Source organism: Eulemur rufifrons, chromosome 8, assembly GCF_041146395.1.
Source record: "Eulemur rufifrons isolate Redbay chromosome 8, OSU_ERuf_1, whole genome shotgun sequence".
In the NCBI taxonomy this organism is placed as follows: Eukaryota; Metazoa; Chordata; class Mammalia; order Primates; family Lemuridae; genus Eulemur; species Eulemur rufifrons.
Window position 1 is genome coordinate 40,330,958 of NC_090990.1, and position 66,454 is coordinate 40,397,411.

General features: G+C 54.5%; 2 protein-coding genes across 2 annotated transcripts; one reads left to right on the top strand and one right to left on the bottom strand.

Moving 5' to 3' along the window:
• The first annotated feature begins 1,873 nt into the window (after positions 1 to 1,873).
• On the top strand, positions 1,874 to 45,633 carry ACOT11 (acyl-CoA thioesterase 11). The gene is made up of 16 exons (XM_069480008.1): positions 1,874 to 1,960; positions 24,774 to 24,981; positions 25,917 to 25,986; positions 31,383 to 31,443; positions 32,433 to 32,531; positions 33,022 to 33,157; positions 35,571 to 35,727; positions 36,907 to 37,026; positions 38,445 to 38,589; positions 39,779 to 39,834; positions 40,649 to 40,715; positions 41,052 to 41,135; positions 41,785 to 41,918; positions 44,074 to 44,205; positions 44,516 to 44,642; positions 45,471 to 45,633. Exons 1-16 carry the CDS (start codon positions 1,928 to 1,930, stop codon positions 45,624 to 45,626), a joined length of 1,785 nt encoding a protein of 594 aa, XP_069336109.1. The 5' UTR covers positions 1,874 to 1,927; the 3' UTR covers positions 45,627 to 45,633.
• Positions 45,634 to 45,782: 149 nt separating this feature from the next.
• FAM151A (family with sequence similarity 151 member A) lies at positions 45,783 to 60,046 on the bottom strand. Its single transcript, XM_069480009.1, has 8 exons — positions 59,929 to 60,046; positions 57,983 to 58,126; positions 51,482 to 51,634; positions 50,692 to 50,851; positions 48,642 to 48,866; positions 47,723 to 47,862; positions 46,882 to 47,025; positions 45,783 to 46,456 (listed from the first exon to the last, which is right to left on the bottom strand). The coding sequence occupies exons 1-8, from the start codon at positions 60,044 to 60,046 to the stop codon at positions 45,783 to 45,785; spliced, it is 1,758 nt and encodes a 585-aa protein (XP_069336110.1).
• Positions 60,047 to 66,454: the final 6,408 nt, after the last annotated feature.

Genomic DNA, 66,454 nt, shown 5'->3' on the forward strand with positions numbered 1-66,454 from the left:
AGTCTGAGACATTACTGTCCTCTGGAGGGAGGGAAGGCTTGGGAGCCAGGGGCTCTCTGGGTTTTCACCCCTTTGTCTGCACGGTGAGGAGCCTGAGGTTGCCTGGCTGCCGAGCAGGGTATCCTGGGGAGTGAGTAAGGTGAGCCGTCTCTTCTTTGGTCTGGTTTCCTTACCAGTCCAGGGACATGCCATGACGCCTGTTCACGTCATGTGGCTTTTGTCATGTCGAGTGTGTTCATTGTCCTCAGAGGCTCCTTGACGCCTGAACTCTGTTGCCTGGCATTCGAGGCCCCCCCCGTGGCAGGTTCCCAGCTTTCCTGCAAAGTGAGGTTCCTCACAGCCTGTGACTGCACCCTCTTCTGTTCCTGTTAGGCCTTCCTCCTTACCTTCTTCTCAGCCTATCCGAGCCCATTCAGTCTTCAGGCCAGTGCTAGGACTCCCTCCTCCAGGAAGCCTCCCAGATTGCCCCAACCATCAGTGCCATCTGTGGACCATTTTGTAGTCTTTAAGGTATGACTTTAATTTCTTATTTTTAGACATAGAGCTGTTGACAGATGACAGGCTCTTTGAGGGCAAGACCTGAGCTCACAGGGATGGACATTACAGTCCTTGACTCCTAGAGCAGAGAGTCCCAGAGCGAGGAGGGAACTTGCCCAGAGTCACACGGCACATTAGTGAAAGAACCCTGCCCAGAACCTGGGCCTTGCAGGCAGGACATCGCGGAGGAGACATTATTAGAATTGTGGTGAGTGAGCTAGGGGCAGTGGGGAAAGGGCAGAGGCTCAGAATCAGCTGATGTGTTCCAGCACCGCTCTGTACTCACCAGCTGTGCCACCTGGGCACATCACGTACCCTCCCCTAGGACCTTCCCAGTGGGGCTGCGATGAGGGCCAGCATGGGGCCCGGCACACAGCAGGAGCTTGGTGTTCGTGGGGTGGTGGTATTACTCCCCACCCACTGTCCATCCCAGCTCCCTGCCTGCATCCCTTCCCCCACCCTTCTTCCCTTGACCACCAGGCGCTTCACTGTCCTAAGTCCAGCAGGAGTGTCAGGACCTCCTTGTCAAGCCTCTTGCAGGAGCGCGTGGGAGAAGGGAAGATCCTGGTGGTCTCTCAATCAGTGGTGGTTACGGAGGGGTTGGGGTGGCTGCCCCAAGCGGCTGAAGCCTGGATGGCCATCAGGGTGGAATTTAGAAAAGTCACACTGCCTGTTTAAAGGAAGTGGGGGTGTGCCCTGTCCACAGCCAGCAACTGCTAGACGCTGGCAGCCTGGAGCAGTAGAGCAGGCAGCCTGCACTCCCAGGGGTGATGAGTCCCAGCAGGTGGGTCTGGTGTCGTTCTGAGCGGCCGCTGGCAGTTCCCTGGCCTCCTGCCACCTCCCAGTCTGACCTCTTGTGGACGGATGCCAGCCTGTGCCCAGTTAGCCAGTCTGCTGGCTGGCGCTGGGGCTGGGGAGCTGGACCCACCCGCCCTGGCGCCTGGAAGTGATCCTAGAGCCAAGAGATCGTGTGGAGGGGATGACGGGGGCTGGGAGGGGGGCGGCTGGAGTTTGGCTGCGCCTGGAGGCAAAGTGAGTGTCCCGCGGGCCGGGTGCCCAGTGGGCGGGCACTGGGCCCCCTGACGTGGCTGTGGCCCAGCTGGCAGCCTGTGTCCTTCCTTTCCACACTGCGGGCACAGAAGTCTTTGGTGCGGGGCTCCTAGGGGAAGGGGGGCAGAGGGCAGTGTGAGGACAGGTGGACATGGGGTCAAAACAGCTGCCCTGCACCCCCCCGGGGGCGGGAGCTCAGGGAGGAGGCGGAGCAGGAGGACAGGCCGGCAGTTCATCTGGAGCCAGGCCTGGCTGTTGCTCAGGTGACCAGCGTCGTCTCTGGGAGGACGCCGCTTCCCACAGCCGTCCTGACACCGCTAGCCGACCCACGGTGGCCACGATGATCCAGAATGTCGGAAATCACCTCCGGAGGGTATGGAGGTGGGCCTGGCGGGTCTGAGGCCCGGGGGAGGGCCCCAGAGGCTGGGGACGCAGAAAAGAGATTGATGTTTCCATTTTAAGTCAGAAGCCTGCATCTCCTCTCTCCCTCTCCACGGGCCGTTTTCTAGCTCTTTTGGAAGGAGCAGTCGCAGCCCCTGGGATGGTTTGTTGTAAGCAGCCGGCCCCCAGGGGCTTAGGTTCCCCCAGCGGCTTAGATTCCCGCAGGGGCGGGCTGTGCCGAGTGGAAGCACCTTCAGCAAGTTCGTGGCTTCTGGAATTCTGTTCTGGGGCGTGTGTTTCTCCCCACAGGCTTCCGCACTCATTTCTGCTGGGCGTCTGAGCTGGCGGCTCTGTGGTATTCGACCCCCAGCTCAGGCTGAAGGCCATGGAGCTGGCAGGAGTTGCAGGGTGAGGCGTGCGTGCCAGTGAGTGTAACAGGGCGAGGTGGGGGTCTTGGGGCCTGGTGCCTCTTTGGGAGGGCAAGTGCAAGACCACGTGAGGGCTGTGGAAAGGTGTCATGCACAGCGACCTTGAAGAGAACTTTTCCCCGGAACCCCCTAACCGGGACTTTGGAGCTGAGACAGACCCCAGTGCTGAGCGGTGCCTGGCAGGGGCCTTTGATCTGGTGAATGGGGATGAGCTCAGGACGGACTGGCAGGGGTTATGCTGGGTGCAGAGTGGCTGCCCTCTGAGGACGTTTTCAGGAAAAACCTTTTTAAAGGGGGCTGGGCAAATAAGGAAGTGTCTTATCCATCCCCCCTCAGTCTGCACAGCCTCCACTCGACTCAGCACCCTCCCCTGGCCCGGTGCACCTTGTCCTCCCTGGCTCCCCCGCCCCTGCCCACCCGCTTCAGTCTGCTTCTAAAATGTAAATGTGGTTTCTGCACCTGCTCAGACGGCTACCTTCAGTATGACCTTCACAATCCTCATGTGATACAAAGGGACCTTGGCGATCCGGCCCCTGCCCACGCCTCCCTCCTCATCCCAGCATCCCCAGCCCTCTGCGATCTCTGCAGCAGCCAGGCCAGACTGCTTTCTGTTGCCTCAGTGCACCGCCTTTGCTCTCCGCTCCGTGCTGTTGTTCCTGCACCTTCTGCCAGAGCTACCCCTGCCTCCCGTGCCTCCCCTAACCTGTCTCCCTGGCAAGTTCCCTCTGAGCCCTCCGATCTCAGCTCAGATGCCGCCTACTCTGGAAAGCCTTCCCAGATGTCCCATGGTGCCATGAGCCCCCGTGTCAGTCCCTTCTCATGCTTCTCGCCGGATTGTGTGCTCGACTTGCACGTCCCTCTCTCCCACCAGCCAGTGAGCCCCACGAGGCTGGGTTTGGTGTACTCAGCACAGGGATGGCACGGCCAGGGCCCAGGGCATGCCTAATGAATGAGTGGAAACAGGCTGGGTGTGGGACCTAGGTAGCAGGGCCACTTGCTCTTGTCACCTGAGCACAGGGCAGAGAGTGTCTTCCAGGTGGGTGGAGCTGCCCGTGTCTTGTCTTGTGCCCCACAGTGTTTAACCCTTCCCGATTCTTACCCCGTTAATCTTCATCGGTAACTGGGGGCAAGGCGGCAGGGGAGGGACTATCCTCATCACGACTTAACAGAGAACAGTAGTAACAAATCCTCATGTAGCTCTCACCGTGCTAGACACCATGCCAGACTCTTTGCATGTGTTAACTCATTCCGTTCTATATGAGGTAGGTGAGTCGTCATCCCCATGTTCCAGATAAGGAGTCTAAGACTCAGGGAGGGTGAGTGACTTGCCCAAGAGGACACTAGTAGGAAGTGGCAGAGCTGGGATTCGAACTCAGCTGTCCAGCTGCAGAGTTTGAGCTCTTAAGGAACCTGAGACTCAACCAGATGAAGGCCCAGAAGTGGGAGTCCAGCCCATGTGTCCTGACCCCAAGCCCAGCTGGCGTTCAGCTTCTCTGCACTGCCTCCATGGAGTCTGGGGTGGAGGTGGGTGTCAGGGTGAAGGTGGGACTCATGGGGACACAAGGTACCTCATTAGCTGAGAACACTCTGGCCTTGACTGCCACCTTTGGACCATTGCCTAGATGGCAGATGTCCTTGGATTTCCCTTGCTTTCTCTTGGATTCCCTTAGTCCCTCTGGAATATGGGAGGGTTTGAGAACATTTTCCGGTTTGATACCAAAGCTGTTGTTTTTTTTTGAGGCAGGGTCTTGCTCCATCACCTGGGCTAGAGTGTGGTGGCATCATCATAGCTCACTGCAACCTCAAAATCCTGGACTGAAATGATCCTCTTGCCTTAGCCTCCTGGGACTGCAGGCATGTGCCACCACGCCTGGCTAATTTTTCTATTTTTTATAGAGATGTGGTCTTGCTATGTTGCCCAGGCTGGTCTTGAACTCCTGGGCTCAAGCAATCCTCCAGCCTTGGCCTCTCAAAGTGCTGGGATTACAGGTATGAGCACCTAGCCCCAAAGCTGTTTTTGATGAAAAGCAAGCAAACCAACAATCCCCGCCAAACTGTCTTCATTGAGGACTGAAGAAAGCCAGGGAACAGAAGGTGCGGGGAGCGGGGGTCTCAGGTAATCCACAAGCTCTGCTTGGGATTAGGGTTAGGGTTAGGGTTAGGGCCTTTTTCAGTGTCCTGTGACACTGCAGACAGAGTGAGCATTGGAGTCTGACGGTAGTGCCGCCGGCAGGGTGGTGGAAGATCAGAAACAGCTGGGTGTCTGTGCATGTGCTCACACGCCCACAGACCCACACGCTGCTCCAGACTGAACCTGAGGACAGCTGGAGGGGCTCCTCCCCACCCCCAACCTCCCCAGCCTCACTGGGGTCCAGCCCAGAGTGTGGGGAGATTTGGGGCACAACAATGGGACTAGAATCTTATGTTCACCCCATTAGTCATGGTGTGACCTTGGACCAGGTGTTCCTCACTCTGGGCCTCAATGTGCTGGGTGATCGCTGGGGTCCCAGCCGGCCTGGACATCCTGGGGTCTGGATGTTTGTGGAGGTTTGTACACCACCTTGAGGTTGGTGCTGCTGGTGAAAGGCAGGGGCCCATCTCCCTGGAAGGCCCCACTGTGTATCTGGGGGGAGACATAGATAGAAAACGATGTGCCTATCTATACTAGGAGCAAAAAAACTGCTGAATGAATGAGTCATGATGGGTGCTCAGAAGGGGACTGAGGTGGTCCTGGAAGGCTTCCTGGAGGAAGAGGTGAGCTGCTTGAACACTTAGCGGCAGCCTGTTCAGGAGCCATATGTGAACCCATCTCAGCCATGGGCAGACATTCTTAGTCTGGAGGGTGTCTGGAGTACTCTTCTTTTTTTTAATTAAAAATATTTTTTATTTTTTAAATTGATAGATAACATTATGTTCATATCATGTACAACATGATGTTTTGAAGTATATATACATTGTGGAATGGTTAATTCTAGCTAATTAACAAATGCATTACCTTACATAGTTTTCACTTTCGTGGTGGTAGCACATAACAGCCACTTTCTTTACACTTTTCAAGAATACAATATGTCATCATTAACTGTAGTCACCTTGCTGTACCAACGATCTCTTGAAATGTATTCCTCCTCCCAGCCATAACTATGCGCCCTCCACCAAGATCTCCCCCCTCCCCCAGCAGCCCCAGCCTCTGGTATCCACCATTATACTCTCCACTTCTAGGAGATCAACTTGTTAACATTCCGTGTATGAGTGAAGTCATGTGGTATTTATCTGTGCCTGGCTTATGTCACCTAAAAATGTCTTCCAGGTTCATCCATGTTGGTGCGAATGGCAGGATTTCATTCTTTTTTATAGCTGGATATTCCTTGTGTGTATGTACCACGTTTTCTTTATCCGTTCATCTGTCGAGGGACACTTGGGTTGATTCCATGTCGTGGCTATTGTGAATAATGCTGGTGTAAACATGGGAGTGCAGATATTTCTTTGACGTACTGATTTCATTTCCTTTGGATATATACACCCAGTAGTGGGGGTGTTGGATCATGTGTTAGTTTTGTTTTTAATTTATTTTCTATGTTGTTTTCCATAATGGTTGTACTAATTTACATTCCCACCAACAGTGTAAAAGCGTTCCCTTTCTCCACATCCTCACCAACACGTGCTATCTTTTGGTTTTTGATCATAGGCATCCTAACTGGAGTGAGGTGTTATCTTATTATGGTTTTGGCATTTCCCTGATGACTAGTGATGCAGAGCACTTTTTTCATATACCTGTTGGCCATCTGTATGTCTTCTTTTGAGAAATGCCTATTTAGGTCTTTTGTCTATCTTTTAATAGCTTTTTTTTTTTTTTTTCAATCGAGTTGTTGAGTTCCTTCTATATTTTGGATGTTAACTCCTTGTCAGATGTATAGTTTGCAAATATTTTCTCCCATTCTGCAGGTTGACTTTTCACTCTGTTGATTGTTTCCCTTGCTGTGCAGAAGCTTATTAGTTTGACATAATCCCATTTGTCTATTTTTGCCTTTGTTGCCTGCTTTTGGGGTCATATTCCAAAAGTCATTGTCCAGACCTATGTCATGTGAAGCATTTTCCTTATATTTTCTTCTAGTAGTTTCATAGTTTTGGGTCTTACATTTAAGTCTCTAATCCACTTTGAGTTGATTTTTATATCTAGTGAGAGATAAAAGTCAAATTTCTTTCTTCTGCATGTGGATATCTGGTTTTTCCAACACCATTTATTGAAGAGACTATTCTTTCCCCAATATGTGTTTTGGCACCTTTGTTGAAAATCAGTTGGCTGTAAATGTGTGGATTTATTTCTGGGCTCTCTATTCTGTTCCAGTGGTCTGCATGTCTACTTTTATGCCAGTACCATGCTATTTTGGTTACTACGGCTTTGTAGAATATTTTGAAATCAGGTAGTGTGATGCCTCCAGCTTTATTGTTTTTGCTTAAGATTGGTTTGGCTCTTTGGGGTCTGTTGTTTCATACAAATTTAGGATTGTTTTTTCCATTTCTTTGAAGAATGTCATTGGAATTTTGATAGGGATTACATTAAATCTCTAAATTGCTTTGGGTAATATGGACATTTTAACAATACTGGCCAGGTGTAGTGGCTCATGCCTGTAATCCCAGCACTTTGGGAGGCCAAGGAGGGAGGATTGCTTGAGGTCAGGAGTTCAAGACCAGCCTGGACAACATGACAAGACCCTAGCTCTACAAAACATAAAAAAATTAGTTGGGCGTGGTGACGTGCACCTGTGGTCCCAGCTACTTGGCATGCTGAGGTACGAGGATCACTTGAGCCCAAGAGTTTGGGGCTGCAGTGAGCTATGATCGCACCACTGCACTCCAGCCTGGGTGACAGAGTGAGACCCTGTCTCTAAAAAAATAAAAAAACAATTTTAAAAAATGAAACGGAGACAGAGAGCTTAAGTAACTTGCCTGAGGCTGCACAGCTAGTAAGTGGCATTGCTGAGACTAAACTCAGGCTGTCTGGAGAACAGGGAACTGTGAGAGGATGGTGAGGGAGGTCGAGGGAGACCTCTGAGCAGGAGACAGCTAAGCTCTAGCCACTGAGAAGAAGGCAGCCATGGGAGGATCTGGGGGAAGAGCATTTTAGGTGGAGGGAACAGCATTTGTTTGCAGGCTCCTGGATAGGAGGGCTTGGTGCATCTGAGCTGCTGCACAGGGGCCCATGTGACTCAGAACGGAGTGAGCAAGGAGCAGAACAGCTGTAAGAGGCTGAGACGAGGCTGCGAGGTGCAGCAGGCAGGGGGTGGCCAGGCCTCGCAAGCTGAGTTTGGGGTTTGGAGTGCTGTGGGTTGTGTGGTCCTGCCCACTAGGCTATGCGCTCTGTGAGGGCTCTCTGGCCCCACGCTTAGTGCCAAGATCTGCAGTCCCTGCACACCGAGCTCAGCAACCCAGGGAAACACATCATCGTGGCTCTTCCTCTCTGAATGGCCAGCACCTTGACGGTCCCAGCTGCCTTCCCAGTCAGCCCCTGACTCACAGAGGGTACCGATGGCGCAGAGGAGGCACTGAGAAGTGAGGTGAAGGCCTGGCTCATACAGCTGGCAAGAGACTCAGAGCCCCCACTTGCTGGGCTGGGACCGCTTTTCCATCCCTTGTCTTGGCCAGGGAGGCATCCGGAACCTCCGTGCACCCAGACAGGTGCACTGCTGCATGAGGACCCACCCCATCCCAGCCTTCCGTGCCTACCCTCACACAGACAGTGCAGGTGCCAGATGGCCCTATGACACACACATCCAGGGTCCAGGGCAGGCTGCACCACTGCCCTCACCTGTGCCTAGCGTGGCGGCAGGGCCAAGCTGGCATCCCTGGAGCCTTTTTTTTTTTTTTTTTTTTTTTTTGTTGAGACAGAGTCTCACTTTGTTGCCCAGGCTAGAGTGAGTGCCGTGGCGTCAGCTTAGCTCACAGCAACCTCAAACTCCTGGGCTTAAGCGATCCTACTGCCTCAGCCTCCCGAGTAGCTGGGACTACAGGCATGTGCCACTATGCCCGGCTAATTTTTTCTATATAGATTTTTTTAGGTGTCCATATAATGTCTTTCTAATTTTTAGTAGAGACGGGGTCTCGCTCAGGCTGGTCTCGAACTCCTGACCTTGAGCAATCCACCCGCCTCGGCCTCCCAGAGTGCTAGGATTACAGGCGTGAGCCACCACGCCCGGCCCATCCCTGGAGCCTTTAGAGGGCTGCTCACCGCTCTGCCGGACAGTGGGAAGATCCAGAGACTGACCTTAGAGAAGCTAACTCACTTTGCCTCTGCAGGCTCGTTTCCTCATGTGAACCAGGTCTGTTCCTGCTGAATCACTGGCAGGATTACAGACACTGAAGAAATGTAGAACTTGGCACATAATTGGCCGTGGTAAATATTCCTTTCTTTGTTTTTATCTCATGTGGGCTTCAGTTTTCTCAGTGGCTCAGTGGCAGGATCAGTTGGTCAGATGAGTTGGTAAAAGCAAACTTTTCTGTTGAGTACCTACCCTGACCTACTAAGTGTCAGGCGTATTTAAACTTCCCAACAGCTTTGCAAAGCTGCTGGAATTCATCTGGCTTTACAGATGAGAAAACCAAGGCTCTGGCATGAAGTCACTTTGATCTAGTTAGAGAATTCAAAGGCTTGTCTGACCCCAAGCTCCAGCTGGGCAAGGGCCCTGGACGCTGTGGCTTCTCTCCTTGTCCTGGGCCGACCTGGTTAAGAAGAGGAACTGACACCTCTGTCTTGTGCCTGCTCTGTCCTGGGGCTCCAGGGACAGATGGAGCTACTGGCTGGGTCCTCTGCCAGCTCCCTGGATGAAGGCCTGTGTGCTCCTGCCATCCCCGGGAGCAACCTCCTTGCAGGTAGGAGGTGGCGTCCAGCCAGTGATGTAAAGGACCAGCATCTGCCGCTTTGTGGACACAAGAGATGAGCCAGATTAGCACTGACCTCAGGTGCTCCCAGGCTGATGGAGAGACAGAGAGAGTTACAAACTAGCCATGGCAGCACAGCGTGACCAGGCTGTGACAGAGGGAAACCTTGAGGTAGCTGCTAACCAGCCTGTAGGTCAGGGCAGACTCCCTGGAGGAGGTGATGAGTTAGCTTGGCCTTTTTTTTTTTTTTTTTTTGAGACAGAGTCTCACTTTGTTGCCCAGGCTAGAGTGAGTGCCGTGGCGTCAGCCTAGCTCACAGCAACCTCAAACTCCTGAGCTCAAGCGATCCTCCTGTCTCAGCCTCCCGAGTAGTTGGGACTACAGGCATGCACCACCATGCCCGGCTAATTTTTTCTATATATATTTTTAGCTGTCCATATAATTTCTTTCTATTTTTAGTAGAGATGGGGTCTCGCTCTTGCTCAGGCTGGTCTCGAACTCCTGAGCTCAAACGATCTGCCCACCTCGGCCTCCCAGAGTGCTAGGATTACAGGCGTGAGCCACCGCGCCCGGCCTAGCTTGGCCTTGAAAGCTTTTCTGGGTTAGGAAGCATGGCCGAGGCAGACGCACCTGTATGTGAGAGGTGGGAAAGAACCAGCTCCACAAGGAAATGATGAGGGAATTTGGCAGTGACCTCTGAGGACACTCTCCCTGGCCCCTTCGTCAATGTAGTATGTGCATCCTGCCTGGCGCTGCTTCAGAAATCATACATCAGCTAATTAATGTCAATAGACATGAGTTATTACGCTTAGTTTTGGAGAGGCAGCGCAGTGAGTGGAAGTAGCTTTGGTGGTGAGAAAAGCAGAAGCTCAGCTCCGTCATTCCCTGGCGGAGTGCCCCCGGGCACGTCCTTTAGATAGCCCCAGCCTCGGTTCCCTTTTCTGTGCAAGAGGGACCATTGTCCCTCACTGGGTTTTGTGAAGATTAAATGATACTATGCACAAGCCATCATATAATGCATACTTAAAAGGCCTGAAACATAGTAGGCACTCACAAACCTATGGTGAGGCACTGGGACTCCAGAGAGAATGTGACCTGGCCCCTGTCCTCAAGGAGTTGCTTATCTCCTCCTGTGTGCACGCACTTGACCTTGTGTGGTTGTCCAGAAGCCCAGCGAGTCACAGGCCGGCGAGCAGCACCTGCGCTGTGGCCCGGGGGCGACCGTCGTTCAGGATGCTCGCAGGGGGGCCGCCGTGCTGCATCTCAGGTCTCTCCACTCCTTGGCGCTGCCCTATCTGTGACCTCTAGAACGGGCTGGGATCTGCTCTGGGGGTGTGGCCCTGCCCGGGTGTGGTCCTGGGCTCGGTCAGAGGTTGGGAAGGGGAGTGGCCCCGCAGCCTCCCTAAAGCAGCCTCCGGTTTCCAGCGGGACTCCCGGGCTGAGCCGGACCAGGTGGGTCTAAGTTTTCTTTTGCTCCCTCAGGGAGGGTGTGGAGAGACCCAGCTCCTCTTCTCTTTCTTCTCAGGGATGCAGCCCCCGAGCAGTGAGGGTACAAGTGGGAGGTCGGGACGTGTGGAGCCAGAAGACTGGCTGGTTCTTGACGAGCCCTCTTCCCTGGTCCTGTCACTCAAGCCTGCTTTGTGCCAGGCAGTTACCACCACACTGGCATTTACACAGAGAAGGCAAGTTTTAACAAAGCAAGCGGTGTGCCTACAGGCTTTGAGGGCAGGGGCGCAGGGAAGGGACGGGCAGAAGAGGAAGAGGCCCAAGGATTAAATGGCTTTTCCCCCTCCCCATAGGGGGCCAGAGGGCGAAGAGCACAACACGGCTCCCAGCACCCCTCTACCCCACCCCAAAGGCCCCCTGGGGCTCTGAGTCTTCCTGGTCCCCACCTTGCCCTTGCTTTTGAAGATAAAAGTAGAGCTTCCGGGTGGCGGGTGGCGCAGCCAAGAGAAGGCGTGTCTGTCTCACCTGCAAACCCGTTCTCAGCTAGGCCCTCCTCTGGCTGGGGAGTGGGGGCTGTGATGAGCCAGCGGAGGGCCTTCACCTGGGAGACCTCACAGCCCAGGTGGATCCACAGGTCAGAGACCAGCTCCCAAGCGAGCTCTTTTCCGTATTGCCTAAGACAGGATTGCAGGGAGGCAACTGATATAGGTGCCCGAGTTGGCAGGCTCTTTCTCAGAGGCCCCGTGAGCTAGGGGATCTGATCTCCCTCCAGCCGGTGGCCCCCCTGTGGCACCCCCGCCAGGCTCTGGAGCCAGAAGGACCCAGGTCCAGTCTCCACTTTGCCTTTTGCTAGCCAGGGGTCCTTGGGTGGACCCTTCCTTGTTCCTGGTCTGAGTTTCCTTTTCCTCATCTGCAAAATGAGGTGTGAGGCTTCTTGCTTATGAGTGGAGCTGAGAATTAAGGGACCCCCAAGGACTAGGCCTGGCACACAGTAGGTGTGTGATAAATGGTAACCATAGATTTCTTTTTCTTTTTTTCTTTTGGAGTCAGAGTCTCTGTTGCCCAGGCTAGAGTTCAGTGGCATCATCATAGCTCACTGCAACTTCAAATTCCTGAGCTCAAGTGATCCTCCTGCCTCAGCCTCCCAAGTAGCTGGGACTACAGGCTCATGCCACCACACCTGGCTAATTTTTCTATTTTTTTTTTTTTTTTTTTTGTATAGACGGGGGTCTTGCTCTTGCTCAGCCTGGTCTTGAACTCCTGACCTTGAGCAATCCTCCCGCCTTGGCCTCTCAGAGTGCTAGGATTACAGGCGTGAGCCACCTCGCCCAGCCTCATCTGCTTTGTTTTATGTTCATATGTTACAACTGTTCAGATGGCCGCCTAGGACCAGGTGTGTTTTCACGCAGCCATTTGAGCAAATATTGAACAGAGCAGGCCAATGTGTATGTACTCCTGGAGGACAACTGCCGAGTTCACGTCAACACATTTTACTGTGCACCCACAATGTTCTGGGTGTATGCAATGCAAGATATGCAAAATGTGTCTGCCCCTGTCCCAGGGCTCTCCTCCCGTGTGCCGGTGTGCCTTGTTCTTAGTGAACCGGAGCTGGTTTCTAGTGATCACTGCCTTCACTTCCAAGAATCCATTTCCTTCCTTCCCCTCAGGGGCCTGGGAAGGTGAAGGTTTCCCAGCAGTCGTTGAGTCCAGTCGGACTGTGCGTGGACTTCTGCCGGAGTGCCGCAGACTCCATCCTGTTCGACACGTTGATTCTTGGCTGAAATGAAGCCCTGGTAGGAGATAGAGTGAATGTTCGACTGGCAGTGCTGGGCGGGAAGGTGAATGTCATTGGCACAGCCTCGGGCTGATAGGCCCTGTCTGACACCCACTGCTCTGCAGAGGCCACCTGGCTTGTCACAGAGGACGTGTCTTACCCTTGGGACCTGGGCAGGCCCTTCCTCGCTGCTTCCCGGGCCTTTCTGTAATACAAGGCCTTGGCTTTTTAACAACACAAGCTGCCGGTTGGGGGCATTTCCTATGGGTCAGATCCTGCTCTAAGCACTTTGCATGTATAATCTCACTGAATCCTCACTACGATTTTTTTTAGAGATAGGATCTCGCTCTGCCTCCCAGGCTGGAGTGCAGTGATGTGATCATAGCTCACTGTAGCCTCAAACTCCTGGGCTCCAGTGATCCTCCCACCTCAGCCTCCCGAGTGGCTGGAACTACCGGCCTAAACCACCGCACCTGGCTTTTACTATATTCCCATTTTATAGATGTGGAAAGTGAGGTTCAGAGAGGCTTAAGCAAATGGCTTAGGGTTTTCCAGCCAGACAGAGGCAAGGCAAGGATCCAGCGCAGTCTGAGTCTGCCAGGCCTCGCAGCCACCCTCTTGCCAGGCCCCTGTGCCTTCCGGTTTTTCTTTCTTTTCTCTCTGTCTCCACCCTTCTCATTATTTCTTCAACAAACCTTTCTTGGGCTCAGATTCCTCTGAGACAGTGTGGGAAAATGTGGGGGTGGGTGGGCCTGGCACAGCTGCCCTGTAGACCTGCTGAGCTCGGCGGCCTCCTCCAGAGACCAGGCCGGGCCCAGCTCTGCATCTCCCAGCTCAGACGTGGCAGCCCAGGGCCCGAGAAGCAGCCGCAGGTTGGTGTCCTGCACAGCCTTGTTCTGAGGCCTGCTCCATTCCTCGTGCGGTGTCAGGGAATGCGTGCGGGGGACACAGTCACAGCTCCTGCTCCCACCACTCTGCTCTGCCTGGGGGTGGTTTCTTGAACACTTTGGGGGAAAAGGAAGAGCTGTTGTGTTGTGCGGGGGAAGCTGGGTTAGGTGGGAAGGACGAGGAGGAGCGGAGGGCAGGCCCGGGCAGGCAGGAGGGCTCTGGGCACGTCTGGGGCCCTGGGGAGTGAGGGGGCTGCTGAGTGACGGTGTTGCCTGCGGGGTGGGAGGAGGGACCCCCCTTTCTGGGCGTGGCAAGGACACCACCCCTTAGCAGGAGGGGCCTGCAGGGCCCTGGAGAAGCAGCTGGGGCCCTGAAGGGGGCCACAGGGCTGCCGGCTTCCTGGGGCAGGAAGTCCCGCTGAGGCCAGAATCCCGCCAGGCTGTGCCCCTCAGCCCCGGGAATGTGCGTGTGGGAGGGGCCCCTTTCCTCCTCCCTCTCTGCTCTGCGTGTGTGTCCCCTCTCTCCTCCTTGCTCTCTTCCCTACCGGCTTCTGTCTTCTCTCTCTGACCTCATTATTTTTCTGTTCTTTCTCTTCTCTTTGCCTCTTCCTTCTCTCTCTGACTATTTCTCCCCTCACCCCCCTTAACTGCTCTCTCTTCTCCTCCTTCTCCCTGTCCTCGGTCCTCCCTCCCTTGCCCCCCTCTAGGGGAACTGTGACGCCTTAGCTGCTGTGCCCAACTCCAGGATGATGGGGCCTGGGCCCATTGCCTGGCCGCCTGTTGCCATGGCGACCTGGAGGCAGTGGCAGACAGTGGTCTCAGCTTTCTGGCAGGGAGGGCAGGAGGGCTCTGTTGAGGGGAGAGGCCGAGTCTGTCCTTCACAGCCCCAGGAGGGCCCACCCCACTGCCAGGGGCTCCGGCATGGAGTGATTGCCCGGGAACGTGGGCTCTGGGCTGGGTGCTGTCAGAGCAGCTCCACGGAGGGGCCACATAGTAGGGGTCAGTCACACTTGGGGTCAGACTGCCAGTGTTCTAATGGCTCTTCTGGCCACTTTCTGGGGTCTGCCGGAGGTAGGGGGGTGGGAGGTGGCAAACAGCCCTGAAGGAAGAAGCCACGGCCAGGCAGCTGGGTAGGTGGGCGGGATGGAAGAACTGAGGCAGACCTGCTCTTCATTGGAGGGGTCTACGTCCGAAAGGAGTGAGCCCTCTGTCTCTGGGAGCAAGCAAGCTCACTGGAGGGAGAGTGGTAGCTGAGATTCCTGTGCCTGAGAGGAGCCTATCTAGCTGAATGTGGGGTTTCCTCCCACTCCCGAGAGCTGAGGATTTACAAAATACTGTTTTTACGAGGATTTACAAAGTACAGAGGGCTTGCAGGTTCCTCACTGCTGGTGGCCCAGTGGGACAGTGTTCTGGAAGGTGCCTTGCCCCTCACTGTGCTGGGAAGGGGTACAGATGCCACGACTGTCTCCTGCAGAGGACGTCAGGGCAGATGGGCAGGGAGCGTCTTGTGTGTCCTGGCTCTGGGTGTGGGTCCTGGCCTGGCATGCCTGGGTAAGGAAGGGCTGGTGGCTGTCACAGGTATCTGGGATGTGGCAGCAACTATGCTGGCTGTCAGAGGGGAGAGGCAGTTACAGCAAAGTGGCCAAGCAGCCTCAGCCTTTGAGTTAAACAGACTTGCATTCAGGTCCCAACTCTGCCCTTTACTGGCTGTGTGATTTTGTGTGTGTATATGTCCAAGTGGCTCACCCTTCCTGAGCCTCTGTTTTCCCATCTGTAAAAGGGGAATAAAATAGCAGCATTCAGCTATTAGGGCTGTGCGAAGATGAAAAGAGATAATGCATATAAAATGCGTAGCACAGTGCCTGGCACATATTAAATACTTAAACAAGGGAGAGCAGTTGTTCGCAATCTCACCTACACACCTACCCCTGTCAATTTTGTAAACCGAGGGAGCTGAGCCCAGAGAGGTTAAGACACTGGCTCATGTCCCATGGGTTATTAGTTCTGGCCACACTGCAGGGACCGCACCCAAACAATACAGAGACGTGGGAGTGAGGATGTTGGCTGAGGTTAACCCGAACCCCCGGGCCCACCCTGGCCCCTGTCCTGCGGGTTCCGGCTCCCAGCCCCGCACAGGGTCAGGTTCTGCACACTCCACAGCCCCTGCCGCCCCGTGGCTTAACAGCATCTCCTAGGGAGCCTCTTGTTCCGTGGCCGTCTCCGCATCTAGCCCTTGGCTCTGTGAGGCCTGGGCCCAGTCAGGCGCTCAGGAAGTGCTGGAATAAAAGAAGGGCAGGACCACCGACCACCACTACTTAGAAAGCCCTGTCCACATGTTCCCTCTGCACCTGGGGACAACCCTGCAAAGTGCTTGGGATTCTCCTTTCACAGGTGAGGGAGCTGGTCCCTGGGGGACACTCGCGAGTGGAATGGACGAACAGCTGAATGGAGAGAGGGGAAGCCAGGCCACTCCTCTGCTGAGGGCTGGGCTGGGATTCAAATGCGGTCCACCCGACTCCGGAACCCGCTGTCCCTGCAGCCTCCCTCCGCCACATTTCCGGCTCCCCAAGTGAGAAACCAAGGCTGCTGGGGTCTGTGGTGGTTTAGGAAAGTCACGTCCCCGTCCAGGCCAACTGCTCCATCCTTCCAGCCTCCTCGCCACGATGCTGCCTCCCCTGTGCACAGCACTTCACAGTTAGCCAGACGCCTTTAATTTTAGGGATCTTCTTTCATCGTCATGCTCGTCTTGGATGGAGATGGGGTCAGGGTGCTTGTCCTTAAGGAGGAAACAATTTCTCAATAACTTGTCCGATGTCTGCCTGACTCTAAGCCCTTTCATTTAAGACCTGGGGCAGAGCGCCCCTGGGCCTCGGTTTGTGCATCCACACAACCGAGCAGGGGTAATCAATCTTCAAAGCCCTTCTCCTCTAACGGTGCCCAGGGAAGGACTGCAGGGTAGACAAAGGTAGACAGGGACAGGAGGCCTGCACCCAAGGCCTGGCTCTGTGGCCCAGGGCTGGGGACCTCAGGCAGGACTGGGGGCTTCTCCAGGCTCGGATCTCCTATGTACCTCACCAGTGACAGCACTTCAAATACTTACCCATGGGACAGATGAGATACTAGTGGGAAGGCATTCAGGAAGTGCCCTCGGCACTTGCCTAGGCCCCAGTGGGCCCCTTGGGGACAGGGCATTTCTCAAGATGACCCTGTGGAGGGCGGGTGTCAGATTTCAGACAAGGTTATTTTTACCCTTGTGGGTGGAGAGAGGCAGGTGATGTTCGGGCTCTCTGTTCTAGAATGGGGTGACGGGGCAGGGGTGGGAGTAGAGCCTCCAGTGGTGACCCTTGCCTGACCTCGTGGTCCGCATTGTCCCTGCCTATGTGGGGTGACACTAGTGGGAATTGGGGACCTGCTGAATAAACTCATGCGTTTGGTCTGCAGTGAGCCCCTTGGGCTCTGGGCCCTGTGCATACCAGGAGGAGAGAGAGAGTGTTTCCGCTTTGTGGATCTTCTGGTCTGGTGTCAATCAAATTTTCCCACTATTAAACGAATGTGTGACAATGGAGAGCACTGCAGAGGTGGGGCACTTGGTGCCAGGAGCGCTGAGGGTGGGGGAAGAGCTAACGGAGCTGAGAGATGAGCAGGGATGACGGGTGGAGGAGCAGGAGGAGAGCTGCAGGCAGAGGCAATGGCAGGGACAAAGGCCGGAAGGTGGGAGGTGGCATGATGCACACGAGGAACCCAAAGAAAGCCAGTGTGGGCCATGTGCATGGCTCATGCCTGTAAGTCTAGCACTTTGGGCATCTGAGGCTAGAGGATCACTTGAGGCCAGGAGATCAAGACCAGTTGAGTAACATAGCAAGACCTCATCTCTACAAAAAACAAGAGAATTTAGCCGGGCGTAGTGGTGTGTGCTTGTAGTCCCAGCTACCGGGGAGACGGAGGTGGGAGAATCGCTTGAGCCTGAGAGTTCAAGGTTACAGTGAGCTATGATGACACCACTGCATTCCAGAGCCTGGCCAACAGACAGAGGCTCATAAAAACTAAAAATAGAAGAAAGCCAGGTTGGCTGGGGGCACGTGGAATGAGCAAACCTGGAAGTGAGGGCAGGGCGGCCCGGGGGCGGGGTGGGGACAGCTTGGAGACCTTGCTGAGAAGTTCTTCCCACCTGCCGAACCTGTCATGGCTGGAAACAGTCTTGGAGACTATCCAGCGAAATGCCTGTTTAACAGATAAGGAAACATAATAAAACCCACCTTTTTAACAGCACTTTCCATGTGCCAGGTACCGGGCTAAACACCGTTTTCTGCTTTCACTATCTTTTTTTTCCCTTAAAATATAGTTGGCATTTACAATTTTATTTAACTTAAATTATCAAATTGACTTGCTATTTATCTAAAATATTTTCTCTCAAGAATTAAAAAAATTAATTTATTGAGGTGAAATTCACATATCGTAAAATTAACCATTTTAAAGTGACCAATTCAGTGGCAATAGCACATTCACGATGCTGTGCAAACACCACCTCTGTCCGTTAATAGTTCCCAAACCTCCGTCACTCCAAAGCACTATAATCCTCACTAATTAAGCGGTTTTCCCCATTCCCCTCCCCACTCAGCCCCTGGCAACAGCCAATCTGCTTTTTGTCTCTATGGATCTATCTGTTCCGGGTATTTCATATCAATGGAGTTATATGACATGTGACCTTTTGTGTCTGGCTTCTTTCACTTAGTATGACTTTTTTCAGTTTATCTGTTTCAGCATGTATCAGCACTTCACTTCTTTTCATGTCTGAATACTGTTCATTATATGGATAATGAACAAACCGTGCTTTGGTCATTCATTCGTCGACAGATCCTTGGACTGTTCTCACCTTTTGGCTACGGTGACTGGTGCGGCTGAGAACAAGTATTTGTTTGAGTTCCAGTTTTCCGTTATTCTGGGAATATACCTAGGAGTGGAGTTGCTGGGTCGTATGGCAGTTCTGTGTTGAACCGTTTGAGGAACTGCCAGGCTGGTTTTCACAAGCGGCTCAGCCATTTGACAGCCCCACCCGCAAGGGACGAGGGTTCTGTTTTCTCCACGTCCTTGCCAACGCGTGTTATTTTCTGTGATTTTGATTATAGTCCTTTTAGTGAGTTTGCTGTCTTTTATAATCCTCACTATAACCCTAGTTTCTTTTATTATCCCTGTTTGACAGATGAGGAAACTGAGGCATAGAGAAGTGAAATAACCTGCCCGAGGTCTCCTTCAGCTTTGTGGGACGCAGCTAAACTGACAGCCACTGGTGAAACTCCACTCGGGAAGGAGAGGTTGGGCTCCGCGAGGAAGTCTCGTCCTTAGCTTAGAGTTGCCTCTACCACTCCCGTCCTCACCAGACTTGGGGCCCGGGGCAGGATTCGTAGGCCGAGGCCCTCCCTGTGCCGGTAGAGCACAGAGCTGGCTTTGTGGCAGCCCTGGATCAGCCTGCACCAGGCTGTGGCCACTGGCCTGGGACTCGGGCCCTGGGCTCTGTTCCCTCCTTGGTTACTGACTGGCTGTGTGACATGGGGTGGTTTGCTTTTCTTCTCTGAGTCTCGGGGGAAGAATTTCCGTACCTCCAGGGCCTAAGGAAGTGCTGTAGAGTGAAGGAAACATGGGCTTAGCTGATAGGTCTGCAATTGACTTAAACTCTACTCCTTTCCAGCTTGCTCAGAAGCAGTGTTCCCTCTCTCAGCCTTGATTTGTTCATGAGTAAAATGGGTAGAATAACAAATGCCTGGCAGAGTAGGTACAAGAATTGCTAGGATAATACGTACGAAAGCTGCTAGCATAGGACCTGATGCTCACTAGGTATTCAGTGAATGTTCACCAAAGGAATGGCATTTAGGAGGTGCTTGATAAAAAATATTGGTTCAATTCTCTACCCTTCCAATCCCAAATCTTGAAAAGGGTCAAGTGTGAGCGCTCTCTGTAGCTAGAAGTAAAATTAGCGTGTTTGCGAGGGCACCGGGGGTCATCACTTATCTTCTGGAAAGAAGACATGATTTGATGTTATATGACCCTCAGAAGCCCACCCGTGTCCTCCCTCCCAGCCCTCAGGCTGGCTTCATGGATGAATGATTCCCCTTTTACCTGTGAGTTTGGTACCCACTGCTACCCTTTGTTGCCGTGTCTGCTGGGAACCTCAAGGCCAAACGCAGTTCTCTATGGCAGCATCTGGATTCCCACCGTGATCCTTCCCTCGCTTATTTGGTTCTGTAACTCTGTTTGCGTTTCGGCACACGTGCATCCTGCCTGTGTCCCGTGCGCATGTGCACTGCCTCAGAGCCTTTTTTTTGGGAAGAAGGTAGGGAATAGGCCCAAATGGGAGCTTTGGAATGTTGACAGAGGTTCCTGCCTGGCTGGTGGGGAAGCCACCAGGAGGCTGCCCTCGATTGCACTGGCTTCTCTGAGAGGCTGGGGCAGAGGCCTGGGGCCACCTTTGTGGGGACAGGGCGTCCAGAATGGGCAGCTCCCTCGCTCTGCCAGAGTGGCCTGGCTCAGACAATGAGGCCTTTCACGGGACCAGGCCGGCAGCTCCGAGGTGGAGCCAAAGGCCTCTTCTCCCTGCCCCCCCCAGGGCCTGCCTTCCAGGACCCCACCCCTCCTGGGAGAGGCAGGGCAGGGAGGGTGGGAGCAGCAGGGACTTTGCAGTCTCGCACTCTGGATTTTAAGTCCTGCTCCACATTGCTGGCTTGTTGAATTCTCATAGAACCTCTCCAACGAGCAAATAATCTTGCCCCTCAGAGGGTTGCTTTGAGGTTCTGTGAGCTCATGAGTAGAAGGTACTATGTAAACAGTCCAGTTTGAATGATGTTTGGGTCTCTCCCAGCTATATTTCTGCAGGAAGCCAAGCTCAGCAGTATAATGCTAACAGTAAGCACTCAATAAACGTTAGCCATAGGGTAGGCGTGTATTGGGACCTTTATATACTTGATCTCATTTAATGTCCTGTCCACAGTGGTCCTTGGAAGGAGGTATTACAATCCCATTTTTACAGATGAGGAAACCGAGGCCCATAGAGGTCCAGCAGCTTGCCCAAGGTTACCTGTTGGGAACTGGACTTGAACCCAAGCCAGGCTGACCTCCAACACCTGTGCACAGCCTGTGTCATGTGAGTTGCTCCAGAGGTCACGGAAGCCTGCTCCTCCCCCCAGGGGTGTGCAGCTCTCCTTTGCAGTAGACCTGCTGTTCCCGATGGGGCCTGTAGGCACCGTGGTCTCAGCCGGCTAATGGCTGTAGGCCATACCCCTCTCCAGGAGTCTTCCATGGTTTCTGGGGACTCCTTGGCCTGGCCTCCAATCCCCAACACTGGCCTCTCTCCTTCTGTGTCCACCTATGCAGGTACACCGAGCAAGTTCCCACCTGCTGCCCTGTGCCCCGGCATTCCTATCCCCTGAACCATGGCTGTCCCCTGCTTCTCCTTTCTGCTGTTCCTTACAGCCTCTCTGCACCTCAGACCTTCCTTGCCTTTCAAGTCTCAGCTCTAAGGCCGCCCCTGTCATTAATCTTTTCTTTTCTCTCTTCCATGGGCATTTATTGGGCACCCACTGTGTGCCGGGTGTGTGTCCCTGTCCTGTGGGAGTGTCTATCTGATAGGAGTGGGCTCTGAGGACAGTGACTGCACAGCTTGGTCAGTGCTGAGATGGAGATGGCGAGGCTGCTGGGGCCCGGGGGGTTGTAACTGTCCCTGGGGAAGAGTGAAGCAGGAGGAGGAAGGGCTAACCTAGCCCATAGGGGCAGATGAAGGGATTCTAGCAGGAGCAGCACCTGCATGGTGGAGGAACAGAGTGGGAGTGAGAGTGGTACTCCCAGGAAATGCATGTGGTCTGGAGCTGGGAGAGCAGCCTCTGGGGCTAGTGGCTGGGCCTTGATCCTGAGAACAGTGGGGAGCCATTGAGGAGTCTTGAGCAGGGGAGGTACCTGGTAAGGCTTGATCAGGTCTCCCTGAAAGGCAAGACATAGTAAGAGGCGGTTGCTGAGTTGGTAGATCTGCTTATTGGAAAGATCCGTCTGGTGCTGTGTGGAGGCTGGACAGAGACAGGGAGACTGGAAGCCTGTGAAATAGCCCAGAGCCAGCAGTGCCAGGGCCTGAGCAAGTCAGGGCAGTGGGGTAGACTAAGAGTTTAAGGAGATTGGATCATCGGGACTTGGATACATGGAGGAGGGAGGAAATCGAGGTTAAGTCTGTTCGTGTGGGCCTGTTGTCAAGTTGCCTAGAAGGAACCCTGGCCCACGAGGGCTTACCTGGGCTCCCCTGGCTGGTGACCCTGGCCCAGCCTTTCCTTCCATGCCTCAGTTCCCCCAGCTATGAAGGGATTGGGTGAGAGGGTCTCTCTTGCTCTGACCCAGCAGGTCTGGGACATGACTCTGGCCCAGGAGGAGGGACACAGAGCCCATGGTGTAGCTAGCTGGGGCCTAGGCTAAGATTATCAAGTCTGGCCAGGTCTGCCATGGCCCGGGGCCAGTGCCTGGCACAGTGGTCATCTGAGAGGGTACATCTCTGACCTCTGGGTGCCCTCCCACCGTTGAAGTGACTCAGCCCTTCCTGTCTTGGCTTGGCCTGCCTGGCTGCCCCGGGCCCTGTCTCCAACGAGGGCCTCTGTCCTCCCTGTGACCGGCCCTGGGAGGAGTGGTCCAGCTCTGGGGCCCCACTGGCCAAACCTTGCCTGGGCCGCACACACCCCTGCCTCCCACGGTGGCTGCCTGCCCACCTGGGACGAGGAGGCCCGGCCTGGCCTGCCCTGATGGGGGGCAGACTGCCTTGAAACCTGAAGAAGGAGGTGGAGTCTGAGAGACCCTGCGTGCCTGAGACTGCCTGGGCTTTAGCCCAGAGTCTCTGCACCCCTCTCTCTGAGGGGGATGGGGGAACAGCAACAGTGAGGGTTGTTCCTCAGCTTGCTTTGGGGAAAGAGCTCAGCCCTGCTCAGAGGGGCACAGTGTTTGCTGTCTGACAGGGTGACAGGGTGACAGGGCTCTCGAGCTTCCTCACTGGAAGTCTCGGCCGGGCATGCCAGTCCCCGGGCAGGCTCAGGCCTGGCGAGCCTCTCTCCCACGTGGTGAGTGACGGATGTGGCTCAGGAAGAGAGGGGCTTTGCACCTGAGGGACAGGGCTCAGATTTGAACTCAAGTCTGCCTCTGGTTGTCCCCTGCACAATCCGTTGATGAGGTCCTACTGTGTGCCAGGCCCCTCTGGGCCCAATTTGTCTTTGCTCAGTGTTTGGCCCAGGGCCCAGTACACAGAAGGTATTTGGTGAATGCATAAATGAACAAATGAACCAACAAATAGGACAAAATGTCCTGTCCTGATGTGGATTCTAATGGGGAGATAGAGACTCGTTTCACAGAACAGGAAATAGGAGGCTTGTAGGAGGAGGGGTTGGCCAGCTGGATCTCAGGCATCATGACCGCTGGTCCAGGGCTTTGTCCATCCTCAGTTTCCTCATCTGTAAGATGGGCCAACAGGCCTCGCCCTCTGCCTTCCTGGTGAGGACCCAGCAGTGGCCGTGAGCAGGCCAGTGGGGCAGAGGCACTGTGTGGGGGGCTTCCCCACGTGCATGCCCAGACCACCCAGAAACCACAGACAGTCTGCTCCCTTTGTTCTGCCTGCTTGTCCTCTGTATCTTGCCTCCCCTGTTTCCTCAGTACTCCCCAGGGCTTCTTTCTGGAGTGTTCTTCCCAGTATCCCTGGCTGTGGGAGGGGGTGGGAAATGTGTGGGTGAGTGGAATCTGCCTGCCTCTTCCCTCTACCTGCTCCCACACCCAGAAAGCCAGCCGCCCGCATCCACATCCACGCAGGCCCTCGGCGCACAACCAGGCGGGGAGTGCCTCAGCGGTGGTTACCATGGCGACGGGTCTTGCTGCTTGGACCCAGGTGGCCTTCACGCTGCCTGTGAGAACCTGCGCTGGGAGCTGGGCAGCCTGGCACCTGCAGCCTCCACCTGGGCTGAGAGCGCCTGGGGCGGCTGCCCTCCTCTCCCGCCTTGGTGCCCAGCACTGTGCCTGGCACGCAGGGGCTCTCAGGAATGAACGGCATCTCTGGGAACCCACAAGCTGTTCTGGCTCAGACAAGCCTGGTTCAAATCCTGGTTCTACCACGCGGGGGGCCAGTGACGTTGAACAAGTCACCTCGGTGTGTTTGGAATTTATTGCATTAGCTGCGGGAGCCTCGTGGGGGGGATTATCTGAGGAGCATAGACCCCGGCACAAGAGCTGTCACCACCCCCATCCTGCTGCTGTGGCAGGCTTGCCGCGGCATCCGGGCCTGGGGCCCTGCACTCCTCATCTCAGCCCAGGAGTCAGACTCTGCAGCCAGGCCTCTGGGGTCACAGCTGGGCTCTGCCACTTACTCAGGCCTCAGTGTCCTCATCTGCAAGATGAGGATAATAACGGACCTATCTCATGGGCTTGTGGTGAGGACAAAATCGAATCAGTACATGTAAAGTGTCTATAAGGATATGTGACACTTAAGTGCTGTGTAAACGTTAGTGGGGACAGTTGTCACCACCACACAACTGGCATTGGCCTTAAGAGTTGGAACCCACGTGCCCGGCCCTCCTCTTTTTCTCACACACGCGTGTGTGCCCATGTCTAAAGTTCACAGTCTGATAGGAGGGCAGCCCGAGAGATGGACGGTGGCTTGCCCCCACCTCCCTCACCCCTGCTTCCAGGGGACCGACACGCACACCCCACCTCTTCTGCCTGGACAGTAAGACAGGCGGGGCTCCGGGCAGGAACCCCAGCTTGAATTCCTGGTCCTCCAGCTGGAAGCTGCCGCACCCTGCCCTGGATCAGACGGCTGGTCAGTTGGCTGCCCAGAGCCCTCCAGGTCAATAGACCCAAGTGCTAAAGACACGAGCACCCAACGATGGCTCTCCTGATGTCACCTGACACAGGAAGGAGCCCGACAAAGAGGCCCTTGAGGATGACATCGGAGCTGCTTCTTGAAATGCTTTCTTAGGGACAATTTCCTGGGCTTGGCTGCTGCGGGGCTCTCTGGGCCCCCTGCATAGACAGGGGGATCTTTCCAGAATGAAGGTAAATCTAAGACAACACTTTAAAAAGTGGGCCATGAGCTGAAGCGAGGAGGACTGACTCCTCTGCGTGTTCCTCTCTCCCCTGCCCCTGCCTCGGGTCCAAGGTTGTGTTAATACGCAGTCGTCAGCCAAAAGGAAACGGGGCAGAAGTGGCATCCAAAGAGCCCCTGGGGTCTGAGACCACGGGCTGGAGGTGTCGGCCACTCTTGAGTCGAGTTCTGGTGGGAGGTGGCCCTGGGGTGCTCTCTCCTCTCCCTGGGGCGCTAAGGCCTCAGGACGGGGCAGGCCTGGGAGTCCCTGCAGTGAGCTGACCTCACTGTCCCCACCTGTTCCCCAGGGCTTTGCCTCTGTGTTCTCGAGCCGCACGTCCCAGAAGTCAGCCTCCCGTGCAGAGCACAACGGTGCCATGGCAGACGGCGAGGGGTACCGGAACCCCACGGAAGTGCAGATGAGCCAGCTGGTGCTGCCCTGCCACACCAACCAGCACAGCGAGCTGAGCGTCGGGCAGCTGCTCAAGTGGATCGACATCGCCGCCTGCCTGTCCGGTGAGGCTGCGCCCTGCACGGTTCTCCCACGCCCGGCCCCACAGACCCAGAGCAGGGGCCTCGTTTCAGAGATGGTCACTGTCCCCTCTGCGTGCCACACTTCTTCCTCATCCCGGCCTTTGCTCGTGCTGGTCCACCTGCCTGAAATGCCCTTACCAGTCTCCCAGTGCTTGGCACGGCCCATCCTCTCTCCCTCGGACCCCACAGCCTGAGTGGTGGACCTGGGCCCTTAGGTCCCTGCTTCAGCCCAGAGCAGCCTTGAACGTGGCTGCTTCAGGCTGGCTAGAAATGCCATGAGCAGTGACTGTGTCTGCCTCACTGTGCTCCCTACATTGGGTTGAGTGAGCTGAGCTGGACTGAGCTCATGTCATTCCTTGTGTTGTACCCGTATTCTCCAACCCACAAGGAGCTCACAGCCTGGTGGGGAGGGCGGGGGGACAGACAGGTGACCCAACTGGCCTCCAGTACTGTTTGAGAGGCCGCGACCCAGCCCTGGGGGCAGCGGAGGGATTCCAGAGGGGCTAAGGTGCCCGAGCGCAGTTCTGAGGGTCAGAATAAGCAGGCACAGGTGCTCGAGAAGGCCAGAAGGCAGAGCAGCGTGGTGTGATCATTCATGTACTCGACAGCTACTTAGGGAGTGTCTACCATGTGCTAGGCACTGTTCTGGGACTGGGGTACAGCAATGAACGGGATAGACAAAAATCCACATTCTCAGGTAACTTACAGTCTAGCGGGGGCTTGGGGGGGTGGGAGAGACGCTAGACAGACAAAACCCAGCTGTGCAGAGCGGGGTCAGGGCTGGTGACAGCAGTGAAGGAGCATGGGGAAGGGTGGGGAGAGTGCAGGGGGCGTCACACCTCAGCTCGGGCACCTGAGCAGAGGCCTGTGTGATGTGGGGAGGCTGCTAACGCCCAGCTTTCTTATCCCCATGTCAGCGGAGAGGCACGCTGGCTGCCCCTGCGTCACCGCCTCCATGGACGACATCTATTTTGAGCACACCATTAGGTGAGTGGCCCCTTCTTCCTCAGGGTCCTTCCGGTTTCCCTCCCACGACCCCGGGGCCCACTGCCCTGGCTCCCTGCCTGGTCGGCCTGTGTGCTGCCCGGAGCTGGACTGGACTGGCCCAGGGCCTTTGAAAACGGAGTGGGGACAACCTCTGCGGAAGCAAGGACCCACCTGCAGGGTCTCTGGGGCAGCGGTGGCCAGGAGCTGGCCTGCTGCTAGGTGCTCTGGGGTGGGTTCCCTTGGCCAGGGTGGGGCCACAGAAGTTGCTTCAGCTTTGGAATTGGGTGTTGCCGAGACAGCGTCGTGGGGCGCTGTGTGACTTTGGGGAAGTCATTCTCTCTTTCTGGGCCTCCGTTTTCTTATCCTCAAAATAGAAGGAATTAGACTTAATCAGTGAACGCTTTTTTGAGCCTGGACATTTTCTGTGGGTCACTGGTCACTGGATTGTAGGGAGGCCCCTAGACAAGGTGTCTTGGCAAAGTCTGAGCCAGAAGCTTGGGCCGTTCAGCCTCTGCTCACATACCCCTAGGGACGAGGAGCTCATTGCCGAGGTGGGCTTTTTTTTTTTTTTTTCCAATGGCTGTATTGGTTAGAAAGTCCTTCATTTCAGTGTGCTGTGCTGAGCTTCTCTCTCCGTAGCTTTGCCCGTAGGTCCTGCTTCTGGGACTCAAGGAGGAGGCCAAGCCCTCGGCTGAGGACAGGCTGCAGGGGCTGCACTTCAACTCACCATCAGTGCCTAGGACATCAAGTCCAAGGGCTTGTGCAGGACTTCCTGGGTGCCCAGAGTGTCACGGTGAAGGAAAAGCTTGGCCAGTCCCTGTACTCACTTATTCAGCCATTCACTCACCGTGTCCTTATACTGAATGAGCGCCTCTTCTAGACCAGGCCTGTGCTGGGCTTGTGTGCAGAGTCCATGGGAGCATCGTCTGTCTGCTGGGGAGGCAGATGTAAGAGCATCATTTCAATCCAAAGTGAGACATTCCATGCTAATAACGAGCATGGTGCTCTGTAATAGTCTTCTAAATCCTTTTTATTTTAGAATAGTTTTAGATGTACGCAAAAATTGTATCTCTAAAGACAGTACAGGGTTCCCATACACCCCACACCTGGTTGCCCTATTGTTAACATCTTACAGTTTTAGGGTACCTTGGTCACAATTAATGAACCAATGTTGATACATTATTTTTAATGCCTTTTTGGTACGTTAACTTATTTGGGCCAGGTACAGTGACTCACACCTATAATCCTAGCACTTTGGGAGGCCGAGGCAGGAGGATCGCTTGAGGCCAGGAATTCGAAACTAGCCTGGGCAACACAGTGAGAACTTGTCTCAAGAAAAACTCTAAATAACAGCCTGGTGTGGTGGTGCACACCTGTAATCTTAGCTACACGTGAGGCTGAGGCAGGAAGATCGCTTGAGCCAAGGACTTCAAGGCTGCAGTGAGCTATGATCATACCACTGCACCCCAGCCCAGGTGACAGTGAGACCTTGTCACAAAGAAAGAAACCAGAAAAAATTACATTAATTGATTTATTCCCCAAAACAACACACTGATGTCATGGCTGTTAGTATCCTCACTTTACAGATGAGGAAACTGAGGCACAGAAAGTGAGGTAGCTCGTTTAAGGCCGTATAGCTAGTGAAGGACCCAGAGCCCTTGCGCTTAGCCAGTGGTCTACATTTCCTGTATGTCTGGGGTGGCGGTAGTGGCATAGAGGGTAGTCACGGAGTCTTCCTGGAGGAGGTGTTTGAGCTGACTCCTGTCAGCACCGTACCTAGTGGTGCTTTGAAAGCCAGTGGAGCTGTGTCTGGGCCAGCCTCGGGTCCCTGCAGCCGGCACAGGTTCTTTTGCCCAGAGGAGCCAGGGACAGAGGGGGCTGGGGGTGCATGCCCGAGGGGTGGACCTGCTGCAGGGCCCAGCACAGTGAAGATGGGTCTGGGCAGAGGAGGCTGTGGGGGAAGGGAAAGTCCAGGATGATCGGCTGGGGGGAACTGGGGCAGGGCTGGTGGCCAGGAAAGGTCTGGCTGTGCCTGAGGAAAGCTGGGGAAAGTTTTTTGTTTGTTTGTTCCTGATTTTGCTGTTTAAAAATAATTCCAAATGTATCTCTAAAGGCTAAGAACTCTTTTTTTTTTTTTTTTTTCTGAGACAGAGTCTCTCTCTGTTGCCCAGGCTAGTGTGAGTGCCGTGGCGTCAGCCTAGCTCACAGCAACCTCAAACTCCTGAGCTCAAGCAATCCTCCTGTCTCAGCCTCTCGAGTAGCTGGGACTACAGGCATGCGCCACTATGCCCGGCTAATTTTTTCTATATATATTTTTAGCTGTCCATATAATTTCTTTCTATTTTTAGTAGAGATGGGGTCTCGCTCTTGCTCAGGCTGGTCTCGAACTCCTGAGCTCAAACGATCCGCCCACCTCGGCCTCCCAGAGTGCTAGGATTACAGGCGTGAGCCACCGCGCCCGGCCAAGGCTAAGAACTCTTTTTAAACATAACTTCAAAAAAAAAAAAAATAAAATAAACATAACTTCAACATTCTTACCACAGTTAAAAAACTTAACGATAATTTCTCACCAATGTCAATATCTAGTCAGTGTTCGAACACTTACATTGTCTCACGAACTTGTTTTCACTTTGTTTTGCTTTACAGTTATTTTTGTTATTCAAGCCTTTATTTATTCAAGGATGTAAATAATTTTAATTGGTGGCTATGTCTAAGTCTTTTTTATTTTATTTCTTTTATTTTTAATTTTTATTTATTTATTTTGAGACAGGGTCTTGCTCTGTTGCCCTGGCTAGAGTGCAATGGTGTCATCATAGCTCACTGCAGCCTCAAACTTCCAGGCTCAAGCGATCCTCCTGCCTTGGCCTCCCAAAGCACTGGGACTATAGGCATGTGCCACTGTTCCCAGCCTCTGAGTCTTTTTTAAAAAATCTGTAGATATTCCCCCATGTGCCCCCACCACCAGCCATCTCTCTTTCTCTCTCTCTCAATCTGGTTTTTTTTTTTTAAATGTGTTTTTTTTTTTTTTTTTTTTGAGACAGAGTCTCACTCTGTTGCCCCGGCTAGAGTGAGTGCCGTGGCGTTAGCCTAGCTCACAGCAACCTCAAACTCCTGAGCTCAAGCGATCCTCCTGTCTCAGCCTCCCGAGTAGCTGGGACTACAGGCATGTGCCACCATGCCCGGCTAATTTTTTCTATATATATTTTTAGCTGTCCATATAATTTCTTTCTATTTTTTTAGTAGAGATGGGGTCTCGCTCTTGCTCAGGCTGGTCTCGAACTCCTGAGCTCAAACGATCCGCCCACCTCGGCCTCCCAGAGTGCTAGGATTACAGGCGTGAGCCACCGCGCCCGGCCTAAATGTATTTGTTGAGGAAAGCAAGTCATTTGCCCTCTTAGAGTTCTCCACCATCTAGGTTTGCTGTTGGTATCGCTATGGTGCAATTTAACATGTTCCTCTGCCCCGAGAGTAAATTGGTCGAGGTAAGGACTTGAAGGGTCAGATTTGTTCGTGGGGAGCTGCCCCCTGTGTTGTGAGGAACACCTGGAGGGGTGTTGGGGTGCTAGAGGCTGCTGGGGACCGCTGAGGAGGTGGGCTGTGACCCTGCGGAGGGAGCTGCTTTGGCCTGAGCTGTGGGGTGGAGGACAGTCAGGGGAAGAGAAGCTCAGAAGTCCACATGGGGTCCAAAGGGGTTCACTTGGCTTTGGGGGAAGCTAGGGAGGAGGAGGAGGAGAGGAGGAAGAGTCACAAGTTTCTCTCTTTTAGCACCATGGGAAATAGACTTTTATCTTTATTTTGGGGACCATGGAAGGTTTTCCCCCCTAATTTTTGACCATGAAAACTTTCAAACATATAGAAAAGTTGAATAGTGCAATGATCACCACTACTGAGATTCAATAATTAACATTTTGCTAATATTCTTTATATATATATAGGTAAATAAGTTACCTCTCTCTCTCTTTCTCTTTTTCTGCTGGACCATTTGAAAGTAAGTTGTAGAAATCATAGAAATCATGACACTTCATCCCTCGACACATCAACATGTATCTCCTAAAAGTGATCCTCCCCTACATGACCATCAGTATTGTTAAAAAAAATGAACAGAAGTCAGATGTCTGGCAAGCTCGAGCTCTTGTCGCTTGCTGAGTGCCTGCTGTGGGCCAGACCTGGCGCTCGGCCCGGTTCCACTTCCTCTCAACCCTGAGGACCACAGGCAGTGGTCTTGCATGCTCAGGAGGAGAATAGACAACAGAGAGGTACAGTGACTCACCCAAGGTCACACTGCTTGGTAGTGTGACAGTCAAGGCAGAACTTGACTGGAACACCTTGTGGCCCCTTGACCTGCCCCTTGCATGGACCCTTCCTCGGCTTGGATAGGAAGTTGTGTCATTTGAGGAAGAAATCAGCACCGTGCTGTCCATATTCATGAGCCAAGGTGCAGAGAGGTAAAAGGACATGCTCAAAGTCACACGGCAATTGGATGGGGCCAGCATTCCAGCCTCCTGCCCCCTCCTCCCCACAGCCCATCAGCTGGGCACCCTCTGCTCCTTCTGGTTAGGCACAGGGCAGGCTAGATGCCTCCCAGGATTCATCTGGATGCGGGAATCCTTCCTGATGGACAGGCTAGGCTGCAGCTGGGAAGGGCGGGGCTGGTACAGTCAACAGAATCAGCCTAGAATCCTGGCTCTGCCACTTTTTAGCTGGTTGACCCAGGGCAAATGGCTTAACCTCTCTGATGTTCAATGCCCCCTAAACCTACCTGCCAAGCTTGTTTTGAGGCTCAAATGAGGCCGTGCCCAGTGCCTGGCACACAGCAGGCATTCCTTAAATGTTTCCATTTCTCCTTCCACCTTCTGTTTATAGCTTCTTGTACTTAGTTGATGTTTAATACATGTGGAATTTATCAATCCAGTTGGCCACCATTTATGGGAGACTCACCCTGTGCCATGTGCTCGGCCTTGGAGAGTCAGAAGGGAACAAAACCTGTGGCTCTTGCCCCCGTGGGGCCTGCAGGTTTTGGGGGACAGAGGTCAGTCTGCTAGAGAAGTGTTGGAGGGCAAGTCCCACAGGGCGATTGGAGGACAGGGGCTCCCTGAGGAGGGAACCATTGCACCCAGAGCAAAAAGAAGCTCAAGCATTGATGGGACACCAGTGAGCAAGGGAAGCAGGGAGATGAATGAGATCATGCCACTTCTCTCAACCTCAGCTTCCCCACCTGTAAAATGGGGAGCTGACACTAGCTTGGTGGCTTGCTTTGAGGACTTGGTGACATCACAGATGTGAATATGCTCTGTAGGCCATGAAGATCCCCCCAGCAGAGGCCTGCAAGTATCAGAGGCCCCTGTTCCCTCCCTCGGCCCCTCTGGAAGGCTCACCTCCTGCTTTCCTCTCCCCAGTGTTGGACAAGTGGTGAATATCAAGGCCAAGGTGAACCGGGCCTTCAACTCCAGCATGGAGGTGTGTGGGGTGGGCACTGCCGGGCAGTGGGTGTGTGGGAGGGTCCTATGCCCCCTCTCCCTGTTTCTCCCGGCCCCCAGCCCAGGCACACTCCATTCACAGAGCCCTGGCTGGGGAGCAGAGCTCTGAAACGGCTGGCACAGGTAGGAGGATCCTAAGGATCTTCTGGTCCAACAGCCCATTACACAGAAGGGCTAATCAAGGCCCAGGGAGGAGAAGAGACTTGCCCCAGCTCACTGAGCTACATAGATTCCAACATGGGACTTGGCTGTTCTCATCTAGCCTTGGCCGGCAGGCAGTTGCGGGACTGGGGGGAGACGGCCGCAGCGCCTGGTCCAGAGGCAGAGGGGCTGGGGCAGGAGGGGACTAGACGCGGCCGGTAGCTGGCTCCCACGGTCTCCTCAGCTGTCCGGTGGGAAGGTGATCGCACCTGTGTTGCTGGGTTGCTGAAGGGTCAGTGGGAGCCCTGCCTGGTGACACGCAGGGCCCTGTGAGCTGGGGGGGATGACTCTATTTCCCACCTGTGGACTTCAGGCCCAGGCAACTTCACCCAGCTGAGCCAGTGGTTCCTAAGGGACCGCAGAGTCCTGACTTTGCTTCTGGGCACCACGTAAATGCCCAGGTACCCCCCAGGTACCCTCAGGTGTCCATCCTTTAAATTTACCCAATGTTTTACCTGCTTGAAGCCCTTTTGTAGACACAGTCTCATTTTTGGCCTCTCAATAACCCTGCGAGGGCAGGTGTGATCACTCCCATTTTACAGAGGCGGAAACCAAGGCCAGAGAAGGGAAATGACTTTCCCAAGGTTTCCCGGGGAGCCAGGGACAGAGTCAGAATGACTCCAGGTCTCTGGCCTGCAAGACCCACTAGGTGATAGAGAAATAGCAGAGGCCTGGCCTGGGGGGACTTCCTGTCTCCATCTGCGGGGCCTCTCTGATGAGCTCTGTGTCTTCCCTCCTCACTCCTCCCACCTTACTCTTGCTGTCCAGGTGGGCATCCAGGTGGTCTCCGAGGACATGTGCTCTGAGAAGCAGTGGAGTGTGTGCAAGGCCTTGGCCACCTTTGTGGCCCACCGGGAGATCTCCAAGGTGGGTGCCTACACCTGGCTGCTCAATGCTGCTCAGCGACCTGGGCACTTGTCATGGTGGGCCTGGGTCAGGGTGTGAGGCTGGGGGCAGGGGAGGGGGCACGGCAGGGAATCCGTAGCCCCCCGAAGCAGGCCCACCCCCAACCGCCATCCAACCCCAGGCGCCTCCCTCTCTCCTTCCTCTCACCTCTCCCTCCCCATCTCATGCAAGGATTCCTTGGGTCTCACCGTTCCTCACGTCCCGCGTGACAACCCCCATCCTCTGAGCCTTTGCCCAAGGAGGGGACCTGGGGGACATGTGGAGGATGGGTGTGCTGCATGAGGGCAACATGGAGGAAGGAAGACGGGCAGAGGGAGGAAGCCTGGCAACCCACCCGCAGCCCAGGCCTGCTGTGTGCCCACCTTGGGCACGAGATGGGGACAGGGACAGGCCCCTGTGCTGTTTTAGGAAGCTGGTCCCGAGCATCCCTTCTCTGTCCCCCTGCCCGCAGGTGAAGCTGAAGCAGATCACCCCGCGGACAGAGGAGGAGAAGACCGAGTACAGTGTGGCAGCTGAGCGCCGGCGCATGCGCATGGTCTATGAGGACACCATCAAGGACCTCCTGGCCAACTATGTCATTCAGGACGGTGAGCAGCCGCCGCTGTGCGTGGGGAGGGCAGCTGGCATCCCGCATGCCCCTGTGTCCTGGGCCCCACTGGGCAGAGGGAGGAAGAGAGGCTCCCAGGGATTTGCACTGCGTGGTGACCCCAGACCCGTCCAGCCCTCTTGGCCCCAACGTCTCCTCCAGGGAAAGGAGTGTTTGGGCCTCTCACCCAGCTCCCGGGAGCTGCAAAGGTGGGGCTAGGCCACACGGAAATCCCTTTGCTGTCCACAAAATGCATTTAGGTCTCTAGGAGCCGAGGTGTTTAGAAAGGTAGTATCAGGCTAGGCCTTGAAGACTCTATAGGATTTTTTTTTTTTTTTTTTTTTGAGACAGACTCTCACTCTGTTGCCCAGGCTAGAGTGCCGTGGCGTCAGCCTAGCTCACAGCAACCTCAAACTCCTGGGTTTAAGCAATCCTACCTCAGCCTCCTGAGTAGCTGGGACTACAGGCATGCACCACTATGCCCAGCTAATTTTTTTCTCTATATATATTTTTAGCTGTCCAGATCATTTCTTTCTATTTTTAGTAGAGACGGGGGTCTCGCTCTTGCTCAGGCTAGTCTCGAACTCCTGACCTCGAGCGATCCGCCCGCCTTGGCCTCCCAGAGTGCTAGGATTACAGGCATGAGCCACCGCACCCAGCCTATAGGATTTTTTAAAAAAGCGCATATATATATATTTTCCCTCCCCAAGATATGGAATGAAAAGCAAAACTCTCTTTCAGCTTCATTACTAAATAAATAGAGAAAAAAGAAAAAGCAAGACTCCCTCCTATCCCAGAGCCCAGGTCTCCCTCCCCAGAAGCAATCACTGTTTCCCGTTGTTGGCTATCTTTCCAGAAGTATTTCGTGCACACTTAAGCATAGTATGTATTATTTAGCTTCTTGCTTTTACCCAAAAGGGAGCAAACGGTACATACCATTCTGTATCTTGCTTTTTGCATCTTGAAAATATATCTTGGAGGTTGTTCTGTACCAGTACACAAAGATCTACCTGGGACTGGGTAGGATGGTGACAGGTGGACTGATGAGGAAAGGTGCTCTGACAGGGGACAGTCCGGGCAAAGGCCCAGAAGGGGGGGACCTCGGATTTGTTTACCAATCTTCATAATGTTCAAATGTGGGTCTTCCTTGAAACCTAAAGAAAACAATTTTAGGAGAAATAAAAGGCCATTCAGGGGCTTGGCATGGTGGCTCATGCCTGTAATCCCAGCACTTTGGTAGGATGAAGTGAGAGGATTGCTTCAAGACAGAAGTTCGAGACCAGCCTGGGCAACATAGGAGATGCCATCTCTATAGAACAGCAGCAACAACAACAAAAACAAGAAACGAAACAAAACAAAACAAAAGGCCATTCCAGCTGCCTAGAGTGGGGAGAGAGCAGGTGGAACTCACTGAGCCCAGTGAAGGCCGTGAGCTGTGCTCCGAATTCCGTGTGCTCTATTTACGCGGGGCTTGGAGGCCGGGGCTGGGGAGGCCCAGTTCTTTCCACAATCTTCAAGGCGCCCTTGATCCGTCCATCCCACTGCAGCCCTCCTGAATCTCTCCTGTACTGACAGCTGTCCCGCCCAAGGGGCAGCCTTTGCCTGGCACACGGGCCTCTGGCTACGGCTCAGCCTCCCCAGGCACCTCCCTTCACTCGCTCCAGCTGCAGCCAAGCCAAGCCAAGGCCCCTTTGTGCCCTGCGAATGTCCTGCCGTCCTGTCTCCAGACCTTGCCCGGGCCATCCTCAGCTTCCCCTCCTCTCTGCCCCTGCCCTGCCTGTGCAGCAGCCTGCAAGCCAAGTGAAATGCTCCTCTCTGCTGGGCCCTCCCTGAAGAGGTCTCTCTCTGGAGATGGGTGACGAGTCCCCTTGGGTTGTGTGGGGCACATCAGCATCTGGTCCCCTGGTGCCCAGGGCCCCTTCACTCCCTGACCTCTCCTACGGAGGGAATCCTAATGCCACTGCTGCCCAGGGACAAGGGAATCATCAAGGCAGAGCTATCCTTTTGGAGAGTGCACCTTATAACTGCGATCGTATTTCATCTTCAAGCAGCCCTATTGGGCCAGATTTGACACCTGCCCTTTACAGAAGGGGCAGTTGAGGTTCAGGGGTCACTTGATTTGCTCCAGGTCATGCAGGCTGCAGGGAGTGGAGCTGAGGCTCAGACCAGGTGTGTCTTCTCTGAAAGCTGCTGTTCTGTCCACTGCCCTGTGACAGGCTCATCTCTTTCATCCTGTGTCCTCAGTTCCTCACCCAGAGCCAGCCTGTGCCTAATGCACACTGGTGCTGAGTGACTAAAAGAACCTGAGCGGGGTGGAGTAGTGCAGGTGGGGGTCCCGGGGCTGCCCATGAGGGGCTGCCCTTAGGAACCTTCTTACCTTCCTGCCCTCCTCCGTTTGCCCACTCCCTGGTCAGATCTGGGGAGCAGAGACTGCAGCAGCATGGTGCCAGCAGAGAAGACCCGTGTGGAGAGTGTGGAGCTGGTCGTGCCGTCCCATGCCAATCACCAGGGCAACACGTTCGGGGGCCAGATCATGGCCTGGATGGAGAACGTGGCCACCATTGCAGCCAGGTAAGGGGAGAGCATCCTGCCTCTGCCTTTCCACCTTTTTCTTCCTCCTTCCCTTGGCCAAACCCTGGGGGAGGGGAAAACCCTCGCTTGGTGTTGGCATTCAAGGCCTCAGAAACTTGGCTGTTCTGTTAAGGTAACTCAGGCTTTCAGACCCAGAGAGGAGTGATTTTTTTTGTCAAATGACCATTCCTTCCTCCATCCAAAAAGCTCTCCACATTCCCCATCACCTTTGTGGGGAACACCAGGCCCCGTGACCTGGCACTAGAGTCTCCCCTTGACCTGGCCCTGCCTGCATTCCTCCTGGTATCCACGCTCCTGTGCCCATCCCCCACTTTCCCAGCCCTGCCTTTGCTCCTGCTGTAACTTCTTGCCTACACCCCCCACTCTTGTTTGGCTGCCAAAATCCGCCCACCTCCTCCATAAGGCCGTCTCTGGCTGTTCCCTTCTTAGAAGTGAAAATAATTCTTTCTCTCTCCTATTACCTCTGTGCCTGGGGCTTGTTCTACCCTTAATATCATGGAATTTTTAATAGTTGTGATAACTGACATTCACTAACTGATACTCTCACAGCTCCATGACTTTGTACTTGCTGTTCCCTCTGCCGGGGGTGCCCTCCCCAGCCCATGTCCTCCCCGGCCAGGTAGATTCTTCCTCATCCTTCAGAGCTGGGCTCAAAGGGCTCCTCGTCCTATGGGAGCCAGTGCATAAGCGGGGCCAGTTCAGGCAGCCCTGTTGGGAGCTCAGTGAGATCTGAGGAGGGTGAGCGCCTGCTGGTCAGGGAAGGCTGCCTGGAGGAGGAGCACTTCAGCTGGGCCTTGGGTGATGAGTAGCTATGGTAAGGGGAAGGCTCCAGGTAGTGGTAACAGCAGGTACTAAGGTGTAAAAGTTGGAAAGAAAATGGGGAAGGGGTTTATTCCTGCCTGAGGCTTTCTGCCGTCACCTCAAAGCCAGCTCCTTTCCAGCCATGCACAGAGACCTCGGGATTCTAAGCTGTGAAATGGGACTTTAGTTCTGTGCCTCTGAGCAGAACTGTCACGGGGTTGGGTGGCAGTGGGTAGGTCAGAGGGCGGTGGGGGTTCCAGGCTCTGTCTGGGGATGGGGTGGGGAGAAGCCTGGCCCACGCTAGTGGCGGAGGCACTCGGGGCATTTCTCCTGTCTCCCCACCTTCTGCCTCCTCAGCCGGCTCTGCTGTGCACAACCCACGCTGAAGGCCATCGAGATGTTCCACTTCCGAGGCCCGTCCCAGATCGGGGACCGTCTGGTGCTCAAGGCTATTGTGAACAACGCCTTCAAGCATAGGTGAGGGGCTGGGGTGGGCGTGGCTCTTCCTGGTGCTGAGAAGGACCCTTTCCAGCAGACGAGGTCTAAAGCCCTGCCTGTCTGCTGGGTCCCCTCACCATCACCCAAATTCACTGTGATGTTCCCTGCTCTGGAGCCTTCCCTGGCTCCCAGTCCTGCCCACCAGGGCTGGGGTGGGGCCCCTCCTGTTGCTCCCCCAGCCCTGAGCCCCCCATGCTCTGGATCACACCTGTGCTCAGAGCGTCTGCCTCTCTCTTCCCTCCTGCCTGGCCCACTGCGGACGATGGATCTCGGGGCCACTTCTTGTCAGTGTTCGTTTGCTTACCAAACCTTTCCCACCCACTTCCTAAAACAATTACTCCCCAGAGTCCTTACTTGGGAATGAATTCTGATGCCTACGCCCGTGAAAGCTTACTTTAAATAAGTATATTTTTTGGTGATTTCAGAGATCATGATGTAATCGTTAAAAGTGAGGGAGCTGAGCCAGGCTGCCGGAGTTCAAGTGTGGCTCCACCTCTTACTAGCTGCATGACCTTGGGCAGGTTACTTAACCGCTCTGAGCCTCAGTCCTTTCACCTGTAAAATGGGGCTCACCACCACGACCTCACAGTTGTGAGCATTCAATGGAGTGTTACTGGCAGAGTGCCAGAGAAAACGTCCCGTAAAGGTCGGCCCTTGCTGCTATGACGATGATGATTTATTATCATTAGTAGTACTGTTGATATTAGCAGTCTGACCAGCACACACGCTGCTGCTGTGCAGGGGAAAGCTCTTTCCCAGGAACTGCAAGACCTGGTTTCTAGTCCAGATTTTCTCCCTGACTGGTTATGTGACCGTGGGAAAATGATTGCACAGTGCTAGGTCTTGGTTTCCCCATCTGTGTAATGTCTATGTTCTGTGATCAGAGAAATTCCTAAGCAAGGGGACATGGTGGTGGCTGCTTTTATAATTAATAAAGATGATAAAAACTCTGAATAGCAGCAGCTGGGCTGTTAGGAGCACGGCTGTCGTGGTGCTTTTAATATGTGCATAATGAACGTTTTTTCTAATTAGGCTGTCCACCTCCACCTCCTGGGCTATGTCCCTTCGTAGCCCTTTGGCGTTTTTGACTACATATTATATCTTTGCTTTCTTATTTGCTTCCACCTCCCCCAGCTGTTAGTCCATAAGGCATGGACTGGACAGGTGTATTCATTTCTGTGTCCCACAGGGCTGGACACACAGTAGGTGCTCTGTAACACTGATGGGGGAGCAGTTCTGGGTGTCCCGCCTGTGGCAATGAGCCAGGTTGCTGGAAGAACTGCAGGCGTGTATGTGCACACATGCGTGCGCGCATATGTGTGTGTGCATGTGTGCTGGGGAGGGGTGTGGCCTTGGGAAGGTCTGTCCAGCATGGAAACAGCTCTCCCTCCCCCCAGCATGGAGGTGGGCGTGCGTGTGGATGCCTATCGCCAGGAGGCCGAGATCCACCGGCGGCACATCAACAGCGCCTTCATGACCTTCGTGGTCCTGGACGCAGATGACCAGCCCCAGTTGCTACCCTGGATTCGGCCCCAGCCTGGGGTGAGTGGCAGCAGCGCCCTGCCCCCGCCCAGCAGCTCCCCTCCCCTTCTCTCTGCCCAGGAGTGGTGGGGCCTACCAACCCCCTGACAGGCCTAGGGGCACGGCCAGCTCTGAGTGTCCTGGTTGTGAGCCCCCGGTGCCCCCTGTGCAAGGTGGGAACCTTGCCTAACAGAACTTGGAACATGCATGTGGTCTGGCTCATAGTTGGGTGTTCATAGGCCATCACGAGCCTGCAGAGCTGGACGAGCACTGGCTTTGGAGTCAGATGTGGACCTCTGCTGCGTTCCAGTGGGTGCCCTCTGCCAGCTTTCAGTCCCCATCTGTGAAATGGGCGTACCTGCAGTCCCTGCCTCACCCCACCCCCACCCACTCTAGACTGCCGCACTGCACAGCCCATGGAGGCGGGCAGTGGGGCAGGGACCTTCCCGGAGGGAGGGATGGCCTCTCCATGGCCACAGTCTGCCCCACAGGAGACACAAGGAGCATATTTTAAGAGCCTCTGAAGCCAAGCCCCTGACTCGTCCCTGGGCCCCTTGCCCTGCTGTCACCGTCATGCTGTACTGAGCTTCCAGGGCTGAGCCAGGCAGAGTCAATAGCCCATATATCGGGTGGGGGTGGAGGATCGGGAGCTGTGGCCACGGCTGCTCCCCATGCATTTGTCATTTTGTGTGTGCACGTGGGGGACATCAGAGGTGGCGGTATGGGGGCTGGGCTCAAGTCAGGCCATGGGGTTCTGATCCCGGCCCTGCCTCTTACTAGGGCGAGCCACTCAACCTCTCTGTCTCAGTTTCCTCCTCTGTGCACTGGGGGGGTGCTCGCAGCAGCCTCGGTGGGCTGTTGTAAGGATTCCATGGAATTGTGCACGGAAAGCCCTTGGGGCTGGCACGTAGCAAGTGCTCAATACGTGTGGGCTCTTGTTACCATGGTGAGTGCCCTCTAAGGATCCATTTTACAGAGGAGGAAACCGAGGCCAGCAAGCAGAAGTGTGTTCCCAAGCTCACTCAGAGGGTCTGAGGGTCCCTGGCACTTTCCTGGCCAGGAGGTTTTGGTCCAGCTTCCCCAGTGAGGCCTGAACAGCACTTTAGGGCTGCCGGGCCTAAGCCCTGGGGGCGGGGAGAGGGCAGGGACCGAGCAGGGGACGAGCTGGGTGTCCCTCCCACACCACAGCCTGTCCCTCCTTCCTCCCCAGGACGGTGAGCGGCGGTACCGAGAGGCCAGTGCCAGGAAGAAGATCCGCCTGGACAGGCGAGTGGGGGCTGGGCGGTGGGTGGGAGCTCGGGTGCAGGGCTGTCCCCTGCCCCGCTGAACCCAGGGCACTCTCGTTTCTTCAGGGCTGTCCAGGTTGGGCCCTTTATGGTACACTCGTGCAGCCTCTCGTTGGCCTCATTATACAGGGGTCTGATGGCCCATTGTGCAGGTGTGGGTGCTGAGGACAGAGGGTTAGGTGGCTTGCCCACGGGCACACGGACGGGCATCATCAGCAGCGTCAGAATTCGAGCCAGTGGGGTCTGGCCAGTTTGAAATGCTGAGCTCCTTCCACCGGCTCTGACGCCCGAGTGGCCGATGAAGCAGGAAAGGCTCCGAGGGAGACGCAGTTGCTCAAGACGCAGACCCAGGTGTGTCTGACGCTGCGTGAAAGCCATTCACCAACTTTAGAGGCTGTAAGCACGCCAGGGTTCACAAACTGTTGTTAGTAAGAAAGTAGGCATTTATGCAGCACTTACTGTATGCCGAGCACTCTTCTCCTTGTGACGACCCTATGAGGCAGGTATGACCACTGGGTCCATTTCACAGATAGGACACTGAGGCATGAGGGCGGAGTTGTCAGCAGGTGTGTGGGGGACTGAGCCTTAAACCCTGTACCCTTCCTTGCCGTTGGTCCCCTGCCTCCGCGCTGCCCGGTGTGGCGGGCTGTGGCCGTGTGCTCTCCCCCAGGCTCCGTATGAGACAGGCTCTCCCACGCCGCTGAGCTCAGCCCAGGCCCCCACACAGTCGGCCAGCAGTGAAGTCTGTGGAAAGTGATGGACTTTCAATAGTTGTCATCTTCCCTCCCTTTTAGGAAATACATCGTGTCCTGTAAGCAGACGGAGGTGCCCCTTTCTGTCCCCTGGGACCCTAGCAACCAGGTAAGGCCCTCTGCTCCCAGGGGACGATCCTCAGGCCCACTAGGGCCCCCACGCCCCCCTGCTGGTCCGAGTGGGTTTGGAGGAAGAGCTGCAGGGAACAGGGTACGACTGCCATGCCTCCGCCTGGTTCAGTTGGCAAAGGGCTTGCCTGTGTCCTGTTTTGACAGGAGAGAGCTGAGACCCCCAGAGGCAGAGCGCCGTGTCTAGGGTCACACCTTGGGTTGAGCCAAGCCCGGACCTCCTTTCCCAGAGCCCAGGGCTCTTTCCGCAGTACCCGCCCCGCTTCGTCCCCCTAGGAGGGGGCAGGGTAGCGGTAGCGTCCGTGTGCCCTTCCAGGTGTACCTGAGCTACAACAACGTCTCCTCCCTGAAGATGCTCGTGGCCAAGGACAACTGGGTGCTGTCCTCAGAGACCAATCAGGTAGCTGGCCCCGCTCCCAGCCTTTCCTTTCTGCTCTGAGCAGTTGGAAGTGGCGGTGGCAGGCGACAGGAACCCTCACGGCTTACGTCAGAAGGGGATTTCCTCAAAGGAATTGGGTGAGGCTGTGGAAACAGCCGCCCCTGCAGGGCTGCAGAGGACCCCAAATCCTTCTCTCCTGCCGGCCCCGCTTCTTCCTGCGACCTCTCGTGTGTGCTGCTCTCTGCGCAGCCGCTTCCTCCCTCCCCCTCTGCTCTTCTGCATCCAGTTGCTGCAGGGTGGGGCGGTGGGCAAGCACGGGCTGCGGGGGCCTGACCTCCGCCACCTGCCTGTGCCCTTGGACAAGCTGCCTCCCACCTGTGACTTGGGGGACGGGATGGGCAACTGGCTCAGACCATCCACTGCATGTTGCCTCAGTTGCTGCTCCTTAAGGCACCTTCCTGTCCGTTTGTGCTGCATTCTCTCAACAGCCCATCTTCATGGGGATGCGACTGAGGCTCAGAGAGGTTTTGCGCCTTGTTCACAGTCACACAGCATGTCGGTGGCAGCCCTGAGCTTCCAGCCCCAGCCTCCGGCATCCCCGTCAGCCCACCCCGACACCCAGCATGGTCTGGGGGGACACGGGACTGAGGCTGCCCTCTGCCCAATGCAGGTCCGCCTGTACACACTGGAGGATGACAAGTTCCTCTCCTTCTACATGGAGATGGTGGTGCATGTGGATGCGGCCCAGGCCTTCCAGCTGCTCTCTGACCTGTCTCGGAGGCCGGTGTGGGACAAGCACTACCGGTGAGGGGCAGGGTGTGGGCGGGGCGGGGTCCCCTCTCAGGCCTGGGTGGGGAGATATCTCCTCCTTCTGCTCTGCCCCTGCTGGCCTTTAGGGGGCTGGGCTGGGGTGGGAGTGGGGGTGAGCTGTAGTCAGGAGGGGGTCAGGGTCATGGGTATTTTGGAAGGCACTGAGCCTGGAATTGGAGTTGAAGGCCTCAGCTTAAGTCCTGTTTCTCTCCCAAATAGCTGTGTGAAAGTGGGCAACTCACTTCCTTTCTGGGCCTCAGTTTCCCCCCTCCTAAAATGGGTACTTGGCCAGGAACAGTGGCTGCTCAGGAGGCTGAGGCGGAAGGATGGCTTGAGACCAGGAGTTCGAGGTTGTAGTGCACTGTGGTCGCGCCTGTGAATAGCCCCTGCACTCCGGCCTGGGCAACATAGCGAGACTGACCCTCGTCCCTTAAAAGACAAACAAAATGGGTACTTGGGGGGTGGGACATAGATTTACACGCAGGGATGGTGATGTTCAAACCGTGTGCTCTGGAGTCATGTTCCCAAAGGGGGTTCAGGAACTGTTTGGGGGGGGTTGGAAGGCTGCGGGGTGGGTGGGACCCCCTCCCGGTTTCAGGCCAACTGACCCAATAGCCAATTTGCTGAATTTACCAAGTGTGCAGCTTCTATTTTATGAATATGTACATGTATGTTACTTTTTCTTAGAAGCCTACACTGGCAACCCAATGAATATATTATTTTTGAATACAGTGAGTGCCTATGAATACTAATATATTATTCCTTTGAATACGTTTATTCCCCAAATTTACTGATTGTTCATATGAGTATTTTCTTGAATTTAGTCAAGGAAGATAAACACGTTCTTAGGAAAATAGCCAACATTTCAGTGTTAAATATGGGAAATTTAAACTGATATTTTTTTAGGTCCCTTTAAAGTCACTTTCTATTCCGCCAACACCCACTTTGGAGGTCTTTGGTCATCTCCAGTGGTGACGTGTGAGGAGCCTGTATTCCCGAGGATTCCCACAAGGAGGATTTGAGTATTTAGAAATTCAGTGTGCTGGTCCTTTGGCGAGCTGATTTCCGACAAACTGGCCTTCTCCTTCCTACCCCAACTGTCTTCACCGGAGCAGGCCCACTTACAGCTCTATACATGGGCTTCCTGCTTAAGGTTTCTTTGCAAAAAGAGCTGTGTTGCTTTCAAAAGCCCCAATCTAGCCCTCTGCCCTTCTAGAAGCCAGAGAGGTGATTTGGTGGTGGATGTCTGGTGCAGGGGAGTGCAGTTGTGTGTGTGGTAGGAAGGCTTCCTGGAGGAGGTGGGCTGGTGTGGGCCTCGATGGGCAGATCAAATCTTGACACTTGGTAGGATCTGGGGGAAGTGGCCTGTAGGAAAGAGAGCCCCCAGCTCCTTCCCCCTCCCCTGCCCACAGCACACAGGTGGGCAGGCTCTGAGTATGGCTGGGAGATTAAGGAAGAGGTGGTGGGTCTGGACACTGTCGTGTGTACCTGGGGAGGTGTCCCTGTAGGTGTGTGTGTTGATGTGTGCCTACGGGTGTACCTGGGCACGAGTGTGCCAATGGCCCAGGCCTGGGGGCACATCTCTGCTGCCTGGTGGCTTGAACATACCCCAGCCCCGCTTCCTTATTAGCTCTGTGGGCAGGTTATGTCCCCGAGTCCCAGCCCCCCATCTGTAAGATGGGGGCACTAAGAGCCCCTCCGCATGAGGCTGTTATGGAGATTAAATGCGGTAACACATATACCGTCCTTAGAACAGCGCCAGGCGCACGGTGGGTGCTCACTAAGTATCAAGTACAGCTACTGAGTCACCACATATCTATACATCTGTGTGGGGCGTGTGCACCTGCAGACACGTACAGACATGTATGGTTCTGTGTGTGGACTAGAGTCTCTCCATGTGTCTGTGCATGTATCTGTGCATGTCTTTGTTCCTGTGTCTGTATGTGCTCATTTGTTTGCATGTGCACATGTGTGTGTGTGCACGTGTGTGCGTGCACATGTGCTTTCATTTCGGCTGGGCCTTTGTGCCCCTTGCTGGTTGCTGTTGAGCAGCACAGAAGACGTGCCCACCACAGGAGCTGCTGGGGGCTGAGCAGGGCAGGGCCCGGGCAGACCTGCTGCTCACATGGGAGCTGCCACCTCCCCACAGGAGCGCGGAGCTGTTGCAGCAGGTGGACGAGGACGACGCCATCTACCATGTCATCAGCCCCCCCCTTGGTGGCGAAACCAAGCCCCAGGACTTCGTGATCCTGGCCTCACGGCGGAAGCCTTGTGACAACGGGTGGGTGCCTGCCTGCCAGAGGACACGATAGGGTGGAGTGTCCCAGGGAGGGGCATGGCTTGGAGGTGGCGCTCTGCTTCCCAAGCGCTGTGGGTCCCCGGACAGCACTGGACTTTCCTGGGCTGCTGTGGATTCTCCGTGGGTGGGAGACAAGAGTACACCCTGCCCCTCTGGCCACTCACCCTAAAGCAGGGCCATCCCTGCCCTGGTGGCTGAAGCTGGGGACTAGGGCAGGGCCCTGGCTGGGCAGAACAGGCCCTCACCTCCTCCTGTGGTGATCCCACCCCTTCCTACCCTGCCTCCTCTGCAGGGACCCTTATGTCATCGCTCTGAGGTCGGTCATGCTGCCCACACACCGAGAGACACCAGAGTACAGACGCGGGGAGACGCTCTGCTCGGGCTTCTGCCTCTGGCGCGAGGGGGACCAGCTGACCAAGGTGAGGCCTGTCCCCACTCACCCCTAGCCTGGCTGCACCCCGATACCATGCGTGTATTGAGCTCAGTGCTGTCCAGACCAGAGACCCCTCCCAGCAGGCTCCCCCTTCCAGTTTGGGGGAGCCTAAGAGTGTCAGGGGCTGAAAATGAGCCTTTGTAAATATCTAATCTGCAGAGACAGTCCGAGGCCACCGTGTGGTCTTGGAAAAAGCTCTGGATGCTGAGAGCAGAAAGCCTGAGTTCTGATCTAAAATTCCATCTCACCATTTATTTACTCACATACCCCTCTTGTCTAGGAAGGCTTTATATGGCTCTGAGGGCCCATAAAACTCCGAAGGGTGGTGAGTGTTAATTGACAACGTGGGGAGGAGGCCGACAGAGGGTGGGAATACCGCGCCCCTGGCCTTGCTCCCAGCCCCTGCTAGGGCCCAGCTGCCCCACGCCCGGCCCGGAGGCTCACCCAGGCGGGCTCTCGGCCCGTGTTTGCTGAATTCATACTCCTAAACCAACCAGCCTCAGAGCCAGCCCTGGGCTTATGTCTCTGTGGCCCCAGAGCACCTTCACTTTAAACGGGGTTTGGTGCTGAGTCCCTGCCCTCGGGTCTCCCCGCTAGGGGGGCATGCGGTGTGTGGTGACAGGGAAGCTGGGGGGAAATCTGCTGGAGGGGGTCTTGCCTGCGACATGCAATCTCCCAAGACCCCAGGGAGCTGGCAGTTTGCTGCCCTCCCAGAAGGCGAGCGAGGCGGAACCACACCTGCCCCGTGCCCCCCTGCTCTGCCCCAAGCCCTTGCCCAGCGCACGCTCGCTGAGCCCGGCCTCCTGCCCCGCAGGTGTCCTACTACAACCAGGCCACCACAGGCTTTCTCAACTACCTGACCACCAACGTGGCTGGCCTCTCCTCCGAGTTCTGCACCACCTTCAAGGCGTGCGAGCAGTTCCTCCTGGACAACCGGAACGATCTGGCCCCCAGCCTCCAGACCCTCTAGGTGCCCTCAGCGGCCACAGCACACCCACCCCCACTCCATGCTGTCCCCAAGGATGCACATGCAGCTTGTAGAGGAAGGCAGGGGCATTTATTTTTCCCTGCCTCCCCCGTGGGAAGCCTTCACCCAGAGGCCCATGGGCCCCCCGGCACTGGGTGCTCAGTTCCCGCCGGCATCTGCCAGCAAGTGCTCGCGGTAGCCCTGGGGCAGCCTGTAGTAGACGCGGGTCCTGTCCACGGCCCTGGCTGCCAGCAGCGCTGCCTTCACAGAGGCATAGTTGCCCTGGGCAGGGCTGTGCTCCACTGTGACCGTGGCCCGGGGCGAGGCTGCCAGCAGCCTGGCCACTGCTCCAGCTGTGCTCTGGCCCAGCCACCTGGCCTGCAGCTGGAAGGACACAGGTTGCCAGAGCCCCCGGCACAGCTGCAGCATATCTGTAAGCAGCTGTTCCCGGTAGCCACTGCCCAGCGCCTCTGCGGGCCAGCCTGGTGCCACGGTCACGTGGGGGAAGACCTCCGCCACAGCTGTAAGCAACTCTCTGCCGGCCACGTGGCCGGGGACCACAAAACTCCCATGGGAGATGGTGGCCCCGACCCACACAGGCCGAGGCAGGAAGCCAAGGGCGGAGAGGCGTGCCAGCAAGGCCAGCGACGGCCGGAGGGCTTCAGGCTCTGCTATCTGCAGGTGGACGCCCCAGCGTCCGGGGTGCGTGGCCAGCTGCAGCAGGCATGACTCCAGCGTCAGGACAGGGCCACCTGGGGCGTGGACGATGGGCACGGGGTCCTCGGCTGCGGTTCCCTGGAGGCCAGTGTTTAGCAGGATCATGCCTTCTCTTTCTGGAAGAGGCACGGAGGCAACAGTGTCTAGGGTTTGGGTGTCAAAGTCCTTTGTTAAAGGGGCAGTGGGGGGCTCTGGGGACAGCCAAGGACAAGGAGCTGGTGCCTCGCCTCTCTGGAATCTGCCCACCCGGTTCTAGGCTCCAGGTGGAAGGGTAGCTTTATAAATGTGCCTGGTGCATGAGAAACTTCTAGTTTGACTCTTGGCCTTCACCTGTGCTTCAGCCCTGGGGGCTGTGCCCTCCTGGTCTGCAGCAAAGTACGGCTGAGGACTGACAGGTACAGGCCTGAAGGCCACTGTTCCCTCCCTCTCCTGGGCCCACCTTGCATCCATGTTGCCATGGTAACAGAGACCCAGGTATCTACCCCAAGCAAAGGACACCCCTGAAGTGTGGCTGGGAGTGCAGGGCTGAAGCAGGCCTTACCTGGGAGGGTCATTGCTGCTGTTCTTCCGCTGCCCTGGACGTCAGGAACCAGCCACTCCACGTCCAGACCGTCACCCCCAGGCGGCTGGAGAAGAGGGATCAGGCTGCCCCCTGTGTAGTACGTTCGCTTCCGTGTAGTATTCGCTGTGGGGACCCAAATTGCCAAGATGAGGTGGCTGCCATCCATGGAGCTCCTGCTGCAGGCCACAGCTCTACAGGTTCTCTCTAAGCCTCGCAACACCCTTTTGTAGATAAGTGACTTGTCCAAGGTCCTACAACCAGTGAGCAGAGTTGCCTGGCATGCCACGCACGTGTCTGGCTCCGGAGCCGGCATCCACCCCCCTCACCCGGTCATGTGGAGTCTGATGGAGCCTCTTTGAGGCGGCTTAACTGCAGGCTTTCCTAGGTTCAGGGTCAAGGGGATGAGGGGTTGGACAGTAGCCTCTGGACCACTGACTGGCTGGTTCATGGAGGGGCTGCTCTGAAACGTCCCAGTGACCCGCAGAGAACTGTGCCACAAGGGAAGTATATGGGACTGGGAATTTGCTGGTTCCAGTCTGAGCTATACCATGTACAAGCTGAATATATAAATTCCTTAACGCTCTGAGCCTCAGTTTCCCTGTGTGTAAAATGGAATCCCTGCCTCATGGGCATGTGAAGCTTAGAGAGCATAGCATACCGGGGCCTGGCACACAGTAGGGACTCAGAATGCTTCCTTGCTCCCATGCCACCCTGGATTTTCCCCTTCGATGTCCCTTCCCCCCAGCCCTGCCCTAGTGCCCCCCAGTGCTGCCCTGTGCAGACTCCAGCCCACGCCACCCTCCCCAGCTTCCCTCCCTACAGGCCAGCTGCTTGAACCGCGACAGCACAGGCTCGAAGAGGTCATAGTAGACTTGGTGGGCGGCGCTGTTGTCCCGGACGTAGAGCAGATCGTCCACTGACATGGGGTCTGGGGCACCCTGCCACAGTGTCAGGCTGTACCTGGGACCCAGAAAGCAGGCTCAGTGCCCCTCTGGGCCCCGCAAGACCCTCTGCCCCACTCCTGTGCTCACAGCGAGACACCACTTGGGCCCAGGGGCAGAGCATCTTTCCTCCTGCCTCCCTCCAGCAGCCCCACCCTGAGCGCTACCCCTGCCCGAGGGCAGAGGAAGCCAGAGGGAGTCTAGGAAGGATGACTAACACAGAGGCCGGGAGGAGGGAGGGGTGGCCCGGCCTGCCTCCTCCTCACTGGGAGGGTTTATTTCTGGGTCCTGTCTTAGGAAAGGGACAAGGATAGAAGGGGGAGGGCATGAGGGGGTCAGGCATGAAGTGGGGAAGGGAGTGCCTTGGGACTCCCGTGAGGAGCAGCTGAGGAAGGCAGAGCTGGGCAGCTGGGAGCTGACTGCAGAGCAGGGGGGTCTCAATCCCTGTAGGGCTATCCTGGGGCAGGGGTTGCAGGCACAATCTGTGCAGCCCCGGGGCACAGCTGGCTCCCGTGGGAGGAAGCTATGGGGAGACAAATTGTCTCAGTATACTTTCCAAGAGGCAGAGGGTTACCCACCAATAGCAGAGCTCTCTGAGGAGGTAGTGAGCAGCCTGTCACCAGAGGTATACAAGCAGAAAGCAGGGACATTGTAGAGGGTAGGGGCACCAGTGGGGGTTGGACCAGATGATCTTTAAGATCCTTCCAGCCATGAGCATTTGGGGGTAACAGTGCTACTCCAGGGTGGCAGTGGGTTTGGAGTGAGCAGGGCTTGTGGCAGGAGCCTGGGGGTCTTCACCTCTCAGACTGGCCCAGCAGCCAGCTGAAGTGGGGCCAGGCAGCCCGCGCCATGACAGCCCGTACGGGGAAGGTGACCCTCTGTGGCAGTGTCCCCACCAGCTCCTGCATCCTCTCCACCATGTCTTGGGTGTACGTCCTGTTCGGGAACATGGGCACGTAGAGGGTGGTCCAGCCTGGAGACAGGGTGGCCTCAGGATACTTCTCCTGGACCAGGGCCAGGAACCTGTGGGGAATCAGAGAGGCTGGTGTCGCAGAGCTGCAAGGACCCCTTCTCCTCCCGGTTCTCGTCGCAGAGCTAGGAAGTGGCAGGGCCTGTTGAATCTGTGACAATGAGGTCAGAGCAGAGTTCCAAAGACAGAGTGGCTTGTTCAAGATCCCACAAATAGGGCATGGACTTTGGAGTCAGGGAGGTCCAGGTTCAGCCCCTGACTCTGACCTTGGGCAGACCTCTTTGATTCGCAAAGGCAACACCCCTTCCAGAGGGGCAGGCCTTACACTTCCATATGGACAAAGGGGACTGAATCAGAGCCCTGGCCTGGGGTGGGGTGGGGGGTGGGGGTGGAAATCAGCCTCTGCCAGCTATGAGAGTCTCTGAAATTTCAGATTTTCTTTTTAAATTTTATTTGAGTTTTGTCCTGATATAAATTTTAATAGGCAAATTATGTTCCCCTCGCCTAAAAAAAAAAATGTATTGAGTACAATCAGCACTCCAAGAAGATAAGCCATATTTACCCTGGTCCATTGACTACGTTTTCCAAACTGCTGCTTTGCAAATGCACCCCAGCTTGAGAAGCACAGTACATTTTGGGTGGACGGGTTGTTGGCTGGCTGTATGAGCAGACGGATGGAGGGAGAGAGAGAGAGAGGAAAAAGCCTGGCATGCAGACTCAGACAGCCTGGGTTTGAATCTTTGCTCTGCCACTTACTAGAGTCAGGTAGGTCATGTAACTTCTACAAGGTAGTTCCTGTATTAATAAAATGAAAATAATAGTACCTACCTCATTCTCACTGTAAGAGTTAAATGCTGTTCTGCAAGTAAAGTGCTTAAAACAGTACCTGGGACACATAATAAACATTCAACAAATGGAGCTTCAATTGCTGTCAGATTTATCATCTGCAAAATGGGGAGAAGAAAGTCCTAACCCCTCTAAGCACAGCTGCATTTTTAAAATAAAAAAAGAAGGCCAGCCCGGTGGCTCAGACTTGTAATCCTAGCACTCTGGGAGGCCAAGGTGGGAGGATTGCTTGAGGTCAGGGGTTTGAGGCCAGCCAGAGTGAGACCCTGTCTCTACAAAAAAATAGAAAAATTAACCAGGCTTGGTGACCCACGCCTGTAGTCCCAGCTACTCGGGGTGCTGAGGCAAGAGGATCGCTTGAGCCCAGGAGTTTGAGGTTGTGGTGAGCTATGATGACACCACGGCACTCTAGCCTGAGTGATAGAGTGAGACTCTGTCTCAAAAAAATAAGTAAATATAAAATAAAATAAAATCCTAGCCTGGCAGTGCTATGTAAGGATCAAATCAGAAACATTCTCTCCTTGTGTGTGGGCTTCCTGTGTAAACTGTAGAGTACCGTGCAACTAGTGCATGCGAGGGCTGTTTGTGGCAGTGCTGGAATTTCAGGAGGGCTGAGGAGGGAGTCAATGTTTTAGACTTTTCTAGCAGGCCAGGTCCTGGGGATACAGAGAGCACTTGACCGTGTCTGCCCTCCAGGGGTCTGCAGTGTAGCAGGGTGACAAACCTGTAGAAGGATAGCGAGGCCCAAACAAATCAGGACTGCGGTAGAAGGAAGCTGGGGACGAGGGGCCCGGGGTAGTCCCTCAGCAGCCTGGGATGTTGGAGAAATGCCGGAGGTAGAGACTGGGCAGAGGTTTGTCAGAACAGGGAGAAAAGGCATTTGAGGCAGAGGGAACAGTATGTGCAAAGGCTCAGAGGTGAGCCCATATGATGTGACCAGAGCAAACTCAAAGGTCCCTAAGGTGCCCTTCCTGTGGTAGATGTTGATGAAAGAGGGCTGGACACAGCTGGGGCAGAGAGGCGAACACTCACTGCGTGGCATTGACCTCAATTGAGATAGGCATGTTGGGGCCCCTCAGGATGTCAGCGTTGATCCACACGGGCCTCCGGACTCTGCCGGCCTCCGTCAGCTGCCGCAGGAGGTCCAGGGAGGGGCCCACGGCCTTGAGGCTCTTGAAGTCCAGTTTGATTCCTGTGCGGAAGGGGGCAGGGGACCCGGGAAGAGGTGATTCCCTGGGCAGAGAGAGCAGGTAGTGGGGGTGGGGGGTGGGGTCGGGGGAAGGTGGGAGGACAGCGTGGGTGTGAGGACGGGCTTTCAAACAGGCAGAGCGAACCCGGAGGGTTGGAGTTTAACTTTGAACATGTTGTATCCAGTTTTGTGAATCCAAGAGGGAACGCCTGAGCATGTTTGGTCCTTTGCAGTTTACTCTGCACGTTCATGTCTGCTGTCGCCCCCGTATATGCAGGAGAGAACACCTGGGCTTCTATTTACACATCCCTCATCTCACCTGTGTGTCCAGGGGAGAACACCTGGGCATGTACTTACGCAGCCCCCATCTCACCTGTGTGTCCAGGTGGGCACACCCTGGGTGTGCACTTCCATATCTCCCATCTCACCCATGTGTCCAGGAGAGACCACCTGGGTGGGCGCTGACCCGCCCCCCATCTCACTCCATCCTCCCCGAGCCTGGGCGTCTGTAAGACGGTGACGGAAAACCCAAGGCAGTGAGCACCTCGTGTGGGACTTGCTTCCCAGGGAGGATCCCTGCACATGCTGCCTGAGGGACAGAGGGCTGGGGAGGGGTCCTCGAGGGGCCCTCACCTTTCTGGGAAGAGGACAGCACGGTGTCCAGCCACTGCTGCAGCGTGTTGTCGCTGGAGATGGCCGGGGGGTGTGCCATGATGGGGACGCCTGTCTCGTTGGCTGTGTTGAGCCCTTCTACAGTGACGTCAGCCTCCAAGACCATGACGTTGCCTGCATAAGAGGAAGAACTGAATCAGAGACTTGTAAAAAAATTTTTTTTCCTCATCATAAAAGGATCATACATTCATTATACAACATTTGGGAAATACAGAAAAGCAGGAAAAGAGGAAAATATTCATCCACATTTCCATCATAGTTCACATTTTGATGTATTTTCTTCCATTTTTGTCTATGCACAGGTTTTACACAATTGGGACTCCATTTATAATTTATAATTATTTATGTTTTTCAACATTATGACACATTTTCACAATCTTTCATATTATCTCATTAACCCCCCCCCCAAAAGGCTCCATAAACCCTGGCTGAGGGTGTTCCCTATCATGTAGCTGACCTTCCCCCTATTCCTGAGACATTTTGGTAGTTTCTAATTTTTTGCTATTAATAAATAATGGTGGGCTGGGCATGGTGGCTCACGCCTGTAATCTTAGCACTTTGGGAGGCCTAGGCAGGAGGATTGCTTGAGGCATGAGCAACATAGCAAGATCTTGTCTCTACAAAAATTAAAAAATTAGCCAGGTGTCGTGGTGCACATCTGTGGTCTCAGCTACGCTGAATGCTGAGGCAGGAATGCTCGAGCCCAGGAGTTTGAGGCTGCAGTGAGCTGTGATGACACCACTGCACTCTGACTGGGGGACAGAGTGAAACCCTGTCTCAAAGAAAAAAGGTGCATATTTTATTCCGATTTTCTGATTGTTTCTGATCCCTCCTTGTGGCTTATGGAATTTGAGTCAGGACAACACAACACAGGGTGATTTTTAAAGCCCACGTTATCAAGTTACTTTCCAGAAAAGTTGATCTGATTCATGTTCCCACCCAAAGTACACAAGATTGCCCATCTCACTGCATCCTTACCAGCACTGAGCATTGGTGTTTTTATCTTTTAACTTCATGTAGTTAACTCAACCAGGTGGAGGTCATCTTGATTCCTGCCTTCAAGAGTTCAGTCTCAGAGGGACCTCAGACTTTTCTAATGGGAAGCAGACTCTGGAAGACCATGCACGGGACACTGGAATTTGGGGAGTGTGGTGGCGGGAGGGAGGGTTCACTCTCAGCTCATGCATCATCACAGACAGTTGGCGTCAGCAGGAGGCTTTTCTCCTGGTTTCCCCAGCCTCCTAATGTTCTGTCCTCCAGCACTGCTCCCCTCCGAGTCTATGCTCCACATAGCCACTGGAGCACGTGTTCTAAACATGTACCTGATCATGTCACTTCCCATTGAACACATTGCTACACTAGAAAAATTTTTTTCCCTGGTGCCATGGTGTTTTATTAAAACAAAATGATCCTTTCTAATTTGTTATTTTTTATCGTTTTCTGTGTGTGAATTATATGCAACAAAATCCACATTTTTAGAATTAAATTGCCACTATTAATTGTAACAATAGGAACATCAACAAGTAAAATTTTCACAAACCAACTGCAGGATTTTGCTTCATGAGGCCCCAGGCTCAAAACTAGCGTGAGTTAAATAGAACTCACATGGCAGTCAATGTGTTAAAAACAAAACCCACCAAAACCCCACCAATTTCCCTGAAAATCAAACTCAAATTCCTTGCCATAGTCTTCGAGGTCTGCACAATCAGGTCCTGCCAAAATTTCTAATTGTGTCTCACGTCCCTCTCTCCCTTTCTCCAGGATCCAGCCACCCCACTTCTCCAAATTTATCGGGCACACAGATCCCCCAGGAGCTGTTAAAATGCAGGTTTTGATCTGGGCTGGGGCCTGAGACTGCATTTCCAGTCTGCTCCTCAGGGATGCCTGTGCTGCTGGTCCGTGAACCACACTTTGAGCAGCAAGGCTTTAATTTGTCTTGTCCTCCCATCTCTAGGCTCATAAATGTGGCTGTTGCCTGGCAACACTCTTCCCAACACTCAACAGCTTTACTACAGCATCTCCTGCTCATCCATTAGTGTTGGCTTAAAATATCACTTCTGGGCTGGGTGCAGTGACTCATACCTGTAATCCTAGAGCTCTGGGAGGCTGAGGTGGGAGGATCGCTTGAGGTCAGGAGTTTGAGACCAGCCTGAGCAAGAGCGAGACCCCCGTCTCTACTAAAAATAGAAAAAAAATTAACTGGGCATGGTGGCATGCGCCTGTAGTCCCAGCTACTCAGGAGGCTGAGGCAGGAGGATCCCTTGAGCCCAGGAGTTTGAGGTTGCAGTGAGCTAGGCTGACGTCACAGCACTCTAGCCCGGGCAACAGCTTAAGACTCTGTCTCAAAAAAAAAAATTACTTCTGGCCAGGTGTGGTGGCTCACGCCTGTAATCCTAGCGCTTTGAGAGGCCTAGGTGGGAGAATTGCTTGAGTCCAGGAGTTTGAGACCAGCTTGGGCCACATTTCAAGACCCCGTCTCTACAAATTAAAAAAAAATTAGCTGGGTGTGGTGGCACGTGCCTGTAATCCCACCTACTCAGGAGGCTGAGGCAGTAGGATCGCTGGATTCCAGGAGTTCCAGGTTACAGTGAGCTATGATCAGGCCACCGCACTCCAGCCTGGGCAACAGAGCAAAACCCTATTCCTAAAAAACAATTAAAAAGTGAAAAAAAAGGGAAAAGAATATATCACTTCCTCAAGGAGGCACCCGCTCCAGTCTGGGGTAGGTCACTCTGCCTCTTTGCATCAGTGAAACCGACTCTTTTCCCTTGTGGGCCCAGGCCCGTGGCAGCCTTCCTCAGTGCACGCTCCGTGAGAGCAGAGTCCAGGTCTGAACCGAATGTCACTCGAATTCCTGGTGCCTAAATGGTACCAGTCCTGTAAGAGGTGCTTCAAAAGTGGTTATTGAACGGTGAAGGACCGAGTGAATTAATGATAGAAAAGTCAAAGTCAACCAGCCCAGGCCCCAAAAGTTAAAGAGCACGCCCAGCATAGGTTGCTCGAAAATCTAGGTGTCTGCATTTCCAGGAGAGGGACAGGCTGTTCCCGACACTGAGCTCTTCTGCCATCCCATTTTCATCCTCACATTATATGTCGTGCTTTGGGAGGTTGAGGCTCGCTGTTTTCCTGGCCCGAGAATGCGTGACATGGACGTAAAAGCACGTTGTGAAGGGCTTTACGGATGTAACCTGTATTTCTGTCACTTGAACACAAAGTCCTTCCTTTTTTTATTTTGTATTTTATATGAAGAGGAGAGTGAAGACGGGGGTTCAGTTTCCTTTTTTTTTTTTTAGACAGAGTCTCACTGTGTCACCCTGGGTAGAGTGTAGACTGCAGTGGCGTCATCGTAACTCATTGAAACCTCAAACTCCTGGGCTCAAGAGATCCGCCCGCCTCGGCCCCCCGGCCTCCCGGAGTGCCAGGATTACAGGTGTGAGCCACTGCACCTGGCCTCAAAGTCCTTTCTCATCTGAACTTATAGTTGCTTGGGAATGTAGTGAGAGGTGTCCAAAGGGTTTGGGGCTTGGCCAGAGAATCCAGGCCCATGAGGGGGCACTCGGGCAGATGAGAGAGTCGACGCCTCCTTCCACACCTGGGGGTGCATACGGAGGGGCCAGGGGCACTGCAGGCTGAGTCCGGAGGCCCCTCCAGTGCTGCTGTCTTGCTTGATGTGCCCTAGATGCCCTTAAGGCACTGTGAGCTCTTTCAACAGAGTCATGCCTGACTCGTGTTATTTTTTCTTGATACCAGGCCTTGCTGTATAACCCAGGCTGTTCTCAAACTCCCAGCCTAAAGTAATCCTCCCACCTCTGCCTTCCTCTCACGAGTAGCCAGGATTACAAGCATGCGCCATGGAGCCTGCCTGCCTCGCTCATTTCTAAACCCTCCTCTTAAGTGGGGTGTGTTGGCGCATGCCTGTAGTCCCAGCTACTCCAGAGGCTGAGCCAGGTAGATGGCTTGAGCTCGGGAGTCTGAGGTTGCTGTGAGCTAGGCTGAGGCTATGGCACTCCAGCCCAGGTGACAGAGTGAGACTCTGTCTCAAAAACAAAACAAAACAAAAAAGCCCCTCCTCCTACATTTCGCTCAGTGAATGGATTAAAAACTGGAGGGAACTGCCTTCTGGACCTCACCTGCCTCCCTGCGATCGCTGCCTGGACCCAGCCCCTTGCTGGGAGTCTTCTCCCTTGACATAAAAAGTTGTTACTTGCCTTCCAGTGGCTGAGTCTGGGGGCTGACTGGCTTGCAGCAGAGGAGTGAAGAACAAAAGATGAGGAAAGGACCAGATTCCCGTGGCCACAGGAGCCTGGTCCTCAGGGAGCCACAGGCAGCAGGGAAGGGGACATGCAGTTACTGAGCCCTCCACCCATCCTCCCCGCAAGCCCTGTGCCGGGAGCTTTCTATACTTTCAGGAGAGCACAGTGGCTGAGTGTGCAAACCTGAATCCACACTGCAGGCACCCAGTCCCAGCCCTAATTCTTCTAAGCTGTGTGACCTTGGGGAGGTTATTTGACCTCTCTGTGTCTCTGTTTCCTCATGTACAAGAATTAAGTAAAATATCCCTGGTTAGGCATTACTAAATGTTAATTATTATTTACATGCAGTAGCTCATTTAACTAGAGTAAAGGACCATCTGGTATATTTCTGTTGTCTCAGCATAATTACTAATAATGACCTCTTTCACAGTCGAAAGTGCCCCAGTTTGGATAATGTGGTCACTCTACCAGCCCTTATTTTGCAGAGGAGAAAACCAAGCTGCAGACAGGTGAAGTCACTTGTCCCAATCACGCAGCTGGTAAGCAGCCAAGGTAGAATTTGAACCCAGTTCTGTCGGCCTCCCAGGCCTGCGCTCGGGCCCCTGCTCTCCATGTGGATGTCCTGTCACTCTCCCACTGGCTCCCTTCAGGGTCCCCACCTCAGCTGTGGCTCCACCTTCCTCTCAGCGGCCTAGCCCCGGGACCTGGCAGGACGCTCAGGGAGGAACCCGGGCTTGTGGTCCTCCCTGGGCCCCTGGAGCTAAGCTGGGGTGCCTCCATGTCCCTGCTGTTGGGCACTGCCCAGGTGGGGCCCGTGGTGCTCCTCTTGGCCAAGGTCCTGGCTAGGCACGTCCTCAATGGCTCCTCTGCTGCCCCAAGGCAGACGGGGGATGAACCTGGGGGTGGCAGGGCCTCTTTGTCTTCTCTTGGGCTTATCTCCCCAGATAAGGGTCTGCCCGCCCTGGCCTGGTTCCCTCATCAGGGGGAGGACTCTCTGTCTTCCTTATCACTAAGGCCAGCAATCCGCCTCCCAATCAGGGAAGATCCCTGAAACTGCAGCAAGCTGGCTCCACCCAGCCTGCGATGGCCTCTCCTACGCTGACCACCCCACCCGCCTCCTCTGGGAAGCCCTCCCTAACCACCCCTTCATTCATTCAGCTAATCCTTCCCAGGCACGCCCTTGGACCCTGCAGGAAGATGAGCGGGGCCTCTGGCACCCAGGGCTTGCTCTACTCCACACCTACTGTGTGACCTTGGACAAGACCCTCTCCCACTCTGGACCGCAGTTTCCTCATCTGAAATAGAGAGTTTGCGTGAGCAATGGTTCTTGAAGTGTGGTCCTAGGGCCAGCAGCATCATGGTCATCAGGGAACTTACTAGAAATGCAAATTCTTGGGCCCTGCCCCAGAACAACTGAATCAGACACTCTGGAGGTGAGGCCAGCAACCCATGTCTTCTAAAAAATGCTCAAGTTTGCAGACCTTTCCCTTCATCTTTTATAGCTGCTGCTTTGGAGCTTACCAGCATGTTCGCGAGCATTATCTATCGCGCTTCCCCATAGTCCTGCAGAAGGTGTTGCTCTGCTGACCCGGGGTCAAGCACCATGGCTCAGAGCATGGACTCGAGGGGCTGACTGCTGTGGCCGCCTATGTTGGCTTAACCACTTTTCAGACAAGGTAACTTTGGGTAAGTCACCTAACTTTTCTGAGCCTGTTTTTCTTCTGTAAAATGGTATCCATGAAACAGGTTGCGTGGCTGCCCCAGGAGAACCCGTGTGTGATGTGTGTGCGCCCCATGCAGTGAGCCGTGGCTGACCGGCTGCCACGAGCATTTTGCATTTGAGGTTCAGAGGAGTTACACAATCTGCGCAGTGGTTCACAGTTTGGTTTCAGTACTGCTAGGCCTCAAATTCGGATCTTCTGGCTTCTTTGGGCTTTGAGGACAAAGGCCTCTTTAGTAGGGGCAGTTGACCCCTGACAGGTGGAGAAACGGCAGTACAGCCATGACTTTGGGGTCCGACATCTGGTTCAAATCCCAGTGCTTATCAGCTGCACTTTACCCTTCTGAGCCCCATTTGCTCTGTGGAGTATGACAAGACATCAGCCATCGCAATGCCACGGTGACCACAGTGCCTAATCCTCACCTCTGCTCTCCTCCCTCTCCTCCAGCTCCCACCCCAGCCTGCCCCAGTCGTGGCAGCTGGACTTACTGTTCAGGGCAGCCCCCATCTCTTCCTGGCTGTTGGCTGCGTGGTACCAGGTGACCTGCAGGCCATCTCGGTGGCTGATCTGGCCCAGGGTCAGCAGATAGTCCAGCATGTCCGCATCGGGGCGGCAGGCGTCCTGCCCACAGCCTGGATGAAGACCAAGGGGACGGTTAATATCACCCCCTGCCCCAGCCCAACCCCTGTCCGCTTATCCCACGGCCCTCGCTGGGCTCCCACTGTGTCTAGCACGCGATCTAGCAGAGAGACAGTGAGACCTGGACTCCTCGGTGCTGCAAGAGAGTGAAATGCGTGGGCTCCTGGTGCCCAGATGGGCCCTGGTACCAGCCCGGGTCAGTCAGGAAAGGGGGGTCTGGGAAGGGAACATTCAGAGAGAAGGGAACATGTAAGGGAGACCTGGAAGGATGGGTATAAATTTGATAGAAAGGAGGGACTAGGCTGTTCTAGACAGAGAGAACAGCATAGCCAGAGGCTTGGCTGTGGGAGAGTGTAGCTGCCTAAAGGAATGGCCAGTGGCCTGGTACAGACGAAGTGTAGACAAATGGAATAATAGCGCAAGATTAGAAAAGAGGGGCCGGGCGCGGTGGCTCACGCCTGCAGTCCTAGCACTCTGGGAGGCCGAGGCAGGAGGATCGCTTGAGGTTAGGAATTCAAGACCAGCCTGAGCAAGAGTGAGACCCCGTCTCTACTAAAAATAGAAAAATTAGCTGGGCAGAGTGGTGCAGGCCTGTAGTCCCAGCTACTTGGGAGGCTGAGGCAGGAGGATCGCTTGAGCCTAAGAATTGTAGGTTGCAGTGAGCTGGGCTGACGCCACTGCACTTCACCCAGGGCAACAGAGTGAGACTCTGTCTCAAAAAAAAAAAAAAAAAAAAAGAAAGAAAGAAAAGAAAAGAAAAGAAAGACATTCTACAATTAAAAAAAAAAAAAGAGGGCCGGGCGCGGTGGCTCACGCCTGTAATCCTAGCACTCTGGGAGGCCGAGGTGGGCGGATCGTTTGAGCTCAGGAGTTCGAGACGAGCCTGAGCAAGAGCGAGACCCCACCTCTACTAAAAATAGAAAGAAATTATATGGACAGCTAAAAATATATATAGAAAAAATTAGCCGGGCATGGTGGCGCATGCCTGTAGTCCCAGCTACTCGGGAGGCTGAGACAGGAGGATCGCTTGAGCTCAGGAGTTTGAGGTTGCTGTGAGCTAGGCTGACGCCACGGCACTCACTCTAGCCTGGGCAACAGAGTGAGACTCTGTCTCAAAAAAAAAAAAAAAAAAAAAAAAAAAAAAAGAAAGATTGGAAAAGAGGGCGGGCATCAGGTCTTAAATGGCCTTGAACCTAGCGAAGGAGCTGGCCATGTGCCGAGGGCAGGGAGTGAGGGCTGTGTTTGGGAAGATCCCTGGCTGCAGTTCGAGTGTGGGCTGTTGAGAGCAGGCTGGTGGCAGAGGGACTGTGTGGAGGGTCCAGGAGACCCCGAGACCTCAGAGGGTGGGGCAGAGATGGGGCGCAGGGGGTGGGAAGGAAGGACGCTCGAGGCTCAGGACTGAGGAGCACAGGCAGGAGGCAGAGGCGGGTGTGGGCTACTCCCAGGTCCCCATGTGAGTGGGGGAGCCCCTCAGAGAGGGGGTGTAGGGATCAGCAGGTGTAGGGGGAAGGACACACTCAGCTCAGTCTGCTAAGTTTGAAGTGCTCGTGTGACTCCCAAGAAGCAACGTTCATCGAGGGCATGGGAGGAAGGTCTGGGCTGAGGCCGAGATTTGATGGTCCTCAGGCAACTGGTGAAGGGCAAGTTAATGGGACCTTATGCTGGGGAGGGATGGAGCCATGGTAGGTTGGGGGGCAGAAGAGGCGGAGAGCTGTGGATGGGGACAGAGCCTCGGTGGGGAGAAGGGATGAGTGACAGGGAAGCCAGCTAGGAAGGCAGGCGGGGTGGCGCGTACCTGGCCGTTGCAGGATGAGGCTCGGGACCAACCCGAGGATGAACACCAGAGCCACAGTGGCAATGCCAGCAATGGCCCACTTGGCCCGTCTGCCCGAGGACCGCTGCTGGCAGGCCATGGTGGCCCTGCGGCTGGGCTGCGGTGGGAGGCTGGAGCCCCCAGCAGCACCTAATCCTCCCTAGACCTGGCCAGCTCTGCAGCCCTGTGACGTCCCAGTGTGGAGATAACCCCTGAAGCCCCTCCTCCCTCCCCACCCTCCTCCTCTTCCTCTCGCTCTCCCAGGATCTTAACAGGCCAAGCAGAAAATCCTGCAGTCACCAAAATGACCTTTGAGCACAGTAGGAGGCAGCAGAGGATGATGGGCTGAGCCCCCACCCCTCCCTGTCTGCCCCCTGCCTGGGAGTCGGGAGACCACAGATCAAGCCCAGCTCGTCTCCCTTTCCTGGAGACCAGGAGCAGGTGTCTGCCCCTTTCTGGGCCTCACTTTCCCACGTGTAAAAGGAAGCAGCTAGATTGGGTGGCCTTCAATGCTCTTTCCTCTTCTAACCCTAGGCTTTCCGCCCTGCCCCCAGGGAATCCCGCATATCTGGCTGGGGTTGGTGACACAGACAGATTAGATTTATCTCAGGGGCAAGAATTTTCATTCCATCCTAGATTGTGGCTGACAGATTATCTAGCTGGGATTGAAACTGACAGTCCTGGCAGGCTGGCCTGGGTTACTGCAGGCCACTCCTAGGACAGCAAGTCCATGGGGAAGGGGATGAGTCACCACCTTACACAGGAGTTCTGGGGGCTCCAGTACGGGGAGCAAGTTAGAAACTGCCCCTGTTCTGAGAACCTGGAGTTCGAATCCAAGAATCATCTGTATGTGCAGTTTATCGAGGGTCACAGGGAAATCTGGCCGGGCGCTTGGACTCTGATTCGATGGTGCGTGTGTGAGAGTGTCGAGAACGATGCCCAGGGGGGCAGATGTTGGGAACCGAGGGGTGGAGGGGCAGGTAGGGAGGCCGGGGGAGGGGGCTTGTGGGTCCTCCCTGAGCTGCCGCCCAGGAGGGAGCTGGATGTAGAGGGCTTGGGCTCAGGGGGAGATCCGGGCGGAAGACAAGTGAGCATCATTTCTGCCAAGGCAGGAGGCAAGGGATGGAGGCAAACTTCTGGGGAGCACTCGTAAGAGGGTCAGGTGGAGGAAGAGGAGCCAGTAGAGGAGAGGGGACAGAACCCAGAGTGGTAGGGGTGGCAATGGAAAGGCCACTTCAAGAAGAAAGGAGTGGTCAGCCATGCCTAGAGATGGGGCTGGATGAGGACAGCAAGGGCCCTGGGATTTGTGGGGTTTGCAAGAGAAGAGTGATGGTGACGTTGGTGGGGACGGTGTCTGCAGAAGGGTGGGGAGGGTGGGCATGGAAGGGGGTCCGAGCAGAGACTGTTTGGAGGGGGTGGGCAGGAGGGAGAGGCACTCGGGCAGGTGAAGAGGGCAGTGGGGAAGACCCAGGGCACAGGGGGTGCAGTCCTGCAGGATATGGGGCAGGGTGGGCATGGTGAGTGGGGAGTTTGGGGGTGCTGGGGGTAGGTGATGTGGGGAGGCACACATGTCTGGGAGGTTTGAGGACAGGGGGGTTCTGTTGGCTGGCCAGGGCCAGTGGCAGGCTTACAGGGGTCCAAGGAGACCTGAGCTACAGGCTGACAGGACCCCATCCCACACGCCCTCTCCCCATTGCACAGCGGGGAAACGTGAGGCCATGATGGCGCCCCTAGCCGAGGCAGAGCCGGCCCTGGAGCCTCAGGCTCTCAGGTCCCTGGGCCTCCGGAGACGGGGAGCTCTCTTCTCTCTGGGCCTCAGGCTCCTCCTCCAAATCAATGCAACAAACCCTTTCCCAGCAGCTGCCCTGGGCGGGCCCTGGCTGGGTGTCAGGGCTGCAGGCTGCCGGGGTCCTCAGCCTCTCGGGGAGACAGTAAGGGGTCGCAGGTAAGCAGGCATGTTTGGTGCGCCCCCTTACTTAGGGGGGTCCAATAAGGCGTGGAAGGTGTGTTAACTGGGTATTATAACAGCCACAAAAGTGAACTGAGAATGACGGAAGCCACATCTCACAGTCAGAACCACATATGGTTTACTTTACAGTTAAAGTACAGCGGAACAGCAAACCACCAGAACTGCAAAACGTATCCCTCCCTGCATCTGCCCTTCTAAGAATTAAGGGCATGAAACACTGACAAATGGTTCTTGTGTCCCCATGTTGCCCGCAAAGAAATCGAGGCCCAGAGAGGTCGAGACTTGTCCCAAGTCACCTCAGTGTCAGGTTCAAACTCAGGTCAGGCTGACCCCAGGCCCCAGTGCCCGGTGTTGTGGCATCTGCTGTTTTCTTGTCCACACCCATGTACAATGGGGTGTCACTTTGTTGGGCTACAATTACTTAATGGCAATGCTGGCCAAATCTCTTTTCAAAAGCAAAATTCCGAACTTAGTTCTTACAGTCCACAAGGGCTCTCCGTGTACAAACCGCCCTCGTTTTGGAACCTTGCTTGTTTGGTGTACATGACACTCTTATGAGGGAGGCATCATTATGCCCCCTTTCGAGTAAGGGAAGCGGAGCCAGTTAGCGGCAGAGCAGGGGCGGGAGGGCCTCGTCTCCCCGACTCAGCAGGCCTGTGTTGCTGCGTGTTCCCCGGGAAGGAGGCGGCTGGCTCTGCCTCTCCTGGCTCGGAGGGCTCTGCACCTGTGTCTGGGGGAAAGAGCTTTCCCCCAGCTCTGGCTTTTAGCAGGAGGAACAGCCCTGGTTCAGACCATTCTGAGAACACCCCTGAGAAGTGTCTGTGACGTTTCTCGTGCGACACAACTTGTTAAGTTACTGAGCATGCACCGTGTGCCAGGCTCTGTGCTAGGCTCTGAGGGTCCGCCCCACACTATATTGCAGGAGAGAAGAAACCAGGGGCTGGTGGGGGCGCCTGCATTTCAGATGTGGAACAGCTGTTTCAGAGCTGGCGCACATCCAAACCTCGCAGCCTGTAAGGATGTCGGGCCTGGAGAGTGGCATGGGCCCGGGTGGGGGCACTCAGGTGGAGGAGGCACAGGTTGGGAGCACAGAGGAGGAGCCCCAGGCTCCTGGGTGGGCCAGGGGGCATGGGGGGCAGGGGCTAAGGGAGGCTGTTGCAGTCAAAGGGAGCCAGCGTGTGGGAGTGGGCCCTGGTGTGTGGGACAAGAGTGTGTTTGGGGCTGTGAGCAGCGCAGTGTGACTGGAGCACCAGGTGGGAACCGGGGAGGGGCGGTCGGGAGATGAGGCTGGGGAGCTGGGCAGGGCTGGGTACCTGCTAAAGAGCTTGGCTTCAAACTGGAGCAGAGGGGGTGGCTTCACCTATGGGGTGGGCCAGAGACTGACGCACTCAGCTTCGCACTCTGGAAGCTGGTCTTGAGAAATGGCCGGTGCAGGTCGGCTGCCTCGAGCACCCAGGCTGTCCTACTTTAGCCCTGACCACCCTGCACCCCCACAAAGCCACGGGACTTCCCGCACCATACTGCTCAGAACAGCAAATAGACTATGGAAGTTTGAGCCTCAGGTTTTGTTACCTGGGTTACTTCGATACCTGATACCCCTCCACATGCCCCATGGCATAGTATAGGGGAGGAGAAAATAGAGGTGGTTAGGAGGCCCCAACATTTCGCATGTGGAGCAGCCATTGTTAGAACTGGTGCTACAGGAGGTTCTGTCTCCTGGGCCCTGAGAGGCCCCACTAACTTCTATGAGGCAGTGTCCCTTTCTTCTGTCATCCCCTCCTCCCCCAGAGAGGCCTGTCACAACATGGGGAAATGCAGCCCTGAATTACTTCAGTTAGGAAAATGATTGTTCCTGAATCCAGCTCACGAACATTCAACACACAGGTGCTGGGGCCCAGCCAGCCACTGTCAAAGCTGACTTTTGTCCTGAGGGCTGTTGCCAAACCCTGGAGACCCCGAGCGTCCACTTTGATGGCTATACAGGTTCTGCTGGCAAGACATAAAGCCTGGGACCCCCTACAAAGTGGGGATTCTGGCTGGGCGCAGTGGCTCACACCTGTCATCCCAGCATTTTGGGTGGCTGAGGCCAGAGGGACTCATGAGGCCAGGAGTTCAAGACTAGCTTGAGCAACATAGTGAGACCCTGTCTCTATAAAAAAAATAAAAAAATTAGCTGGGTGTGGTGGCACACACCTGTAGTCCCAGCTACTGGGAAGGCTGAGGCAGGAGGATCACTTGAGCCCAGGAGTTAGAGGCTGTAGTGAATTATGATGATGCCACCAACTCCAGCCTGCGTGACAGAGCAAGACTCTGTTTTTTTAAAAAAATAAAATTAAATTTAAAAAATCCTGGAAGTAGTAAGTTGAAAAAGAAAAAAAAATACCACTGTGGTGATTCTAATAGAATACACCTGCATAATGATGGTTCTCCAATGGCTACACACTCAGTAAAAGCTAACGAGAAAAACCCACCTGCCTATTTTGACATTGGCACTTGGTGGGATATAAAAAAAAAACTTCTAAAAATTAATAACTACAAGCCGGCCTCCATACAGGTATTTGGTCCAAATTCATACTGCTTGGGTGGTCTAAAAATTCTAAACAGCAGAGTTTATTTTAAAGTAGTTCATGTAGGTAGTGCCCCAAGGTAACTAGCAGAAGAAAAACAAGTTTTCTCAAGAGGAACACAGCTTCCACCCAGACCTTAAAGAATTCTAGGGCAAAGTTTCAGGGAAAATAAGTAGCTCATCAATCCCAGGCAACAATCTCAAAATTTATAAGAAAATAACTTAGCATGGGCAACACCAAAAGAAAGAATAAACAGCAGGATCACACAGTCTTTAGAATTCAAAATTATCATACCAGGAATATGTTTGAAGAAATAAAAAGTAGCTTTAAGATATGAACAAGGAACAGTAGACCACATAGAATAACCAAGCACATTTGAGAAGCTGAATAGAACTTCTAGAAATGAAAAATATAATTAAAATAAAAAAACTCAATGGAAGGATTTAACATTAGGTTAGACATAGTGGATTAGAGAATTAGATAAGATTAGAAGGGTCTGGGTGAGTTGGCTCACACCTGTAATCCTAGCACTCTGGGAGGCCGGGCGGGAGGATCACTTGAGCTCAGGAGTTCAAAACCAGCAAGGGTGAGACCCTGTCTCTACTAAAAATAGAAAAACTTGCTGGACATGGTAGCATGTGCCTGTAGTCCCAGCTACTGGGGAGGCTGAGGTGGGAGGATGCCTTGAGCCCAGGAGTTTGAGGTTACTGTGAGTTATGATGATGTCACTGCACTCCAGCCCTGGCAACAGAGTGAGACCCTGTCTCAAAAAAAGGAAAAATAAGGTAAGATTAAAAAGTGTTATCCAGAAATCAGTATAAAGAAATAAAGAGATGGAAAACATGAGAAGTTAAAAGACAAAGAGGACAGAGAGAAGGGCTAACATGTATCGAATCAGAGTTGTAGGAGAACAGCAGAGAAAGAATGAGAAAAAGGCAATATTTTCTAATGTTTCTGGAAAATTTTTCAAAATTGCTGATTAATACCAATCGCAAGATTTAGGAATCACAATGAATCCCAAGTAGAAAAAAAAAATCCATACCTATATGTGGCATAGTAAAATTGCATAACATCAAAGTAAAAGATCTTAGAAGCAGCCAAAAAGAATAGATTTATTGAGACCAGGCACAATGGCTCATGCCTGTAATCCTAGCACTCTGGGAGGTCCAGGCAGGAAGATCGCTTGAGCTCAGGAGTTCAAGACCAGCTGGAGCAAGAGTGAGACCTTGTCTCTGTCAAAAATAGTGCACACCTGTAGTCCCAGCTACTTGGGAGGCTGAGGCAGGAGGATCACTGGAGCCCAGGAGTTTGAGGTTGCAGTGAGCTATGATGATGCTACTGCACTCCAGCCAGGGGCGACAGAGTGAGACTCTGTCTTAAAAAACCAAATTACAAACAAAACAAAACAATCCTCCCCGCCCCTCCCCCCACCCCAGACACCTGAAGGTTTTGGAAAGAGACCAAAAGCAGGAAGAAATTAGAGGGGTGCCGACAGTTAGAGGAAGGATCAGCTACCGGTTACAAAAATGTAAAATCTCACAAACATAATTAACATTGAACCAAGGAAGTCAGAAAGAGAAGAGTGTGGGCAGGGGAGGATAAGGAAGAGGAGGTGGGGGTGGGGCAGAAAGGCTATCCAAGGTGGACAGGAGGGAATTTGTGAGCTTGGCAGCTGCTAAGCTGAGGTCACTGTGAAGCACTGGGTTTGGGGCTGATTTCCAGGGTGGCATATCTCAGGACAAATGGCCTGGGGAAAGGGAAATACAGCTTCATGGGCGGTTCCACTATCATTTTGTAGTGGTGCCCAGTGAAGTTTCTCTATCTAGTCACTGATAAATCTTAACTAGTTTAGCTATGGCTCCTGGTTAAAATCTTCTTTAGAAAGATAGCAGCATTTCCTTATTGCAGAATCCAAATCTCACTGTTGTGTGTCACCCGCCCCTGCCCAGCTCAGCACTCCTATCTGCCCTCC

Coding starts and splice junctions, on each gene's coding strand:
- ACOT11 (XM_069480008.1), top strand. CDS start 1,928: ATGATCCAGAATGTCGGAAATCACCTCCGGAGG. Junction 33,158..35,570: donor CAACTATGTCATTCAGGACG/GTGAGCAGCCGC, acceptor CTCCCTGGTCAG/ATCTGGGGAGCAGAGACTGC. Junction 39,835..40,648: donor AAGAAGATCCGCCTGGACAG/GCGAGTGGGGGC, acceptor CCTCCCTTTTAG/GAAATACATCGTGTCCTGTA.
- FAM151A (XM_069480009.1), bottom strand. CDS start 60,046: ATGGCCTGCCAGCAGCGGTCCTCGGGCAGACGGGCCAAGTGGGCCATT. Junction 48,867..50,691: donor ATTGAGGTCAATGCCACGCA/GTGAGTGTTCGC, acceptor GATTCCCCACAG/GTTCCTGGCCCTGGTCCAGG. Junction 46,457..46,881: donor AGCAGCAATGACCCTCCCAG/GTAAGGCCTGCT, acceptor TGCCTCTTCCAG/AAAGAGAAGGCATGATCCTG.